Source organism: Macrotis lagotis, chromosome 3 (assembly GCF_037893015.1).
Source record: "Macrotis lagotis isolate mMagLag1 chromosome 3, bilby.v1.9.chrom.fasta, whole genome shotgun sequence".
Classification (NCBI taxonomy): Eukaryota; Metazoa; Chordata; class Mammalia; order Peramelemorphia; family Peramelidae; genus Macrotis; species Macrotis lagotis.
This window is the reverse complement of record NC_133660.1, coordinates 43,243,902-43,315,990: the sequence shown is the minus strand read 5'-3', so window position 1 is coordinate 43,315,990 and position 72,089 is coordinate 43,243,902. Positions and strand designations below refer to the sequence as shown.

Sequence of the window (72,089 nt, the reverse complement as noted above, 5' to 3'; positions counted from 1 at the left end):
TTACTGCATTGATCAGAGTTACTAAATTTATCGCAGTAGTTTATTTTTATAATATTGCTGTTACTGGGTTCTCCTGGTTCTGTTCTCTTCACCTTGTACTACTTAATACATGTCTTTCCAGGTTTCTCTGAAACCATTCTCTCCATCATTTCTTATAGCACAAGACTATTCTATCACACTTATATATCATAGCTTGTTCAGTCTTTCCCCAGTTGATGGGCAACCTTGGTATTCAACTCTTTTCCAAAGAAAAAAGTTATTAATATTTTGTACATGTGGGTCCTCTTTATGTTTTGTTCTCCTGGGTGTATAGTCCCAGTAGGTATTGCTGGATCATCAGCTATATAGGATTTTATAATTCTTGGCTCATAGTTCCAAATTATTCTCTAGAATGGTTAGATTAGCTTTAATATATCTATTTTCCCACCAGATACCATTCCAACATGGTAATGGGATACAAAGGTCATAGGTATAAATCATCAAGTCTTAAAGTATCAAGATAAACTATCACTGTTATAATTTTATTATAAATAATGAAATGCTTCTTAGATTACTTAAGCATTAGTAGATACCATGCCAGACATTGTGCTGAATGATTTGCAAATATTATCTCATTTAATTCTCAAAACAACCCTGAGAAGTAGGTGCTATTATTATTTCCATTTTGCAGATGAAGAAAATGAGGCAGAGGTAAGGTAGCTTACCTAGTCACACTGCCTGTAAGTTCTAAGGTTAGATTTGAACTCAGGTCTTCCTGATTCTAGACCCAGAACTATATCCACTAGACCACCAGGCTACCTCCAGGTATAATATAAATTTTGACATTTACTCTTCCTAATCTGTCAGTCTTTTCCTAATAATAAGTTAGATAGCAGTTCCTTAGGGTTTTAGGGTGATCATTTATTACATTACATTATATTGCTCCATTCTACATTGGAGACAATCCAATATTTCCTGTTAGTTCTCTGCTACTTGAGAATTCTAATTTAAAGGAAAGACTTAGAACTTTAAAAATTATTGAAGCTTTGCTGAGAATGATGGATGTATTATTTCTCCCTTAAGTTGAAACTTCACTTACCTCATATGCATGCTTCAATTAACCCTTGAGTGAGTCACCCTGATACTTGATGAAAATCTGCAGGTGGCCCTGCTTCCCCTTCACAGAGATGGTGTTGACATGCACCCATCTCAGGCTTCCCCTTGCCAGACCAATGATCACAAATGTGAATCCTGTCTGTGTCTTCACGCCCACCTTCACGCCCATGCACAGAGCTGTGACCACAGAACCAGACACTCGCAGGGTGGTCCACTAAGCACACCCTCAGGAGAACAGCCAGAAACTATTTATTGACAGCAGTCCAGCCCCACTGGAATGCTTGCTCTAATTCAACCCAAGGTGCCTTCATAATAGTATGGTAACATTGCCAGCCTCCTCAAATGTCCTGGGGGGTTCATTCATACCAATCACAGCAGCTAAGACAAGAACAGGTCTTCTCAGAAAAAAAAATAAGTCATCATCCAATTCAGATCACCAGTAAGAAGTAGATGATTTTTTCCCCAATCATTCAAAGTTGATAGGCAAGGAGAAATGTAGTTAAAATGGTTAGAGATACAGGACCAGTATCTCTAGATAGTCATTTCTTCATTAATGAAACCACTAGGACTGAAGCCCCCAATTTTTTTCAAAATGAAGTGCGTGGGGAGGGTAGGAGATGGACATCAGACTAGATTGAGAAAGAAATGATAGTCTTAGAATGGAATCAGCAAACTCAGGAGCTGAAAAAGGAGAAGTATACAAAGTGACATGAGAAATTACCATAGTCCATACAGTTTGGGCAAATTACAAAGTACTAAATCAATGCTTATGCCATAAAATGACATCGGATTCTGGTCAATTAATGTGAGCTTCTAGTCAGCTCAACTTGTGAGGGAAAGGATAGCTCCCAATAATGATGCAAAAGAATGAAAATATGCCAGAAGATAGGAAAACAAGTTTGTTTACCATGGGTCTATATGCATCAAATGACCTGAATAATTTGAAAGTTAAGACTTTCAACCAAAAAAAAAAGGGTGTTTAGCATGAATAGTCATCCTTCTACAGGATCCTTCTCTGTATTTATAAACAAGTTAAAAAATTATTAGCATGCAAAATTTAGAATCTAGTTAGAATGATTCATTTTTTCAAGGATATGTTAAGATTTGAAATGAGTTGAAAATTAAGGTTCTAAATCCCATATGAGGAAAGACCATCATGAAGTACCAAACACCACCTCTCAAGGACTGTCTCCACATCTGTAAAAATTAACCAGAGAGTACTCAAAGATCTCTGGCTCTAAACTTCTCCTGTGGTCTTTCCAGATCACAAAGGTTTAATGAACCAAAGGGAACAATGTACTACCAACAGCTTTCACTCCTAGAGATAACCCCTATTTCACAGTTTCCCCTATGAACCTTCTCTTCTCTAGACTAAATATACCCAGTGTCTTGAACTTATCATCATCTGTCATTCAAGGTTCCTACCATAATCACTGCCCTCCTTTCAATATTCTCTAGTTCATGAGTGTCCTTCCTACACTCTGATATGGGATTGGCCCAGACCCCATGGGTGCCATTGTGATGAATTATGATTTTATATGCTTTTAGCAGAAGGCAGCACATTTTCTCAGACTGCTTTATACTGTCTCTTACTTCTAAAAATTAAACTAATCATCTTTACTGATTCATATGGATGGTGACTGTCATGAAGGTCTTACTATTTTCCAGTGAACATTTTAATATTCTGGTAACAGCTACGTTTAATCCCATGGGTACTATGTTCAAGGGAATATAGAGAGATTAGTGAGTATTTTCAAATTTCAGATGTATAACCTATGTCAAAATTGGAAGGTAGGTTATGGAATCTCAGCATACTACAAAGAGAAACTGATCATAAAATAAAGCCTAGCCAGGAAAGTGTGGGTTTAATTGTACTCTAGAGAGTAAAAGGACATCCTACTGCCTCTTCAGCAGAAATTCACCTGACTATATGGAAATCTGATAAATTCTCTTGTTTCCCCACTGCAGGAATGGCAGAGAATTTAATGAGAAACACATTTGAACTATAACTGTAGTGGTGAGATTATACAATAACTAATCTCTCTGTAGGATATAGAATGAGTCCATCTTTTCAGGGAGAGTTCACATGGGGAGGAAAGGAAAAAAGGAGATGGGAAAACACAATTAGAACCAAATTACCAAAAGCAATGTCTTCACCCTCCTACTGACATCCCATTGGAATGCTTGTTTGACTTATGAATAGCTAAGCATTGACAACCACATGATAATCCAGGCATTTTTATGATTGCAAAACAAATTGAAATTTCATATGATGATAACCTAATAGGGATAAATGTAGCTTTTCACTTCCTTAGCCCCTCAGGCAGGAAAAAAGATGGTGAGAGAGATAATATTCCTTAAAAATAAAATCACAAAATGAAATGTTCAATGTGAAAAAGTGATCTTATGAAATACAATTATCATCAATTTATCCTATATATTGACATTTAATAAATACTTAAAAGGGATTAAAGCTATGTAAAACATTGGTAGAAATAGTCCAATTTTGATTCATTGAAATAATACTTTCTTCCTCATGAGCATCATGTCTAGAAACTCTACAGTGGCTCTTAACATTGGAGATTAAGTTGAAAAACAGGTTATTGGATACAGTTCCTTAATGTAAAAAGTTTTTGATCTAAGATTGAATTCACTCAAATAGACATAGACAAGATATAGTCAAACAAATGTGAATCAAATATATTTTCTTCCCCATTAATTGCTTCAAAGTTTTCAAAATCATGCCTAGTACAATGCATTGAAGAGTTGAGATGCAGTATTTGTTTGTTGATGGATTATTAAGTAAGTAAAGCAATAAATAATTAATATGTAATTTTTGACTATGGATCACAGATCTTTGCCCAACTTTTGCCTAAAAATTGAATGCAGCCTATACTTTGAGCTTGGTTTTATAAGACTTTTGCTTTGAAAGAGAAGCCAAAAGGGGGAAGCACTTTATATTTGAAGTATATTGATATGTTTTTAGGGGGTTTTTTTGCAAGGCAAATGGGGTTAAGTGGCTTGCCCAAGGCCACACAGCTAGGTAATTATTAAGTGTCTGAGGCTGGATTTGAACTCAGTTACTCCTGATTCCAGGGCCGGTGCTCTATCCACTGCACCACCTTGAAGTATATTGATATTGAAATGAATATTGCTCATTGAAAGTGTAGAGAAAGTGTTAAATATCAAAAACTGAGTCAATCTGCATGGCAATAAGATTTCAGATGATCAATTTATTCTGGAGGTGGGCATGAAATAGGAGAACAGCTAATAGAAGGTGCCTACCAAGGAAACATGAATTTCCCTATAGCTAGGAAGATAGTATTTCTTCCATGTCCAAAACATACAGGATAAGGAGAAATGATCATCTCTTTGTTGATTAAATTAAATGAACAAATATTGAGTTGAATTTTTCAAAAAAGATGAATATTGTTCAGGGCTCTTCCTTTCTGTTCCTTTTGCTCACTCATCATCCATGTTTAACCCCTTAACTGTGAGTGTACAAAGTCCTATCCTGGACCAATTTCTCTTCTTTCTCTATACGTGCAAATCTTTTTGCAATTTCTTTTTTGCAAATTTTGCAATTTTGCAAAGCAAATCACTTTGATTGTCTTTAGTATTTATTGAATACATACATGTGGGCTCAATATTGAAAAAAATGAAATAATGTTCTTATTTGGGGCTGAAAATATAAAATGCTAATGTCTCTGTTGTCTGTCATTTGATCAAAGTTGGTGACAATTTCAGCTTTTTGTGCAAAGTCACGCCTAGAAGTATTAATTTTAAAAATACTTTACTATGTAGTGGATAGAGTACCAGCCCTGGAGTCAGGAGGACCTGAGTTCAAATCAGACACTTAATGATTACCTAGCTGTGTGGCCTTGGGCAAGCCACTTAACCCCATTTGCCTTGCAAAAACTAAAAAAAACCCCCAACCAAACAAACAAAAAACCTTACTGATCCTTTCCACCAATTCAATGAGTTCAATTGTGATATGAATAAAAAAGCCTCCCTGAGATACCATCCCATATCACCAACTGATTATTGGGCATTAGATTGTACTTCAAACTCAACATGTTCAAAAGAAAAATAATTATCTCGCAATAAACTCACTCCTCTTTTAGTCTCTATTCCTATTGAGAATACCACTATTGTGGGAGAAGACCTTATTCTATGCTGGCTATGCTAATTTTTATTTTTAAAGTATTAAATTTGCTATTGAGATAATTGGCCCAGGGGACTCTGGCTTAAACCACTGATACAGTTTCCTGGTGCATAAGTATAAAAAAAACTAGTCCATCAGGAAGCAGCTTCTGACCAGAAGAGTAGCAAAGCCAACACAAAGGCTGAAAAGTTGTAGAAAATTGATAAGTGCTATATTCTGGGAAATATTCCTTCTGTGCTATTGCTATATAAAGTTATTTTTTATGAATGTTAGATGATCACAAGTGAATGAATAAATAAAAATATTGTATTGAGCATTTATTATATTTCCTGTGATAACCACTAGAAATACAGATAGAAAAAAAATGAAATGTTCTTCCTCTCAAGTTCAGGATCTAATTGGAAGAAACCACATATATAAATCAGTTCAAGTGCAGTGAAGTTGGAAAGGTCCAGAAGATCAAAGATTTCAGTGGAAGTATAGATGGCAAGGCCCAGGAAGTCTTATCTCACACCAATTTTAAATCTGAAGAAGCTTGAATTAGGGCTATAAGAATAATTCTTCTTGTCATCCATATTTACAACCTCATAATCATCCTCTACTCCCAATGCAGAAATTCCTTCAAATGATGCCATTGGTAAACGCATCTATAATGTATAGTCTAAGAAAATTCCTTGAGGCAACTTAAAGTTTAGTGACTTGCTATAATTGTGTAATTATCATGTTAGAGGTAAGATTTGCCTCAGGTTTTCCTCACTCTAAGGCTAGCTCTGTATTATACCATCCTGAATTTTATACCACTTTAAAACTTGTAATTGCAAATCTTTTTGCAATTTCTTTTTTGCAAATTTTGCAATTTTGCAAAGCAAATTGTCTTTCGTATTTATTGAATACATACATGTGGGCTCAATATTGAAAAAAATGAAATAATGTTCTTATTTGGGGCTGAAAATATAAAATGCTAATGTCTCTGTTGTCTGTCACTTGATCAAAGTTGGTGACAATTTCAGCTTTTTGTGCAAAGTCACACCTAGAAGTATTAATTTTAAAAATACCTTACTATGTAGTGGATAGAGTACCAGCCCTGGAGTCAGGAGGACCTGAGTTCAAATCAGACACTTAATGATTACCTAGCTGTGTGGCCTTGGGCAAGCCACTTAACCCCATTTGCCTTGCAAAAACTAAAAAAAAAAACAAAAACCCAACCAAACAAACAAAAAACCTTACTGATCCTTTCCAGGCACCATGAATCATAATTCACATTTATGTCACACTTAACAAGGTTCTTCTTTTTATACAGTATCCTGTAAAACAAGCCATGCACAATTTTGCTTTCATTATTTTGCAGAAGAAGAGACAGAGTTCAACAGAGGGAAGGTTACTTGCCTATGGCTAGAGAGATATCAATGTTTATGGCAGAATTCAAACTCAGTCAGGTCATCCCTTTTTATTAAAAATATTAAATAGCATAGAAATAAATGGAAATTTTCTTTAAATGATAAGTAACCTTTATCTAAAACCAAGAGTAAGCTTTATCTGTGATGGAGCTACACTAGGAATCTTTTCATTAAGATGAAGGACGAAGAAGCTATGTCCATTATCACAATAATTATTCAATATTGTATTAGAAATGCTAGCTATAGTGATGACAAGAATGATGAAGTAATAAGAATAGGCAATGATGAAAAACTATCACTTTTCACTAGATGATATGGTAACATATTTATAGAACCTAGAGATAGCTAAGAATATTAACAAAATTGTAGAACATATATCATCAACATTTCTATATATTACCAACAAAACCCAGCAATAAGAGATAGGAGAAATTTCATTTAATTTCAAAATTTCATTCCATTTCATACAAAATACTTGTGAGTCTGCCTGCAAAGATTCACAAAGGAATAAAAATAACCAAATTCACAAAATCCTTTTTATACAACAAAGATAAATCTAAAAAGGGTAGAGAAATATTAATTGTTCATGGATAGAATAAGTCAATATAATTTAAAAAAAAGACAATATTACTGAACTTAATTTAATTTTCAGTGCCATACCAGTCAAATTATCAAAGAATTGTTTTATAGAGATTGAAAAATAATTTAAAAATCATCTGGATGAACAAAAGTGTCAAAGGAATCAAAAAAATTGAAAGGGGGCAGCTAGATGAAACAGTGGATAGAGCACCTGGAGTCAGGGGAACCTGGAACTGATTCAACTATTCTGGAGAAGCATTCCCAAAGGGACATAAAACAGAATACCCTTTGATCCAGAAAAAACACTAGTAGGTCTGTAAGTAAGCATTACTCTAACAATAAACTGTGTAGGTCTAGGCAACTCTGATCAATACAATAATCCATGACAGTTCCAAAGGACACATGATGAAAAATGTTTTCTACTACCAGAGTAAAAACTGAAGAAATCTGAGTGCAGATTGAGGTATATTTTCTTTTCGCTTTTTTTTGCAGCATGGAAAATATTGAAACATATTTGGCATGACTTCATATGTATATTTGGAATCCTATTTTTTGTCTTCTAACAGGTTTAGTTTGGGGTTGAAGAGGAGAGATTTGATATTGAAAATAAAAATTTTAAAGAGAGAAAGAGTCAGATCTCATACCTCCAAATCCACACTGACATGAAGCTGGCAAGTTTTTAACAGATTTAGGCCACATTGTGGTTCTCACATGAAATAACTTTTCCTCAATAGTAATCTAGAGTAATAATCTCATATTGGGTATTTGTCTCTCAGTTTTGTAGTACCTTCAATTCAGAGCATGATTTTAGGGTTTGAAAGTGGAGAGCTGTTTCCCTCTATGAATATCCAACAAAACAATAGCTATTTTTATATAATAGTTGATTATACTTTAATAAATTTGTAACAGATTTTTCATACTTCCAAAATTGCTTCTGTTTCAAAATCTAAACAAAACTTTTCGACAACATACACATGAGAACAATTGTTTTAAAGCAAAGGTTTCTGAGATTTTCTCAGGCAACAATTTTGTTACATTATTGAAAATCAAATATATAAACCCAACTGGAACTTTCTGTGTCTTGCTTTCTTATTCTATGAAAAGGGTTTTAATGTAATAATCATCACATGATATGATGTTATTGAAGTTATATTGCTTTATATAATGCTGACCACATTTGAAATGTTTAGTTACTTTGAATATTATTACAACTCCAAATCATCAGAACTGGTTCTTACAATGCCCTTCATATATCTTTTTAAAATCAAGGTATAATAACAGCTAATGTATAAGAACTAATGTTATTTATATTCTTTCCTATCAAGTTAGTTTATTTAAGAGAGAGGTAGGAGAGGGGAAAAGAAATTCAGAGCATACTCATACAAAATGAATATTTGCTATGCATTCATGTAGGCATAGAGCCACCTTTTCATGATTTCCCTAAATGAAAAATACTTTTAAGACTAAAGGGAAATTTGGGATAATGAAAAAGAAAATTGCCATTTTACCTTTGTTTTCACCATTACTAAAGTTTTAAAGGTAAATTCAGTTAACTTTTTAAAATAACCACAGCTACATTTAAATAACTTGATTATTGCCTGTTATCCCACCTGTAGAGCAAGTTCTGGGATTCAAATGCATCCACAAATTCTAGAAGTCTCATTATTGAGGTAGTATATGATATTATGATATATGTTCTCTGAAAATGTTTCATTCAATTAGCTAATTTAGGTAACTAGGCTTCACTGAGCATTAATTAAATGTAATTGTGTATAGCTGGTAAACTGTAGATAAGAAATGCAATTTAACTTTTTTTTCTTATTTTAGCTTCGCTTTAAAATTTGAAATGAATAAGTCCTGACATGCATAAGATATCTCTTCTGTACTCATCCTACTTTAACTTTGTTTCTACTAATCTTCTCAAAATAAGAATATGTGATAAGCTAAGAGAATTTCAAGCATGATCTAAGTGACAGCAAGTAACATCCAGCACAAATGCATTCACATCTAATGTCATCTTTGCCAGCCCTTATAGAAACATGTTGGTTTTACTACTTATATTTTTCATATTTAGTTAAGAACTTAACTTAAATAAATTCATAAAAGGAAACAATTGCAAAAGGTACAAATATGCTTTATTATGGATCAAAAATTATTGATATAATTTATGTGTACATAAAATAGCCAGATTTTGATAGATGATTACCTCAATCCATGGTGGACAACAACATCTGCATTTGTAAAAATCTCTATATTACCATCAAACTTAATCAAGCCTGAAGCATTTATTAGAGTATAAATTAATTATATCTCTTTCAGATTGCAGGGTTAAAAAAACAAAAGCCTTGAATTCATAAAGAAATCATGCATTAAATTGAAATAAATTGTAATAGTATTATTAGTTTTATAATAAAATATTCTATTTGAATTATAGCATGACTTTGCTATTTATGCTAATCAACTTAAAATGTATTAGCATAATTAAGGAGAAAATTTTTCATCTCACTGAACCAAACTAGGCTGACTTATATGGTACCTAAGTCTTGTAATTTTTTGTGTCATATTTACATAGGAAAAGTTGCATTTTTTATTTTTTAAAAAAGGATGCTCATAAACAAATCAACAAACATACATTTATGTTTTCTTAAGTAAGATACCAAGATATATGGCAAAACCTTCTGTGAAATATGTCACTCTCACCAAGAAAGACACGCAAATCCCATAGTCACTACACCACTTTTATTGCCACATTTCTGTATAGAAGATGAATTCAAATAGATTCACAAAAATTGCATTTAAGTGAGTGCTCAAGGAAATAAATAATTTATGTAACTCATGTAAAGTAAAAACATATTAAGTTTGTTGTCCAGTACTTGCTGTATAATATTAAGCAGTGTTATCTGCACCTTTCTCAATGAAGGATTGCTATAGTAAACAAGGTGTCTCCCATTATAAATCATATGTTTCTATTGAAATGAAAGGCTGCCAATGTTAAAGGGATGGTTGATTATTTTTGGAAGGAAAGACATAAAAAGTTTGATTTTATAATTACAATAACAATTTTTGATAATGAGATAGGACACAGGTAAGAATTATCTAATAGATTTTTGAAGTGGATATGGATCTTTTTGTTTTCTTACAGAGTAATTTGTTTCCATAGGCCTATCTAGCAGGGATGCTACATTAAAGTTATTTTAAACCCTTCATTTGGCATGCTCACTGGACAAAGTAACATGTATTCTTCAACTTCCTCCAGCAAGTGGAAGGGTGGGTAACTGTGAGGAAAATGATTCAAAGAAGGAAAAGGAAGGAGGAAGAAGAAAAGGGAAGGGGAGTCAAGGGAAGGGAAGGGAAGGGAAGGGAAGGGAAGGGAAGGGAAGGGAAGGGAAGGGAAGGGAAGGGGAGTTGAAGAGAAGGGAAAATGAAGGGAAAGGAAGGAAAAGAGAGGAGGGGAGAGGAAGAGAGGGAAGGGAAGGGAAGGGAAAGGAAGAAAGGAGGAGAGGGAAGGAGAGGGGAGGGGAAGGGAGAGGAAGGGGAGGGGAGCTATGCTGTACATATTTGGAACAAAAACAATGCTTTCTGTACTTGACCTTCCAAATGCCTTTCCCTTTACTCCCCAAAATCTTCTTCTCTATATTCTTCCCTTTACTGCAACCTCCATTCTGACCCAGAATGAATCCACATTATGACAAAATTATGAAGATAAAGAAATCAAGATGACCCTGGAGCTCTGGGGGAAGGCAATAAACATTTTAAGACATAAAACTAAGATCATTTGATGAAGTAAGGTGAAAAATAATGAAAAGTCTTGGAGGAAAGAAAATGCACAAGAAATCTGCATAAATTACAAAAGGGCTTTAAGTGCACAGATAAGTGATGTACATTACATTAAAATGATTCCTTAAACTGTAATAATGAAAGTAAGAAAATATGCTTTTTTTCTTAAAAAAAACAAAAAAGTTAATAAAATATTTTCTCTGCACCAAAATATTCTTTGGAAAATAAAAATAAAAATGTTCCATGTATGTTCTTTCAAGTTGTTTTGTAAAAATCATCAAAATACACAGTCCAATCCTGAAAACAGAAGTCCAAATACCATTGAGAGTTAAGCAAACAAAAAGTTTTCCATTTCACTGATCTGAAGTCATCTTCTTTCCTTCAGGTTACTGCTAAGATCATCACTTCGGTTTAAGTCCTTTTCTTCATTGTCAAAAGCAACATGGCTTGAGTCTAGAGATACAAAGTATCACCTCCCTGCACGTCCTTAATGGAAAAGAGTGGAACTTGGCCTGCAATTCTAGGCCTAGAATTCTGTAGATACACATAGCTACTACTGAAGGGGGGAAAGTCTCTTCACAAGACCAACTACTATCCAAAGCGAAACTTGAGTCTATATTTGACTGTATTTGGCTTCTTTCGAGGTGCAGGAAGCGGAGCCTTTGGTTTGACCAGGTGAGGAGGTCGTTTGTTTTTTTCTGGAACAGTGACTGTAAAAGAAAGTTCTGGCTGCTCTGACTGTTTGAATCTTGGAAGGAAATGGGTAGAAATATGTTGGGGTTTGACCCTTGGGCTGCAACCTCTTTTGGCTTTACCTCTTTTGTTCAGTGCCACATACCATTCTCTTCCAGTCTTTTCTGTCCTGTGGATAGCTGAAGCATAGGTATTATAGCTGTTTTCTTGAAACCGCTCCTTGAATTTACAGTCATCTGTAAACTTGGCCTAGAAATCAAAATGAGAGAATTTTTGACTTTCAAAAGGAAGCCTTGAATAGAATTGAGTGATAAAATTTTCAGCATGTTATTTTTTTAAAGTTTGGATTCCAGGAATAGGAAACCAATGTTTTTAGTGATTCCTGTTCCATTCCCTTAAAAAATGATGCTTTTGCTATTACCCTCAACACAACTCCATCATTCATGATGAAGATTTCTGTGTGTGGATTTCTGCTGAGTTACCACAGACTCAGTAGCCCGAACATGAACAGTCATAAAAGCTGTAATTAGATGCCTTAATGTAGTTAATTATCATTAACTCTATGAACGGTCTAAAAATAAATGACCCCTGAAATTTGTAGTCACTTATAGATTTGTAGGGAAAAAACACCTTCTTCTAAGGCTGATCCTTGCAGATTCCTGAACTCTTAGCCTTAAAAGTAACCAGAAACATTTCCCTGAGAAATTGTCCCTTGGCAACACATGAATTTGTGTTCTGAGACCTGAAAAGAAGTATAAATTTTCCATCATTATCAGTAAGATTTGTAACACTAAGAGGGGGCCATCATATGGTTTTTATTCATATTCAATTGTAGCTCTTTGGGTTTTGGTTTTTTTCATAGGCATAAATAGTCACAGAATATTAAGTGACTTCTAATTTTTTCTTTTGTGAATCACACAATGACTACTTTTTATACCTGTTGGGTGACATGTTTTCTTTATATATATAAAAATGAAAAATATAAAATATTTATATGCAAATATATAAGTAAATATCAACATATAAATTATTTACATATAAATATCATCACATAAATATTGCAAATCTTTATAAAGAAAATATGTCATCCAATAAGTGTATACAGGAAACGATGCTTCATTTAGAAAAAAAAATTATTATAAATCACTAGCACTTTGCGGCTATGGCTGTGAGAAAACCAAAAAGTAATTCTAGGAAGGAGCAAACCAATAGGAAGATTGTTGTAGTTTTGTTTCCCCTTTTATTCTTGTAGAGAACCATGACACCAAGGATGTGATGCAAAGGCATGCAAGAGAATTGGATTTAGGTGAGGGGGAGCTGTGTAAAATCACCAGCCTCACTTTCATCCCAGGAGCCAGATATGGATCAGGAGAAGTGGAGATGGCTGTGAATGCTGTGACCTTTGTTGGTAAGGAGAGAAAGCAACAACATGTTCTCGTAAGATATGCTCTCCCTTTCTTGTGGAAATATATTATTTGCTGGAAGGAGAAAAAAGAAAGCTATTTTGTATGTGATAGAGAAAAGAAATGAGGAAAAACACAGATTGTGCTGAGAGAAATTTTTAAAAAAGTATTCCTTCAGCTAACAGTTCTGAGAAGACTGAAAAAAACTTTTCTGAGACAAAAGTATTGTGTGCATTATTTTCCCATTATTAATTTAAATGTAACTATTTTCAGGACTTTAGGAGTTTATTATTAAAAAACTTCAAATCAAAGGACTATTTAGGACTATCGGACTAATGTGTAATAACCACTTATGTCATATTCAACATTGCTGTGGATTTTGGATTTCCCAACTTCCATTAGAGATAGGTCACTCAGACCCTGAATCAAGATTTTAGAAGCTGGAGGAAAAAAATGGAAAGTGCTACTTGGAGAAAAAGAGAATCTTCTAAAATGGGAAGAGCTTGTTGTAGGGTAGTGCGAAAGCTGTCTTTCTAAGACCATTTACAACTTGAAAGAGAAGAAACCCCTTGAAAACTTGCCAATATTTCCCTTTATTCCCTTCATGTAGAGGAAACTCATCACAATTTCTAAAGAGAGAGAGGATTTTTGTACAATCCAGAATGAAAGAGAATTGCTCTTGGTCAAAGGAAGCCAGGAACCTTTGCAGACTTTGACAGTAAAAGATCTTAACCTATTAGTGGCCTAACAGAATAACAGAAAAAACGACCTGGTTCAAAAGAGGTACAGGTGACAACTGGTACAAAGGCCTGCCAGAAAGAATCCATACCTGAAGACTCTATGAGTTGCTTTGGATACATCCCTTTCCCTACTCACAAGCTTCTATATTGGGTTCCTATAAGAGTATTATCAATCTCTACCCTTCTCCTCTCTGCCCTCAATCCATAGAGACCATGAAAGAGTATGACCCTAGATTTATAAGTGGTTTGTTATGTTTCTATTATATTTGTTTTTGTCTTCCATTAAGTAATGTTATTTGACTTGTTATTTAATAAATATTTCATGTTTAAGAATTAATGGTATCATTGTGACTTTTTAATAAAAATATGAAGCATACAGAGAGGAATTAAGGGGCTACAATTTAACTGATCCCTCCCCCAGGTTACATGGAAAAGCCTAATAATGAATAATAGTTAAGTTCTGTTCACATCTGTAAAATAGGTGGGATGAGCAAGGCAACACCAGGAAAGAGAAAGAGATGAAGAGAGGGAGTGAGAGAGACAGAGACAGAAACAGAGAGAGGCAGATAGAGACAGATACAGACAGAGACCAAGACAGAGAGAAGCAGAGAAACAGAGAAAGACAGAGACACAGAGAAAGAAACACAGAGGGAGACAGGCAGAGCCCAAGAAAAAGAGACAGAAAGACATCTGTATAGAATTGAATATGTTTGGTATATCTCTATATTTGGTACAATGATAAAGCTCTTCAGAAGTTCCAAAGCTATTTCACAAATATGCTTTATTATGGATCAAAAATTATTGATATAATTTTATTCATATTCTATTGTAGCTCTTTTCATGAAATCAAACCCCCAAATCTGAAATAGTTTTAGAAAGAAATTTATTAGGTCAATAGTAGAGAGAAAGAGAGATGTCTGGAAAGAAGAGACTCCCTTTTTCCAGGTTCTAAAAGGTTTTGAATTCTATTGATACTGGCAAAATTATCATTCACAAATCACACATGAAAGCACATGAAGGGATCCCAAAACAGCCTGGGTGAATCCACAGGACTGAATGTGGATTCAGGATCTGCAGGAATCCCAAATTTTTCTTAGCCATCTGTTAGATTCCTAGAGAGTCACCAAGGTCAAGAGTTTCCAAAACAGAATAATAATAACAATATAATAAACAATATAATAAAACACTCTTTCCACACAATAATGTTCTGAGATAGGCAGAGTGAGCATTTTGATCTACTCTAAGTAGTTGGGCCACATGTAGTCTGGGGCTTATATAAAATGATATAAGTGACATAATTTGCTTAACACTGGTTATTTACATTTAGGTTCAGTTTGAAATTGAATGGCAGATTTTACTGGGGAATTGTGTCCCTGTACATTCAAATTTTCTAAAACTTTAAGGCTGAAAGTCTTTAACCACTGATAAGTTCAAAATTCAAGAGGCTGAAAACTGAATACTTTAAACAAAATACAATATCTTTGAGGTCTTAATCTCATATTCTAGAAATCTCTCCTTAAGGTAAAAGGCAATGCTTAAGGTAGGAAGGTATTATGCTAAGAAATCATATGGTAATTCTTTTTATATTTTTGAAAAAAGATTATTATAAATAGAAGTTTGAATTTGCTACTCATTTCTTAAGTTTTTTTTAAGGACTGATGTGTTCTTTAAATTATGTAGCCTTAAAGTTTTACCATAAGATAGAAGCAATAACGCTCAGGGATATTTCTTTTACATGAAAGGATAAGCATCTTAGAAATGATTATGGAGTCAGGTTTTAGAGAAAAGTGAAAGAAATGAAATATATATATATCCTTGAATTTGCTCTTGAAATGTAGATGAATGCAATGAAAAATATCTTACAATAATGGTACACAGATCTCATTTTCATTTTGGTCTTGCAAATCAATTGCCTACACAACTTAAAATTAGAAATGACCAGAATTGGGAAAGCCCAGAGTTTGAGCAAAGTACCTTGAAATAAACTGAACTCTTTGGCCCCTGATTTGTATTTATTTCCCTTAAATATGCAGTTGAAAAAAGGTGTAGGGATATGACAAAATTTGTTATTGTTGTTCTTTTCATTCAATGAAAGGGCCTTATTTCACTATCATAGATAAACAAATATTGCTTTTCTGGTCTTAGTTCCTTTCCTTGGTATCCATAGAATTAGTGAAAACCCTCCCTGAAAAGCCTTGTTCCAAAAGCCCTGATTTTTGAAGATGGGAATGTTCAAGCATCCATTTTTCACAATGCATCCTTGGTTGAGTAAAGAGCATTGCAGATTAGAGTACAGTTTTAAAAGCTTCTAGAATATGAACAAGTGGGTTCAATGACCATTTGAGAGGTTAAATTATATTAATGGAAGCAATTCACCAATCTTATTACATACACCCAGAATTCTAGACTGTTTGGGACATCTTAATTGGTCTTTAATTATATGTTTTGTCTGGAAACTTCCTTATGGCAGAAAAGACCCATTTGAAGCAAACAGTTCAATGAAATGCTTCCTCAGAAAATATAGGTTTTCCATAAAGAAAATTGACCCAAAATAAGTATTACTAGTCTTATGCATGCATGGGATTAATTCAATATGCATCACATGCAGTGAAACTTTTGCACTAATTCAACTTGAATTTGCATGGGAGGCATCAGAGTAGATTTTTTATAAACATAAATTTTCCCTTCTGCCATTTTCTATGAAGTCACCAAGTGGTGCAGTATCTACAACTTGGGTTTCATATCAGAAAGTCCTGAGTTCAAATGTTACCTCTGACACTTATTGACTGGTTGATCCTGGATATGTCTATTCACCTCTGCTTTTCTCAGTTTCTCCAACTATAAAATAGAGTTAATAATATCACTGTCTTTTCAGGGTTGTGATTAGGCGAATGCTTGGTGAATAGTAGATACTTAAAAAATGCTTATTCCCTAATAAGTGCTTATTCCCTCCCATGAGATTTCATTGTGAAATCACTGTTTGATCAGAAATCTTATCAGTCTTATGGGGGGGGGTTGCAAGGCAATGGGGTTAAGTGGCTTGCCCAAGGACACACAGCTAGTGTCTGAGACAGAATATGAACTCAGGTCCACCTGACTCCAGGACCGACAATCTATCCACTTCACCACCCAGCTGTCCCTCATTATTCTATTTCTAATAAAATATAAGTAATATCAGAGAACTAGTCAGTCATCCCATCAATAAGTATTTATTAAGTATCTTTTATATGCCACTTTGATAAGCACTGGAAGTAAAAGAGAGGTACAAGACTATTCCTGCCCTGAAGTAGCTTCCAGTCTAATGGAGAGTCAACATGGAACTAACAATATAAAAACAAAACATAGACATAGATAAGGACATAGACATAGACATAGAAATAGCCATAGACATAGACAACCAGACATGGACATGGGCATGGACATGGATATGGGTGTCAACATGGGTATTGACAGACATAGACAAAGGCATAGATATAGACATAGACACAGTCTAGATCAATAGATCAGGACTAGTTGAATCACCAAAATCAGAGACAGGAACAATAGTTTTAGATCAGCTTGGAAGGTAGTTTCTAATGAAATGCCTCAGGGATCTGTACTTGGCATTGTGTGATCTAGAACATATCTATTGGGGGTAAAACACATAGATTATATGTTTATCCCATTTTAAAATGACAGAAAGATGTTCAGAAGGATAACTAATTCACTGGATGGAAGTCAGGACCAAAAAGCTCTGAACAGACTAAATCTAACAAGATGAAATTTAACAAGGCTAAATATAATGTTTTAAATCTGGAATTTAAAAAAATATTTCACAAGTAGAAGATGAGGCAGATGTGACTAGATAACAGAATTTCAGGAAGAAAAATACCTTGATTCTTTAATGAACTTTAATTTGAATGTGAGTCAGCAATATGATATGGCACAAAAGGGGAAAAATCATTCTTAGCTGCATTGAAATTCATAGAATCCACAGAATGATAAAGTTCTGGTCAGTCTTCATCTGAAGTAATATGCTTGTTCTGAGTACCATGTTTTAGAGTTACTCACATGATGAAGTATCTATAATTCATGATAAATGAGGGTTCTTTGAAGAACCTGAGGATTCATTATAGAGAAGAGAATATAGAAACGTGATGGTTAATTTAAGTTGTTGAAGGACTGTCATGTGAAAGAGATAAAAAAGCCTGGTCTGTTTGGTTTTATAGTACAGAACTACGAACAATAGGTAAAAGAAAGGCTATCTTCCATTCATTGCAAGCAAAAATTGTTGAAAATTAGAATTATCCAAAAAGTGATCCTTTTCAGGAATCCATGGGACTCCCTTGAAGAGTGATCAGCACACATTAAGGGAAACAATAAGAATCAAGAGGAAAGTCAACAGAAATAAGAGCTTCTGGCCAAGAACTGGGAATGAAGTAGATACATACCTATCTGTCAATTGAGAAGTGGTCAAACAAAATATGACACTGTAATATAAAGCAATATTATTGTGCTTTTAGAAAGGGGTAGATTCAGAGAAACCTTGAAAAATATGTATGAATGGATGACAAAGTCAAGTAAACAGAACCAGGGGAACAGTTTATCTTAAGGAAATAATAATTTAAATTAAGACAACTTTGATAGTCAAGAACCATGATCAATGCAGTGGCCAGTCACAGCTCTAGGAGACTGATATAGAAGAATGTTTCCTTCCTCTTGACAGAGGTGGTGAGAAGTGCAGAATAGGTTACATTTTGTTATACAGTCCTTTCTAACTAAACAATTTTATTATCCTATATAGAAAGCATAGGGAATTAAGACAAAAAATATACTAACTAGCCATGGGACATTCTAACAATTGAGTGAAAATATTTGCTTTATGAAAATAAATCCCTGATTTTTCTAGTTTCCTTATGATTTACTTCTTTCCCCCTAGAACAAAAACAAACAAAAAAAAAAAACAAAGAAATGATCAAAGAGATCAAAAAGAGCACAGAATACAGGTAAAGTCTGTTCAAAAGTTCATCTCACTGAAAGATGACTTTTTCAGTCATTTAAATTTTGTTCTAATATGTCTTGATGTCTCATAGTCATGTACTTGTATTTGATGTACTGTAGTTTTCAGGAAGACCATTTCTTGAGGAATGTTTTCCTTTTACTCCTCTTAACTTTTTATTCTTCTTCCACTTATTTCCTTTACAATTCTTATTTCATTTTTTAAATGTCTTGCTTCATTTCTTCTAGTTATTCATGTAGTCCTTATGAAAAAACCTATTTTTCCCCCTCTACTTGCAGTTGCTGTGGAGTTAACTGCTCTTTCTTTGGGGAAATTTCTAGATTTGTACTATGCATCCGATCTCTGATCACTATTGAAGATTTGGTTTATTTACCTATGCTGTTCATGAATTTTCTAGTGGTCTCCCTATGTATTTCCTATGGGTTTCTGGACGACTTTTTGTTCAATCCTGGGAAGGAAGAATTCATTCATCAACATTTCTCATTAGATTTCTTGATCATGATTCAGTCTGGCATGTTATTTTAGTGATTTTTTTCTAAGATGGGAATGTTAGAGGTGGGTAGTTTACCTCCATTTGGGCAGCTATCTTGGCCATCTTTATTTCCTAACCAAAAACAATAATTCTAGGACTGGGGATTTTGTGCCATATAGGGAGAGAAAAATATTTTGAAACTATTGGACCTTATAATCAAAATGATAATAACTAATATTTCTAGAATGTTTTGAAGGTGACAGACTGTTTTGTCTTATTAGATTCTTTTATCAATCCATTGACATAGATACATCTAGTATTATCATTCTTACTATTTTTGGTAGTAGATGAAAATGCTGAGGTCCAGAGAGTTTAAGTGACTTGCCCATAGATAGCCACGTGTCTACAAAATATTGCATACTAGATTCAAAACAACATCTCTCTCACTTCCAAGTCAAGCATTTATTCGACCCTATTAAAAGTACCCTATCTGTTGGAGCAGTGGCAGTATTGTGTAAAAAGAGAAAGAGTAGAATGGTGATCTAACAATTAGGTCCAAACCCAAGCTCTGCTATTTACTAACTGTAGAACATAAAGCCTATCCCTTGACCTCCTAAAATTCACTTTATTCCTTTCTAAAATGAGGCATTTCAGAGAAGAGGGGAAGAAAAGGGGAAGAAGGGAATAGAACAAATATTAATTAATCACTTACTGTTTGCCAAGCACTGTACTAATTATAATTGTTACATTTACTATCTCATTTAATCTTTATGACATCTGTGGCAGGTAGTATTATTCCCAATATAAGGTTAAGGAAACTGAGGAAGTCAGAAGATAAATGACTTATCCAGGGTCACATAGTTTTAATAGTGTTTGAGACTGGAATTGAAATCATTTTCTTGACTCCTGGATCAGCACTCTAGCCATTAAACCACCTCTATCCATTATAATCTAAAGGAATTTAGAGATAATCAGTCCAATTCTATCAGTTTACAGTTGAAGAATTATAGCTCAGAGATCCTAAGTGATTTGCCTGGAGTCACTTAAGGACTAAGTAGTAGAATTAGAATGACCATGTCCAACATTTAGGACCAGTTTTATTGCTAAGATTCTATTAGTACTTAATACACTGTGATTTTTCCAAATCAATAGAATTATAAAAATTTTAAAAAGTTACACTTCCCTAGAGATCTTCTAGTCTCATAAATTGCATGTCTAAATTTGAAATATTGCTATTAGACTTGAGAAATTTAATAAAATGCAACCTCCTGCTTCAAAGACATCAATCTTCTCAATCCATTTGCTTAGATTTTCTCTTTCCCCACATACATGCATACACACACACATATCCTTACACTGCATATATGCACATATGCAAATATCTAATATACTTATTTAGTAGGTTTTGTGTGAATACATACAGACATATGTATTTAAAATGGATATGTTTAAACATCAAGATGAAGCTTTGGATCTGAAATCAGATTTATCCTTGTCCTGTATCAGTGGATAAATGCCTCATAATCAAAAGATTTGCAAATTGCTAGTAGAATCAGAAACTACCTTGCAACATGCAATATATAAATATAACCTAAAGGTATCCAGGTTTACATGGCATAAAAAGAAGGAAAAAGGTGAATTTAAATTTTAAAGATAGATGACCCCATTCCATTTACATATTGGTATGAATTTGTCACTCACAATGCAATAGAATTTTCAGAGATGAAAATGACTTCAGGGCCTTCTAGCCCAACTTAGACAAACAAAATTAAATTATGACATCCTAGATAGTAAGGAGATAGGTAGGAGGAGGCAGGGGATCTAGATGATACTTTACAAAGGGTATAGTTAATTAACAATTGCAGATATTAATGAAAATTATTGTTAAGTTTTTCATTTTAATTTGTGAGAAGTATTTCTGGTCTTAAGAATGTTTCCTCACTCTCTCTCTCTCTCTCTCTCTCTCTCTCTCTCTCTCTCTCACCCCTACCCCCAACCACTTATTGTGGTTTAAAATGGGAAAAGCTAAACCAGAATCCCAGTAGCTATTCCTAGACGAGCCAATGGAGACAGTATAAAGTCAGAGGAGGGGAAGCCTTGAAAGTGTTATTTTAGGGCTGTTTCTCACCTGTTTCATAATGTCCTCCATTTAGATTTTTTTCTATTGTAACATTCTCTTGTAGCTCTTCAGTTCGAAAATTAAATATCAATCAGTGATTTGATAAATACTTATGTATTGCCTATGTATTAAATATTATTTATTAATCACCATATTAAGTCTTGGGGATTAAAAAAGGAAATAAACAATCCCTGTCCTCGTGGAGCATATATTCCATAGCAATTAAAAAAATACAATGATATATATATATATATATGCCATATAAAGAAGAACAAATTCATTTATACTAATCTAGTTCTTTAAGGAGTTCACTGAATGAAAATAGTAAGATTCAAAAGAGATGTCTGAGCTAAAATAAGATTGTGATGAAGCACATATCCTTTAAGGAATAGGAATTATCTTGGGAAGTTTTAAACTAAACATAATTTAGAGAAAGGAAACATCTATTAATAAGAAGTCAGAAGGTACCCTAAGTAATATATTTTTAACAAAGAAGTGAGAGCTAAGCAGGATTCTGAGCTGCCAAGGAGGATACTTTCCCACCTTGCCAAGAAGCAAACAAAATCTTTACTGAGAAAGAATGCTAAGGGGGAGCTAGCAGCTGCCTTGTAGGAAGTTGGGAGAGATATCCTCCAGAAGAGTAAAGTCTGGACTTTTTGGGGGGAACTCAAGAAGGACTACTACTAAACTTCCTATTAAAATGTAAAGAGTGGTGAGAAGGGAAAAAGGAAAAAAGATGGGGAGGTAAAGGGATGACTTCTGAGAAATTTTTGAAATGTTACTTAAGAACTATCTGAGAAAGAGAAGAGGTATAGAGGGAATAATTCTAGCATAATAATTTGAGTGGACTTCCCCCACTGAATTTATGGTGATTTATTTTTTTTTAATTTTTTGCTACAAGGGAAAATCAAGATGAGATTTTAGTCAAGGATACCGCATCTGACTATCTTGACCTGTTAATACTATATTGCCTTTGTCAGTGAATATTAAAATTTGTCCTCATCCAAAAGTAGAATTGATTATTGTTTTTTCCCAAAAAGTATAACAAGTTATCCTCTTATATATACACTAGATTAGGTATGTAATTTTATATAGGAATATAAATATTTTACAAATTTTCTTTCAACAGAACTGCCAACCCCACAGTAGCATTTATTAAATAATGGTCAAATTCTGAAAGAATGAAAGAAATAAAATTTCTGTGACTGAGCTAAATAGTGCTATAAAAGTAGTTCTTTGTAAATCTAAACAATCCATTTTGTAAAGTCAAACAAAAACAATTTTGAAGGAACAAAAACCAGGCTTTCTTCATGTCTCAAATCCCAGCTAAATAGAGAGATCCATAATTGCATTCTCATTATAAGGAATACTCATTGGGTGATTGTGAGGATTTAATGGGTTAAAATTTGTGGAGCAGTTAGAATTGTGCTTCAGACTTAGTAGGCACTTAAATGCTTGTTCCCATTTCAAGAGTCTGGACTGATGCTGGGGCTATAAGCCTGCTGATTAATAGGCATTCACCTACCAATGAACTGAAGGGAAATTCATTTTTGAGTTTCAAAGATTCATCTTGAGGTTTAATCAAGTATTTATAATGTTGTCGACCAAAATCTACCCATTAAAATTCATTTAACATGCCTAATCAATCAATCAACAAACATTTATTAAGTGCATATTATCTGCCAGCTGCTGTGCCAGCCACTTGGGATACAGAAACAGAAAGGAAGTAATCTCTTCCTTACTTCAAGGTCTTTACATTCTATCCAGGGACAAGTACACATAAAAGTATGGCCATAGTACTTAGACAAGATAACTTAGTAAAATCAGCATCAGAGACCTCATGTAAGTAGACTAAAGTTAAAAATGTACTGCTAAAAAATCTAACTCCAGATGATACCCCCAAAATAAAACACAAAATGCTAATAAAATGCCATAATTAGAACTTTCTGACAGAATAAGTTAATCCCAATTTTTCCATATGGGACTTAGAAGAACAGAACTTTATTTAGCATACATTTACCTAGTTCTAACTACAAGATTATTTTGGACACTCAGGTTGTGCCAACAAACCCAAGTTAGTAATTCTGTAACTATCCAATAAACGCTAACCGAGATCATTTCAAAACAGCAGTAGCAGCTGCAGTAGTAGCAATGTATTTTCCCTGGTTAAGGTTGAGAATTGAGGGGAGCATTGATTATAGAACAAATTGCCTCATTTGTTCCTTTAGCATGCATTTTGAAAGGACTATATTAATGATTCATTGTTCATAGAACCTCAAATGTGTGTAGGTATGCAGTAGGTTTCTTTGTTGAACTGAATACTTTAGCTATATAGGAAAGCTTAGCATCACTAACAGATTATTTATTGAAAGCAACTCAAAATCATTCATCTAGATTTCATAATAAGGTTTTTGTATGCTGTTACATATCTGTCTTTGTTATTACAATTCAATTTATTTGGGAAACAGCATTAAGTTTTCCCAATCTTAAATGGGAGGTTTCAAACAAGAAAAAAATTCTGTATAGGACTGATAATTCTTAGGATTAATATTATTTCTAAATCCAGAATCCTTAAAAATCTACTTCTTTATAATTTAATTATGATGTCATATAAAGAGAAAAGGTCCCACAAATCTCATTAAATTCAGATAGGAGAATGAGGGCTTGAAAAATTTGATTACAAAAGACTCTACATAATTGTAGGATTTAATATTTAGCTCTACTTGAACTCAAAATCATCAAAATGACTTTTATATCAAAGCATTTCAGTGAATGATGGGAATGTGACTTGCATAGTACTGTTTAAAACTCATTAGGCCATGAAATAACTATCCTTCCAAGTCAGGACAATGGAGTACATACTGTTGATGCATTATCTGTGCTATTTTGACCAGCCGCCTTTAGACATTTGGGTCAAGTTTCTAGAAATTTGTTGTTTGAATTTGACTGAGGAATCGAGTATCCTATCCTCATAGACTAATGTAGCTAATTGGCATCCATTTGTAACTCAGTACTTTTGGTGACAATTGTCCTTTACTTAGCCCAAGTTTCATCTAATTTATGCAAACCATAGTCTAAGAATCTGAATTTAAAGAAAACAGTAAAATATTTTTCTCTGCCTAAATTAAACATTATCAAAAAGCAAGGTTATATTATATGATAAAGCCAAACGTATTAATTATTTTATCTTTTTACAAGTGAAAGTAGATTGGTGAAAAATTGTTCTGTTCATCACAAATCTTTATTATTGATGTTAATCATATAACTAGATTTCTACTCATAATGCTAATTGGACTTGTCATAGAAAGGGGGTATTTTTACATTACCCCATATGATGCTACAGCAAAATAAATATAATAAAAGGGAGCTTTTCAAATAGTATATCATTATAGTTACCACATAAAATACTGACTGAAAATTATCTGTATAAATTCACATACATATCAAATATATGTCAGTGTCTAATTGAAATGAGAGATTATAGAATTTCACTATGATCTCTCCTTTATCTTAAAAGTATTCTGTAACTTTAAGCTGTACTGAAGGACCTAAAAGTATTTTATATCCTATTATTCATTCCAAGAAGCAATCAGAGATTTTTAAAAAGCACACTAAATGGTAAAATGATCATATTATAATGCATTTAACCAATATGTGAAAATTATTAGAGTGAATTCAACTCTAAAATCATCATAAATTATTTTCCTTTATTGAATTAAAGTGTTTCTCCTACCAGTTATTGTTCATTTTAATCTCCTTGAAAGGCATTTATTTCTTGAAAAAATGTCTTTAAATCTATTCACCACATTGGAAAAAAAATTTCCATATTTATTTATTTGAATAGTCCTCCCTCCTATTGGTGCCAGAAAAACAATGATTTGTAAGGTGGTGATAAGCACTATAGTGTCAGAAAAACAAGGAATATTTATGAATCAAAATAATCTTAGAAAGTACAAGGCTTTTTAGTTATAAAAGCAATTTTCTATAAAACTAAAGTACAAAAGATAGAATACATGGAAATAATTGTTAGAGGAGACTAAATACATAAATGTTTATACTTTCCATTCAGGAAAAGAAATAAAATTACTTATCTACACAGAAATTTATTTGTCTGAAATTTGCAAAATACAAACTACTTCTATACAATGTGTATTAGATAATATTTTATGTAATCGTTTAAAGAAACTATTGTATGGCAGAATCTTTTTTAGGTGTATACAAAATAAACTCAAAATGATTATGTGTCCTAATCATAAATGTAAGTATTCATGAACTGCATTTGCACGATTTATATTCATTCCATTTCTTAGCATTGAAAACTCGCATTTGACAAGTAAAATAATGTTATTTCTAAATATATTTTTTGTAATTAATAAGGATGTTTTAATCCAATAAAATGTTTGAGTAAATGAAATGACTATCAAACATGTAATTGTAAAAGACAATTTTTGTTAAAATGAAAATGAATCTTTAAGTTTAATATCAATATGTATATACCTATATGCAAATGCATATATATATACATATATGTGTGTGTGTGTGTGTGTGTATATATATATATATATACATATATGTGTGTGTGTGTGTGTGTAGACACAAACATTATATATCCCTGGACAAGTTGTCACTTCTACCTATGATTTTGGAAAATAACTTTGCATGTAACCGTTCCTTAACATCTTTAATTAATGAACATAATGCAATTCTACTTACACTTGCATGGAGTTTTCCCTTTTTTGACATCGCTAAAAATTTGTTGCTGAAAACTCCTCGTATTCCTACAATCCCCTGAGACACAGCAAATATTTCCAAAATACCTAGGATGACAGAAATCCCAAAATAAAACACAGACTGTTTTATAATGCTGTGAAGAATTCAATGTATATGTAGTTTCTCTTTATTTTATATCTTCTATGTGAAATCTAAACTACTTTCTTGCTTTGATCAACATTCACTTTGAAAAACTTGGTTAGTACCTTAAATGATTACTTTCGGGCTCCAAAGATAATTGGCTAGTCTTTTTCTTTTTGGTTATCAATATTTAAGTGACTTCATTCAAGCATCGATACATATTTATTCATTAGGATTTGATGATGATACCTCTGATGAGGAAATTCCAGGATTTTTTTTTATTAATACTCCTTAAAACCCAACACAGGGTTTTTGGCAAGAGTAATCATAAGCCTGCTTTTCTGTGAAGTATATAGAATTCACTTTTTGAATCAAGTATAAAGAAAAAATCACTGAGCATATTACCTCTTTAAAATCAAATCTGACAAATCTTTATAACTAGACAAGGATATTTTCTATTTCCAATTATTAAACAGTGAATTATTATATAAATGCTACAGTATAAAAGGTAATATATGCATTACAGGTATTAAAGAATTGTTGATTCAATAAAATTAAGCTGAATAGATGAAAGTTCTTATAACTTATGCTTTTATGGAAATGTAAAAATTAAATTACAATTACTTATTTCATACTGAACATTAGTCCAAAATTTTTAACACTTCTTTTTGGTTTTTATTCCTTTATTCGGAAATTGCATATCCTCAGGGATTAAGGAAAAAAATCAAATGTCAGAAAATCATAAGTGAAATGATTTTGATTTAATCCCATAGATTTGCATTTTGAGAATACATCTTATGTCAGGAAAAGAGGTGTCCTAGAATATAAACTTAAGCATCTTACGTAAATAGCAGAGAAATGATGGATGTTATTATAGAGAGAAATTCCTCCAGTTTATTTTCCCCATTATCTGTGCACTGAAGAAACATGGCAAAAGAAGCCTACTTGTCTCATCATGTGGTGGATCTAACACCACTTTCAGAAAACCTGATATATAACACTTCATGTTTATAATCTATCTAATGAAGTATGATCATACTTGTATCACAAAAGGATGTTGTAATTTAATTTAGATTTTCTCCAAATAGCTCCTGCAAAAGCCAATTCTTCCTGGCACATGGGGAATATTTTCAAATTTCTTCAATTTAAGCTAAACCTTTCAGAACCTTATTAGTTGTCTAAAATGAGGTGTGACTAAAGGTAGCACTATTGAGAGCAATCTCTCCGCTGTTTCATGAGATTAACTGGCCCAAGTAAGTAGGACCATCTGAAGAATTTTTGAAAAAAACAAATTCTTATCCATGAGTGCACAGTTTATTTGAGGAAAGTAACAACTAATTTTAAAATGTTCACTTTAAATTAAATCCTTTTAGAAAAAAGAAACATTTAGGATGTGAACAAATATACCAGTTACTCAATAAGGTATTGCTTTGTGAAATCTGATTTTCAACATGTTTTAAATACCATTACTCTTTCAAAAATCTCTTGAGACAAATTATTTAACATTAAAACAGATCTAACCATAGGAAATTAATAAAAGACTTATTCTAAAGTTGCTGCAAATTTTGTTTATAAAGAACTCCAGAAAAAGTTTCTATAAGAGTAGTATTAGTGCCTTTAGAAATTCATAATTTTGCACAGACTGTGTGTGACAGAGAGAAAGAAAAAATGAGGAAAGAGAAAAATAACCCCTAAAATATGGAGTGAGGGTGGCAGGGAAACAAAAATCCTCTATGAATTTCCTGCTTAATATTCCTTGGAACTTCACATTCTAAAGTGCCCTATTTGAGTTTCAAGAAGACAAATCTAAATTCATCATTCAAATGACCTTTGATCATTTAAAAATAAAGTGCATTAGATCTGTAAACATTTTTGAATGCTTGCTAACAAAGAGCAACAAAATGAAATACATACTGGAAGTGTATTTTCCCCAAAGTAATAGTTATAAATCTAGTTAAAAGATGGCATCGACTTATTTGAATAGAAATGAACAATCTGATATTGTTCATTGTTGATTTCTGATATCAAATGTAGCATTATTTAATCTTTATTTGTTTCTCAGGGTTTTGACAAAAATATTTTGACTCTTAACATTAACACTTTACATCTGTTTGGGGTCTATGACCATTGTTTTTTTAATGAAATGAACTGTACTTTGACGGACTTATTCCTGTTAAATTCATCTCTTGAGAAGTTTAGATTTTTTTGTACTTAAAATTATATTTGTTTTAATAGAATGTAATTTTTAGCTAGTTGCAACTGACTCTTATACTTTTACATTTCCTAATATGAAAAGTGCAGTCTATTAGCACAAGGTCTGTTAATTCACTTAGGCATTAACTTGCATCTAGGAAAATATTTCAGACTTTGTTTTAATGCTGGCAAACATTATAAAAATGGTATTAAAGGCAATATGTCCAAAGAACATTAATAGTGATTTCATTGTAATTCATTTGTATTGAACATTGGATCAAATTTTGCATGTTCTTTCATCACAAATACTCCTAGAAGTTTCTGGAATGCCATTGTGACAAATCTCACTAAATATGTCAGACCTAGGACTGTGGTTGTGTGGATATGAATACACGTATTCATAGAAATGTTAAGGACTACAGTCAGCTAATATCTATCATAAAGAAGAAAGTAACAATGCAGACCTATTATCCTTAGAATCCTCGAAGCTTGAAGATTAAAATCATAGTGGGCTAGCAATCATATTATACCAACCAAAAGAGAAGGCCCTAACAGAATGTGTGGTTAACATATTTGCTGACCAGAAATAAATCATTAAAAATGATGAAAAGTAAAATTCATATTCTTGCCTCAGACTCCCGCTCCTCCTTTTATTATCCTTTTTTTCTTCTCAGAAATCACCCTTCCATTCTCAATGTCCTTTTTAATCACAGATGAAAATTATCTAAGATAATTTACCCTGAGGGTTTGCTGATTTAATATGCTATCTTTTCCAGAAGGTTTGCATTTTAAAAGAAGATCACAAGGAGGGAAAAATGCAAGATTCCAAGAAATATAGCACTAACAGAAGAATATTAAGCCTAGAAGATATTTTGAGGAGAGTAGATCCTTAAGTGCCTCCCAAATGACAGGACACAGGCACTTAATATGCCCATTGTTCCAAGATGCACAATTATACACTATAATCTAGCAAATGAAAATGTTGAAAAGCAATGAAAAATTAATAGTAAAAATAATGTTTTCTTGATAAGCACCCCCGGCCCTGGGATATTAACACCAGAGGAATATATCTTAGTTATAAAATCATATAGAATATGCTTTTTGTTCAGGGATAACAAGAAATCTAATAATGTAAAAAATTCCTTCCTTGGTGAAAATTTATTTCTCTGATCTATAAAATTATATTTTGGAACATTAAGCAAAGAGAAGGACTGAAAAATATATATGTCAAATTCAGACACCCAGACAGTTCTGGAAATCCTCAAACTGTTTGTCCTCCTGAATTACCTTACATTGCCCAAATCCACCAGAAAAAAAAAATCCTTCTGGTCAGTTAAACCAATTTAAGCCAAAAAATAACCCTGGAGGTTTTTTTTTAAATATGTCAATAAACAGTTTATAGTGATTTTATCTAATATACATAGTCAAGAGATGGAATAGTCATTGAGTTTCAATTTCTTCATCTATGAAAAGTCTATGTAAATCATATCTTCCAGAGTAATTATGGTACCTAAAGGAGATGCTCTAAGTAAAGTGGCTAACCTGAAAGTGTTAAATGAATACTGTCATTTGTATCTCCCCAATGGTCAGTGCAGAGACCAGCATAGAAAACTTATTTTTTAAAGAAGAGTATTTTTTTAAAGAAACAAATTAATGAATTATTGCCTAATTTTGACTTCCCTTTGCACAAAGTAGACAAGGCCCCAATCTGCTTTGGCTGGGAAGAACGTAATAATGACTATTGACACATAAAGCTAGAACAATTGACTGATTGAGTTTATATAAATATATATATATATATATATATATATATGTACATATATATGTGTGTGTATAGATAGTTGAAAATAGCATTTTGGACAAAAATCAAATGATTTTTTTTTCAATTTTCAGGCAAATGTTTTGACTTCATTGAGATATGGCCATTGTCTACACTGTAACTCATCTAAAACTTGATAATTCCCAGGGGATTCCCAGAATTGCTATGGCATTTCAAAAGCATTTGCATTCCAGCTATTTTTGAAACACATAAGAAAAGGGGGGGGTAAGATGGGGTGGGACAGGATGAGACAAATAACTTTATTGATCTACTGAATCAATGAAGGATACCTCTATTATCCCTTCGATTTTCAATTGACAAATAACCTATTTAAAGTTATTGATTTTATAAATGAAGACCCAGAGAAAGGAATAACAGGCTCATGGTTTGCAACTACATCTTCTGTTTATTGATCAAGGACACTTTATTTGAGACCACTGACATCCTAATAAGTCTATCAGAGAGCCTAAGAATGTGTCACATTAATCATTCTATACTAATCTGACACCCTGTTCAAATTCTTTCGAGAGTCAGAGATACTAAAATGGAAGCAAAACTCTGTGACTTTAAGCTCTCTGGTCAGTTTCCTTAAAAAAATAAAACAAAACAAAACACGAGGCAGTGGGCTTTTAAAGTCCTATCCAGCTAAGATCTATCTGTTTGAACTGCAGAGCTCCAAAAATGTGAAGTTTCTTATTCTCATATAATTTTGTAACATATCCACATCCCGTCTGTTAAAATGTTGATGGTTGAAATAACTCTTTTTGAACTAACATGAATGTTAGAATGACTTTGCCTAGCAAAGCCTTATTTTTTTCTAAAGAAGGGGCAAGTGGAAAAAAAGTGAATCCATTTTCAGTAGGTCTTTGCTGCAAAGTCGTAAATGTGCTCTATTCTAACCCCATCTCTTCTCCTATCACTGGTCTCTTACATATAGTCCTTTGTTCAATTAATTTCTCTGAGTTGCATACAGTTATTTCAGATGCATGAAGCATGGTCGCAACATGGTACTGTAGAAATAACTCGGCTATGGAGGCAGAGGAAATAAGTGAAAATCTTGGCTCACACCTTGATTACATGTGGTATCTTGAATAAGTCATTTCATTTCTATAGGTCTCCATTTCCTCATCTGTAAAATAAGGTAGTTGGACTGCTCCTACCAGCTCTTCCTAGTCTGAATCTTCAGCTCCTCAGTGATAGGGCATAACTAACCCATAGGTTTTTTAAAATACCTGAAGGAGGAATGAAATAAGGTACTGTGGGGTGTGGGGCTGTGCTATCCAAGCTGCCTAAAGGCAGGGATCAGGGTTTAAACTTCCTTGGCATCCTTCACAGTATCCAGCAGAGTGCTGAGCATATAAAAAGTAAACAATAATATAATAAGAGTAATTTATATTTACACAGTACTTTATAGCACATATCATAGTTGACATTTATTACAACTCTGCATGGTGGGAGTATTAAAGTATTATCTTGAAATTTTTACAAATAACAGAATGAAGACTTGGAGAGTCAAAAGTAATTTGCACCACATCATACGGCAGGCAAATAAAGAAGCCAGTACTTGGAACTGAGCTTATAGTCTCCATGCTAATTTTGTGCTCAGTAGAGTTAAGGAATCTGGGAAACAACACTGTATAATCTCAAACCCTATATAGTTGGGGGTTTTTTGAGAAGGTGGGGTTCAAGGAATTTTTCCATTTCAGAGGAAAGTCCAATTGCAGAGACAGAGGAAGTCATACAAAAATAAAAGATCCATACAACATTAAATATACATGTTGCAGATAAAATATGGACTTATAATTTAATTCTCATAGATATCTCCTAGCTCAGGAAATGACTTTTATGAATGCCAGTCAGCCCCTTCTCTTTAATATATAGCTCAAGAGAGTAGTCTCGACCAACACCAAGAGGTTCCATGGTTTACCTAGGATTACACAGGCAGTGTGGGTTAGAGTAGAATTTAAACCAAAGTCTTCCGGGTTCCAGCCAGTAAACCATGTGGTCTCCCCAGATTATGGAACAGTATTAGAAAACTAGTCATTGAAATTAATTACTGCTGAAAAGCTTAAACTTCACATTGCTCAAGAAGCAGAAATTGCAATTAAGAATGAACTCTGGAAGGGAATCTAGCTCACCCAGAATAATACAGACATATTCATTTTGTGGCTAAGGAAAGACATTTGAGGCAATGGATCATAATGAATGAGGCTTCAGATTTCAGAAAGATCTCTGTTCAGATCCTGCCTCTGACATAGACTGGATGTGAATCATTTAATTCCTTGAGGCCTCAGGCAACTCTTTAAAACCAAATTGCAGAACAGATATACTCCTACACTGGGAAGAGTTTGTTTTCTAAGACTTTCCTAGACCATTTAAATCCCCGTTCTTCTCTTTGGCACAAAAAGGATATTCAAAAAATATCTACGAATCCTGAAAACCTATTCAACACTGTGATGAAATATGAAAGAATTAACTCTTATTTGACTGGAATTTTAAGAAAATTAGCTCTTCATATAATGACATAAAGCAACGTAGACAGAGAGAGGCAAGGTAGTGTAGTGGAAGGATACTAGGAGAAGAGTCAGAAGTTTTGGAACTGAAAATGGCAACGTGATCTTGAGAAAGTCAGTAAGTCTCAGTTTTCTTCTAGAAAACAGAAGTATTACCCTTTTCTACCCCCTTTACAATGTGGTTGTATGGATCAAAACAGACATGTATATAACATCTTATAAACCCTGATGGTTATAGAAATGAATATGATAATATTCCTTTAATTTCATACAATTCCTAGTTGTTTGAAACTCTGTCTACTAGTCAATGGGAAGCAAATCAGCTGCCCCTAGATCACTTTATGAGGCCTGGTCCTAGATCACTCTCTGAGACTATAAATTGAAGAGTAGGAATTAAAGATATCCATGGATAGAGTGAGTTTCCTCACTGGCAAGTTCTTGGAATAAATGAAACAAATAAATTCTGATCAATAAATTATTTTTAAAATTAATTTTTCCTAATGTTCACTGTGAAGCTTGGAAATATTTTTCCTTCTCTCTTCAATTGAATACTCTTTCATACTTTGGCAACAACAGACTTCCAACCATCCTCCTTTTTTTTCCTTTGTGAAGAGGGGAATCTAAAAATTAGGATTTCTTGATCAGACGTCAATCCCCTTCCTCCTACATTTACACTTCTCTTCTGCTTAGACTATCTCTTGTTCTTTTATGATTGACTTTGCTTTCATAATAGAACATTGGAACCAGCATTCATACAAGAAAAGTTTTCCATAATTAGAAATACTTATGTAGTACAAAAACTTACATAAAATGTAAACAAAAGGAGAAAGAGAGGGACTTTACTTAGGGTTCATTAAATATCCAAATTGGGGCATTATTTCAATTTTTAGATCAGCCAGGTTTGATCTAAAAAAAAAGATTTGAGGAGGGAAGCAGGGGTGGGAGTTTTGAAACACTGTTTACAGTGGTGTGCAAAGTTATTCCTTTGGAGGAATGAAAAAAGTTGTGTAAGGAGGGAAAGGTCTGAGGCTCCCAATAATGGATCCTGAAGGAGGGACCCAAAGATTTCTCGGTGGGAATGATTAGAGTAGAATGGAATTGAATGGAAAATTCCTTTTCTATAAATTCCAAGGTGGGCTTTCTTCACCCCAGAAGGTATAACAACAGAAGAAGCATGTCTGAATGAAAGGGCACTAATAGGGGACCCTAAAATATTTAATCGTGCATCCCTGGATCTTGGAGGGGGGAGAGAATTCTAATGTTGGCAGGAGAGGCAAGTCCATTCTCAAGGTAAAAATCCAGAGCCCTCTATCTCATCTCTAAAAGTTGGAGAGAGCCCTAGATTTATTTTAGTCAGTTACCCTGACTCTGCAAGCCAGTCAAACTACAAAAGTTGTTTTGGGGGTCCAAATCATGGAATATTGCAGCCCCACATCAGCACTAAATACCCATGAAGAGTATATGGGATCCAGAACCTGATGGTTCTCTCTGCTAGGGGCTTGAGTCGCTATTAATATAACCAGACTGTTAAAACAGATACATATACCAATGTGCCCCCCCCCCCCCTTATAGCCTCCAGTTCTTGTCTTTGCTTTTCTTCTCTCTTCAGCCGTTGGACTGGACAGGAACTGGTCTTATTTTGCCTTTGTCTGCACCCATAGGGTTGAAGGATTGATTCTAGGCTTATAGCTTTAGAGCCAGATTGGAACTTAGAGGTCACATTCAATTTAAAAAACTTCCCTTTTATGCATGGAGAAACTGAGGCTTAGAGGCCCAAGTTCTTGGAACTTGGCAGACTGCAAAGTGATTTAGCTGATCAGGAAGTACCCAATTATTTAACATGTTGCTTTAAAGCCTTGTTAGCTGTGAGTCTGAGAGATAGTGAAGATAGAGAGGGTTTAGAGAACTGAGAAATCAGGAAAAGATGATACTTTAGTTTGTTCTCTCTCTGTCTCTCCCTGTCTCTCTCTCTGTCTCTCTGTTTCTCTCTCTCTCTCTCTCTCTCTCTCTCTCTCTCTCTCTCTCTCTCTCTCTCTCTCTCTCTCTCTCTCCCCTACTCTTCCTATATATCCATGTATCCATGCACAATCTTTTTTAAAATTCTCCTAGTGGAAATTTTTTATTTTATGTCTCCCTGAGACACAGTCCCGCCCCCCCCCCCCCAGGGCTAATTCAGTAGTTGACTTACCAAGGTGCCCGAGATACTACAACATGAGACCCAAACAGCCCATAAACCCAGTTGGCAAGTGACAGAAAAGAAAAACAACAGAACACAATTCATTTGCATAAATGCCAATATTTACCAAGAGAGAGGTTAAAAGTATCTGAAGAATAAAGAAGAAAGGAAGCCTATAGAAAGCTGCTCCCCCCAAATTTAATTTTAAAGGTTGATGGGAGGGAGTTGCGAACTTGGCAAAGTCATACCTAGCACCAGATTCCTTCTCAGAACAAGAACTGTGAATGTTGGAGCTCATGCATCTTTAGTGCCTGTAGTCCAGTCCTGTCTGCTCTCCACTCTCTTCATAAATCAATAACTCTCCTATCTACCTCCAGGAATCCTAAAGACTGCGGACAAGCAGCCTTCCAAGTTGCTGCAAATAGCCCAGTTGCTTTTCATTCTGGTGGCCATCAAATCTCTCAGTGAAACGTGCCTGTTGGCAGAATCACCATTTTGGGGATATTTGGGAAATACAGTAGAGATGAGTGACTTGGGCATCCTTGGAGGATGTTTGTGGAGAGAGTTGGCTGCTCCTTGCCCTGGTTTGTGTTTCTTTGCCAGGAAGCAGTTGGGGCAGAGGGGGCAAGGGTGTGCTTTCATTCTCAATGAGAATTCCAGCCATGCAATCAATCCGAGCTAAGGAGAGATTCATGGAGGAGAGGAGAGCCCTAGGAAGGGGGGAACTTGCTTCTCCCCAGCCCGGGAAGTGCGGATTAGGGGGCCCAGCAAGAAGAAGAGGAGGAGGAGGAGGAGGAGGAGGAGGAGGAGGAGGAGGAGGAGGAGGAGGAGGAGGAGGAAGGACAAGCTCACGGAGGAGAGGAGAGACTAGGAAGGGGAGAAGCAAGCATTTATTAATGTTCTGGTGGTTCTGATCGTCACCCTATGGCATTATTGGTGTTTGAGGGTGGTGGATGGGGAAGGGGCCAATGTGGTCTCCCCGGAGCCCTGCATGTAGGTGTCTCGGCAGGAGTAGACAGACCCACCTAGCGGGTGGACGCGTCTCCAGGAGAGACGGTGGGCTGAGAAGCGGCCCTGGGGCGGGTGCCAGGCAGCGGGGGGCAGGACAGGATGGCTCTATCTCCCCGAACTCCCCGCCTTTCTCCCAGTTGGCCCGCCACCTGGCGCTGCGGGGCCGCTTTTCTAGGCTAGCAAAGAACTTACTTAGCATATTGGCTTCGTGGGAGCCGTTGACTTTGCCATCCGGGTGGATCTGCAGATGGAAACCGATCCCAACTCTGCAGTAGAGGTTGCCGGTCCGGCGCCCCGAGGGGCTCCACTGGAAGCTGCTGCGCTCCGAGCCGCCGCCGGGGATGCCCAGGGAGGAGGAGGAGGGCGAGGAAGAAGAAGCCGGGGAAGAAGTGCTGTTCCGGCCTCGCCTGCCACTGCCCCCTCGGGTCCGCTGACCGGCGGGGGCTCCGACCGGCGCTCTGGGGGCGACTTGCTTCTCTCCAGCCCGGGAAGTGCGGATCAGGGGGCCCAGCAAGAGGAGGAGGAGGAGGAGGAAGGACAAGCTCATTCTTCCAGACCCAGCAGTCCCAAGAGCATCTTGCGGGGGTCCTCCCGGGATCCTGCGCCCCGGGGCGGCGGCGGCGGCGGCTGCTTGCCGATCCTGCTGTCGGTGGACATAGCCTCAGAGGGGAGGGGAGGTGGAGAAAAAGAGAGAGGGAAGGAGGGGGTGCAGAGACACAGACACAGACAGAGACAGAGACAGAGAGAGAGAGAGACACGAGACAGAGACAGAGACAGAGTGACAGAGAGAGAGAGAGAGAGAGAGAGAGAGAGAGAGAGAGAGAGAGAGAGAGAGGCCAAGCCGAGCAGTCTCAGGCGAGGCCAGAGATATTTATAACCGGAGTGATCTCACTCGGAAGCCCGAAGCCCTTTCTGGTCCCTCCGCTGCCCCCCGCTTTGTGTCGGAGCCGGCCAGGGCGCCCAGGGCGCCTCGCTAAGCGACAAGCTGGAGGGCTGGAAGCCCGAGCAGGAGGAGCAGGGGGAGAGGCGGCGAGGGACTCGGCTGCCCCCCTCCACTCCGGCAGCGCGGGCGGGAGGGTCCCCGCCACCCTCCGGCCACAGGCTCAAGCCCCCATCCCACGGCAAAGCCGGGAATCCTTGACACTAGGAAGACAGATCTTCCGGCAGCCAGTGGCGGAAATAGGTGATTTCAAGATGGAAATGTGCCATTCTCCCCCCGCCCTCTCCATGCACACATCAGAAATACCTCCCACCTCAGCCCAGGTCACCCTCTCCCTTCCGCAGCTAATCACCAACCTCCACCCGCTTCCCATCTCGCTGAACACTGCCCCCCACCCCTAAAAAGCTGCCTGCCCCCGAGGAATCCGACCCATCCTGAAGCCCCTTAGAACTCAAAGCCAAAAGGGACTTCTCTAGAAACTCAAGGGAGCAGAGAGGTTCCGACTCTGGCACCCCGGGTCAGATTTCGAGAGGCTTTTGGGGGAAGCATGGGGGGGGGCAGATACAAAAAAGTAAGCAAAGCTTAACTTCTACACTTAGGAGATTCATCCAGACCGGCGTCCACCGATCCTTGGGAAGACTGGAGATGGGCCTCAGGGGTCCTTCGGAAAGAGTCCTACCTGAAAACCCATTCCACCAACAAGGGTCTTGGACCAGAACTAGCCTAGTGCCTGGACTGTATCATAAATACTCACTAGATCTTTGGGTGGATGGACTGGGCATTCAGTCACACATTGAAATGCTCCAGTGATGAGAAACTCACTACCTCTCAATGCCCTTAATATATGTATTTATTTTATCACTCCAATACATCGTTTTTGGTCTTTATTGCTGTATGGACACATACACTCAATCACCCGCCTATATCCATAGAAGGATAGTCTGAGCCAGCACATTTTTCCAAAAAGAAAAAAAAAGGCTTCCCTTCTCCTTGGGGTATGCAGTTCTGCTATTTGCAGAAGTCCACTGAATTATTAATGATAGATAACTTCTGATTTTAACCTTAAGAAAAACGGAGAATGGAGGATTTATATCTTATTTGTATTCTTGGATTAGTTGGCAAATATGCTCAAGCTGTATAAACTATATTGTGATACATTATTCACTGAACATCTTGATGAAAAAGTTGTCTTCTGGGCCAATAATGCCAAATCACACAAGTCAGATAGAAGGCTAATAATATTTGGCTTTATAGATGAGTAAGTCAACTTATGAAGACTCCTATCTTAAGAGAGTACACAAAACATATGAAGACATTTCAGAACTGAAGTTGTTCCAAGGATTTAACATCAAGTCAGCTAGAGCATTACTTGACCAAAGTATTGGAGTCAATGTCAGCAAGAAAGAAAGAGACATCCTAAAAACATGGATGTATATACCCACAGCAGGAGCTATAAAAAGACATACAATAATTTTAAAAAGAAAAAAAAAGCCTAAACCCCACCACAGTCAGGAGTTGACTAAATCCCTTTGACTATTTAATCATCAAGTAATACCCGAGATTGGCTGCCCCTCAGCAGACATACCCTGCAAAAGTAAGCACTAAAATGTTAGATTTCTTGTTTATTTTTTGTATGCAGAAATACCAGAGTATTTGATTTCTTAAAGCTTAGTGATGGAGGAGGCTGAACAGAGCTGATGAATAGTTGACCGGTATATTTTCCCATTGGGAGGACCAGATATTTTCAGGTTTCTCTAACACACTAGTAAATCTGTGGGAAATTAAAATAAAAATGTTTTGGCTCTATGTAATCCTGCAAAATATTTATCACCATTTAAAAATTCCATCATCATTTGATCAGATTAAATGGTACCAATTTTCTAAAGTCGAAAAATATTTTCTTTCAGATTCCTTTTGTTTCCCTCTAGAACAGGTGACCTTTCAAGAACCCCTCGAGCGGAGATAGCATAAAAGGAAAGAACGCTTTGTGCCTTGGCCCCGGAACACCTGAAGAGAATTTTGACAACTCTACAGGGCTTCTCTTCATTTGGGCCCGACTTTGGTTTAAAAGAAGAAAATAATACTATGGCTTCAAATGCGCAAGGATAATATTCCCACAGAGACTTAAAGGGTTCCAGTTTTCCAACCTACTCTTGGACCAAGCTTGTGGATGAAACAAATCAGACCTGAGGATGACATGTCCTGATACAAGCCGGTAACCACAAGGCGGGGATTCCTTCCCCCACCAATGCAGATCAGCACCTACTCTGAAACCTAAGTTGCATAAGACAGTGAGAGAAATCAAGCGACTTGTCCAGGGTCTTATAGATAGTATGTATTAGAGAAGCGGTCTGAAGGCAGGTCTTGCAGATTTCAAGCCTAGTCGCCCTGCCTGTTTGATCGTGTGTGCATACACACTCATTTACAAGTCGAGTTGACTTCAGAGTATGTAGGATGAGCAGAAAACCAGAGAACGGGACAAAAATACAAAAGGTCTCCAAAGCATCCCTGGATCGGGGCTGCTGGGAGGTCCACCAGGTCTCCGAGTCCTTCCCCAGAGACTAAGCCCGCAGACTGGAGGCTGCACAACGTGCCCCGGGTCTAGAGACCTGCTCCCCAAGCTTGCTTCTGCTCTCTGAAAAGATGATCGCGGCTCAGTCTAGCGGCTCCGGGTTCCATTCGTTTCAGAGTCCAGAAGAGAAAGCTTCGCGCACGTTCTCTCTCGTGTGCGTCTAGATTCTAGATGGCCCCAACCCGAGAGCTGCTTTCTGCCCGTCTCAGCTCCCGGGTCGCTCAGCTGCGTCTGGGAGGCTCATTCTGGGTCAAGAGGCTGCTGCCGAATTGGCGGAACCCAGAGCTCGGCTAAATGGTGCCACTTAATGCCCTACAAATGACCCGGCCACCGACAGCGAGGTCAGGGGGACATGGACTCGAGCAGCCCACCCTGCAGAAAGAAACTGGAGAGAACGTTCGGGTTTCTTTCTTTCGGCCAAGTGGAGCCATCCCGAACATCTTCAGAAGCTGCTTCCAGGCCCTGGGAGAGCCCCCGGGGCCCACTGCAGAGCGGAGGCTCCTGAGCCTCCCCGCCGGGCTCCTGCCTCCCTCGGCCAGCTATTCGCCCGGCTGGCTTGGGCGGCCCTTGGGGGAAGCACCTAGGTAGCTCGCTTGCAGCCTGGCCTCCCGGAGGGAAAACCGAGGCTTCGACCAGCGGTTGCTACTGGGACTCTGCCGGCAGCCGGTTTTCCTGGTTATGTGATCGGTGCTGTGAGCAACTCCCCAGTCAAGGAGAGAGAGAGAGAGAGAGAGAGAGAGAGAGAGAGAGAGAGAGAGAGAGAGAGACAGAGAGAGACAAAGTCACATACAGAGACAAAAAGACAGAGACACACTAAGTGAGAGAGATAGAGACACATTGGCAGAGAGAAAGGACTACGGTGGGCATTGGGTCCTTTGCTCCCTTCACCTGCCCTCCGTGATTCCTCCCCAAATCAGGGATTGTCTGGCCGCAAGGGCTAGAAGAGGAGTCTAGGAAGACCCTCCCCCTGGATCTAGAACACTTTAGATAGCTGAGGTTCGGGAGTGGGTTCTTGGGTTCTGCTTGGAGGCCTGGGGTAAAGTGGCGGTAAGAGGCCACTGCTTGCCAGTGCTAGCAACCTGGAAGCCCAGAGGAAGAAGCTGCTCTCATTTCCAATGCTTCAAGGCCTCCCAGAAACGAAGGCCGTCACATTTCTGCTTGGATTAAGCAGACTCTGCCGGTGGGATCCCCATGGTGGGGCTCACAGAAATGCACAACCAAGATCTCTGGCGTTTCCCCCTATGGGAGAAGGGAAGAGTGCCCCTGCTTGTGGGGGAGTAGGTTCCAGATGGGCTTTAAGAGGCCCCTCTCTCCCAGCCTCTCCCCACCTTCTGACCTCAGTTAATTTCCAGAGGGGGGGCAGAGGCCCCTCTCACCCCACAGTGACCTCCTCCCCCATGCCTTCCACTAAAGCCTAAATGGGGGTGGGGGGTGGGGAGGGCTGGGGGAGGAGTCGGGAAGTGATCCTGTTGAGGCCTTCTGTCGACACTGCTGCCAGGTCCCTTTATTTCCACCAGGCCTGTCCTCAGAGCAGCCAAGTTGGCAGCCCAAACTAGCAAATAGCCTCTGGCAAAAGGGGGAGGCTAAAAGGAGGGGTCATTCGGAGGGTGGGCATGGATTGGAAAGAAACAAAGACACAGAAGAGTGACTGTGTGGTGGGGAGGGGGCACACACTGCCTAGAGAGAATAGAGAGACTCCAGGTCCGGATGGCATTGTGAACTATGATTGGACCCACCCCTCCAGCTAGGAAGGCTTTGGCCCAGACAACTGAGCTGGCCCAGGCTTCTCCTAAGGTTCTGATCCCTCCGAGGAAGCGTCTGTTCTCTTAATAGGAGACAGGAGGCTACTAGTCTCTTCTTTGCAAAAGGGGCCTGGTGTGGTAGAGAGAGGGGGAAAGGAGGAAAGGAGAGAAGCAAAAGCTTCATTGCTAGAAAGGGTGAGAGCATTTGTATAAAGATTTTTTAAAATGCTCATCTGCTCCTTTTCTGGGTTTCTTTCATCCTTTCCCCATCCTTCTTCCTCCTCCTCCTCTCTTTTCTTTTCTCTGCCTCTGTCCTCTCTCTCTCTCTCTCTCTCTCTCTCTCTCTCTCTGTCTGTCTCTATTCTCTCTTTGTCTCTCTCTGTCTCTTTCTATCTACACCCTGCACCCCCATCTCCACTATTTATAGAGAGCTTTGACCTACTCTGTTTCTGCCATTATTTTGCTAAATAAGCAAACCTAGCCCACTTTGCATATTCCAAGGGAACTCACTATTCCATACTTCAAAAAAACCCTGCCAACCTCAGCTTCCTAGGTAGCTGGGATTACAAACGTCTTTTGTTTTTCAGTCACTTTTGTAATTAAATCTTCTTAAAGGCATTTACTTCCTGACTTTACTTCTTGACCTCTATTCTCAAACCAGTTCTTGCTTGACACCCAACTTCAGAAACATTGTCCAGCTGTTCTTGAAGTTCTAGAAACCTAGAGTTTAACATCCTTTAACATCCTTTTTAGCCCCGTGATCAACCATTGAAAGAATCAACAAGTATCCTTTAAATGTTCTAGGTATTATACTAGGGTATTAGAAATACAAGTCATGAAGTTTGTGTTTTCATGGGGGATTAAAAAAGGGCATAGATAAGAAAATACATGGGGTAGCTAGATGGCATAGTGGATAAAGCAACAGCCTTGGAGTCAGGAGTACCTAGGTTCAAATCCGGTCTCAGACACTTAATAATTACCTATCTGTGTGGCCTTGAGCAAGCCACTTAACCCCATTTGCCTTGCAAAAAAAAAAAACAAAACCAAAAAAGAAAAGAATATACAGTACAATATAAAGTAGTTCAATACAAGGTATTTCAGGAGGGGGCGGCACCAGCAGTTAAGGAAATCTATAAAGTCTTCAATTAGAAGCTGGTGCTTGAGTAGCTTATTACAGGAGGCATTAACTCCATCTTCCCTCCATAGCTCAGCTTGGGAATAATGTGTCTCCTCCCCCCAGCTGATCACCTTCATCACCAAACTGCTTCATATCCAGGGCCATTTCTAGTCATCCTGACTTATATGTGGCTGCTGAACCCAGAGGGTTCAGTGAAGAAAGTGAAACTGGTGACTTAGCACAGCAACCCCTCTTCATGTGCATGTCCTGGTATCACCTCCTTGATCTCATGGTTTTCCTCCAGAGCAAAAGACAAACATCAGTCAACACCAAAAATGATTCAGCTTTTGATGCTCAATATCTTTTCATTTACCTCTTTCAGTTGCCTCTTCTCTCTGATTGGAGGGCTAAGGGTCTGAATACTAAAACTCCTTCCAAAGCCTTCCTTTTTAAAGGTTTCATAAGCTTCTTGACAATTCCATTTTCCTTCAGCAGCTCTGTTTGGTTCAGGTACCTGTCTGTTGTTCCTCTCATCTTTTAAGCTTTTTTTTTATGTAATACTTTTTGCCCTCAGATTTTCCTTTTTTTCTTCATGTTCTCAGCACTTAGCAACGTGCCTGCATTGTAGCCAGTGCTTAATAAACGTTTGTTGAATTGAACTGAAAATTAAGGAGGGAGTTCATTATAGACCTGGGGGGAGGTGGCAGTGGTGGGGTGGGCCATGGTTGCAAAAGCATTTTTACTTCTCCATCTGGGTTATATAGTATTGTGGATCTGTGAAGAAGAGAAAGATCATTTGGGCTGGATTTCAGAGTGTGTGTAAAGGAGAGTGTTGTCCAAGGAAGCTGGAAAGATAAATTGAGAAGCTGGTTGTATAGGGCTTGAAAAGCTAAACAAGGAGGTAATATGAAGCTGCTGGGGTTGGTTGAGTGGCAGCAGGTGGTGGTAGATGGGGTGGGAGGAGAAGGTCATATTGTCAGATTTGTACTTAAGAAAACTATATTGTCCGTGTTGGAGATGTACTGGAATGGGGAGAGGCCTGAGGCAGGGGGATCATTAGAAGGTTATTTCTATAATCAGTTGAGGAATGATCAGAGACTGAATGCAATGATAATTCTGTGACTAGAGAAAGGAGACCTTCTCTCATAGTAGAAATAGCAAAAGTTGGCATATCCTGGGAAACACTTTCTTTTCACAGTTACTGTAATCTGAAAATTCATTGTTCCTAATTTGACATACTGCAACCCTCTGTGTCATTTAATCCTTCCTCACCCCAACTCTTTGGAGTGAACTCCACAGTCTACTTTAAGAAGTTTATTCTGAGGATCTCAGGAGAAATAGTTGTTCTTGTAAGAGAGATGGAGAAATCACCAAAGATATTAGATGTGGAGTGAGAAGGGTTGAAGGAAAAAAAATGTCAGTGCTATACTTTGTGCAGAGTACTTGGACATAAATATAGGCAGAAAATAAGTTTATTTAATTTAACATTAATCTAATATTCAAGTCATTTCTGGTTTACAGCGACAGATGTCTAAACTGGCATAATTCCGCCATGCCCTCTTACATGGCTCTCTAGCCCCAAATGATTTAAGGTAATATTCATTGGAATACTGAAAAAAGGGAGAAATAAGATCACAATAGGCATAAATTGAGTGTTGATATTCTAAAAATAATAGTCATTATTCCTTCTTGGAGAATGGAGAAAAATGTATTGTAGTATTTATTATCAGGGAATAAGGACTCCATTACTTCTGGGATAGGAATGACAGTGATCTAATCTAGATGAGGGTTAAATTTGGTTTTCATCCTTAATCCATTTTCCTGAGAAAGGCTTTAGCTTTTCTGCTCACTTGCCAAAAAGAAAAAAAAATTCTGGAACATTTATTTGATTTTCCCTCAGAGAAATATTATTTTTCAACATTTCCAATTCTACTAAAAAAGTTTATTATTTGTTGTTTAATATACTCCCACAAAGAATACAGGAAGACTAGAAAAGGAAACCTGACTGAAAAGTGAAAACCAATGTATTCTTCCAGATGTAACTATATGTTAGGGACTGGAAAGATAATGGGAACAAAAAAAAATCAGTTGAGACACTTGCAATCTCACACAGTCACCAGCTGAACCAGAGCTAGAAGTTGCTCAAATATAGAAGCATCACTCAATTACCCACCAGCCAAAGATCATTTGTTCAAAAAATAATTTGATCAAAACTGAACTCCCTGTCTCATTTATTGCCATGTTGACACAAATTACATTTTTGTGTCAAAATAAGGTATCTAATTTTCTTAAATCTCCAAGTCAAAGCAGTAGCAGACTCTGGGAACAGAAATAGCCCAGAAAATTGGTACTAAAATAGTGCTTCACAAATGGAAGGTTTCCCATGATGCTCTTGCCCATGCTCCACCTCTCCAACAGACACTTTCCCATCCCCAAAGAGTTTTCACAGAATGTTGGAAAGAAAGAAAATGATCTAGAACTCTGTTCAAAAACTATTGTGTTGCCCTTGAAAAGAGATGGTATTTACCTGCCTTGGAAAAACAAAAACAAAGAAGAAATATCCTAGGAATATCCCCTAAGCAATAACTGGTACTTTGTTCATAAGAGTCACTGACAAGAAATTTATTTCCATGACCTTTAGGTAGTTTGGTTTCTGAAATAACCACTTTTTCTCTTGTTCCTGTTTTCATCTGAAGTCAATGTACAATCAGTTCATCAATTCTCTCTCTGGAGATGGGTGGCATTTTTTCACCATGAGTCCTCTGGAATTATTTTGAATCATTGTATTGATCAGAGTAGCTAAGTCTTTCACAGTTGATCATCTTATAACATTATTGTTACTGTGAACAGTGATCTCATTTCACTTTGCATCAGTTTAGATAGGTCTTGTCATGGTTTTAATCCTTCCTTTAAACCACCCCACCCTGACATTTCTTATAGTACAATAGTACTCCATCACGATCCTATTTCAAAATTGCTCAGTCATTCCATAATTGATGAAGATCCCCTAAATTTCTATTCTTTGCCATGTCCAAAAGAGTAGCAATAAATAATTTTGTACATTATTCTTTGCCATGACCAAAAAAGAGAGGCAACATATATTATTATACATATAGTCCTTTTCCTTTGTTCTCTTTAAGATGTAGATCTAATAGTTCTATTGCTGAATCAAAAGGTATGTATAGTTTTATAGCCCTTAGGGCACAGTTAAGGACTATTCTCCAGGATGGCTGGATCATTTCCCTACTCCACCAATAGTTTATTGTACCTATTTTCCCTTCTCCAACAGCTTTCATTTCTAATAGTTGTGAGGTGGTACCTCAAAGTTGTTTTAATTTTCCATTCTTTACTCAATAGTGTTTTAGAGCATTTGTGCATTTAGAGCATTTCTTGAAATGACCACATATAGCTTTGATTTTTTCTTCTGAAAGCAGTTCTGTTCCTAGCTTTTGACTACTTATCAAATAAGGAATGACTCATTTTTACAAATTTTACTTGGTTCAATATTTATTTGAGAATTGAGACTTTTATCAGAGAAACTTGCTGCAAAATTATTTTATATTACTTAATCATCCATGATATGTTTTTGCCAAAGGTACTTTCCCTTATTGATTTTTAAAATTAGATCTATTTTTGTTTTTGCTTTATCTGACATAATTATTGCCAACCCCTGCCTTCTTCACTTCATTTGGGGGCAGCTAAGTGGTACAATGGATAGAGCATCAGCCTTGGAGCCAAGAGGATCTGAGTTTGATTCTGACTTCAGACACTTGATACTTATTAGCTTTGTGACCTTGGACAACCACAATATCTGTCTTCCTGTCCCAAGTGTGTCTCTTGTATAAAACATATAGTTGCATTCTGATTTCTAGTCCATTCTACTATCTGCTTCCATCCTAAGGATGAGTTCATCCCATTCAAATGAACAGTTCAGAATTTTAAATGTGTGTTTCCCTTCATCCCATTTCCTTATATTCCTTTCTTTCTATATCTTTTCATCTTGTTCCTCCTCAAAAGTAAGTCTTGCTTCCAATCACTGAATCACCAGATCCATCTTCCCCCTTATCATCTCCTCCTTTATCACATCTCTTATCCCCTTTCCCTCCTATAGATAGATTTCTATACTCAACTGAGTGTGCAAATATTCTTCCCTCTTTGAACCAATTCTGATGAGAGTGAGGCTCAAACACTGCCTGCCACAACCTCCCATTTCCTCCTCCACTATAAAAGCTCTTCCTTCAAGTCTTCTTTATATGAGGAAATTTGCTCTAGTCTACCTTTCCCTTTCCCCCATGCATCCCTCTTTCTCATGCAGATTTTATTTTGGAGATCATTACAACAAAAATGAATCAAACCTATGTCCTCTATCTATGTTGATTCCTCTGATTCTGCCTTAATAACAATGAAGTTCTTAGTAATGATGTATCATTTTTCCATATTGGAATGTGAATATTTAATTCTGTTGAATCCTTTAAGATTATTCTTTCATGAGTAATGTTTTATTTTTCTCTTGAATCTTCTATTTGAATTTCAAATTTTCTATTCATCTCTGGTGATTGTTGTCCTTCATAACTGAAGACTACCATAATGTCAAATGGAAGATGATATGACTTTCATATGTTGAGAATAGTGAGGGGAATGTTGTGCAAAAAACATTCTTACTGCCTTTTCCAGAATTATCATCACCCTGTGACCTGATCTAGTAGGAAATGGGATTTCTGATGATGGTCTAGTTCGTGGCCCTTAGGATGTGGATCCCTCCCATATCAGTACTATAGCAATGCCAGGCAAAACCACAGTATAGCTAATCTGTTTCTTGATGATCTAATTGCCAGTAAGGTGACTGAATGGTTTTACTTAGCTCTGCAACTATACTCATCCTATAACCCAAAGACTTTGGTTTCCTTGGAAGCTGCCCAGTGGGTCAAGGGAATAATGGCGCCAGATCACCAGATGACATCATTTATGTTTGGAACTACAACGGTATCTGCTTCAGGTCTTGTCTTTTCATCAAGAATGCTTGGATGTCCTCTATTTCAGACCCCCTTCTTATTTTTACAAAAATTCAATATGGAACAGCCAGTTTTATTCACCAACAGAAAGGGAACTGCTAAGCAATTAAGGATCTAGAATTATTACAAACAGTGGAGTGGCTAGTATGAAGACCTTGTTGGGACATTTGATTCTTGGCTTCTGATTAGCTTTTTACTTTTCACCTTCCTTGACAGCCTAAACAACAACAAATAAATCTCCCACCCATTCCCCTCTTCCTCTTCTCCCCAAGTCTCAGGAGGAGACTCCCCATTTTTCTGCTGCTAATGTTGCCACTCTGTTTCTATAACCCAATACTTGAGGCCTTAGGAAGAAGAAAACTGCCAGCTGCCTCTCAAGACCTTTCATGTCTCAGTATTGAAGGAAGGAAGACTACCAAGAGACAGTCTCATACCAGACATAGGCTTGCCAAAGAGGTGACAAGTTGATGGACTGATTCAGGGAAGAGAAGATCATCCCTCCTCTTGTCTTCCTGAGATCAGAGTGTCAGCTTCATATTTCAAGTACAGATATGAGGAAAGACCTGAGGAACAGAGATTATGCCTTTGTTATATCCTTGGAGTTCTGGTTCAGTCGTCAATTAAAAGTGTTCTCATGGCAGACAGGAAACAATAAGAGAAATCTGATCTTCTTCTGAAGGAGTAGTGGTGAAAGGGAAGGGCCTGACATGCCTTTCTTATTTTGACTGTCATAATATCCATAGGAAAGACTTCACAGCATATTGGAGAGAGGCTAGTATTAGAATTACAGACCTGGGTTCAATTCCTATATCTATGTTTTGATCATGGGTAAGTCATTAAAACTCTGTCATTGCATCTAAGATTAGAATTAGAATTAGAATTAGAGTGTCTGTGAATTGGATGGGTGAGAGAGTTCTCATACAAAGGATATCACAAGTCTTTAAAATATGAGAAATTATTCAGATCATATCTACAAGGAGGGAAATGGCTTAAATTCTTCACATTTGTCCTTGTCTGTAACATCAATCAATCGATCAATCAATAGATATTAAGTACTAAATTAAATAGACTTTGCTAGGCAGTTGGAAAAATCGAATTTTGATAAGGCATTCTCTATCTTCATAAACCTTACAGCCTATTATTAGGATAAGACAGAAACATAGACTCCATATTGTTTTATCCATTTTTATTCTCTCAGCCCTTCAATGAATGTGTCCTTCCCTTTGACCCATAGCACCATTTTCTCACATTAAAGTCTATACCCATACTAAACCAACAAGAGGATTTTGGCTACCATTCTAAATTACATGGTTTGAGTGTTTTATCTAAACCAATACTTGTAAATTTTGGGGAAAGGGTGTCAGACTCTATGAATATGATTTAATCCAAATGACCAACTAGATCCTAAATTTCTTTTTAAAGGATAAATACAGTGGTTCAGAGGTTGATTGTATTCCCTTAATCTAGCAACAAGATTAAGCATTTACTATGTGTCAGATTCTAAACAAAGTATTGGAAATAGAAAAAAATAAGATTCAGTCTTTGTCCTCAGGGAACTGATGTTCAAATAGGGGGGAAAATATATAAATTAATAGGTGCTCAAGATTCTGGCAGTTAAGGAGTCTGCAGAAGGTGGCATTTGATCTGAGAACTGAAGAAAGCTGGAAATCTAAATCAGAGGACAGAGAGAATTCCATTCCATTTATGCATTAATATTGTTTTGCTATCCATATTACCTATAAGCAACTTGATATATACCTGCTGATCTATTTTAACCATGTCTCCTCTGTTCCCTTGTTTGAGATAACTATTGCTATTCCTGCTTTTTCTGAGTTTTTCTGGTGTATATTATTTTAAGTCTCAATCAAACTTTAAGGTATTTTTTAAAACTGCATTTAATTGGATTTTGCTCCCTGTCTTCTATTTTGTGAATTCATACCATCTACATTAAAAGTAATTAATTATATATTTATCTATTAAATACTTTTTTTTTGTATTTTTCTCCTCATCCCCTTCTCTTTCCATATAAGGTGATGAAAGAAGAGAAATGTGTTCAAGAGTAGTTGTCTACAATTAAAGTAATGTACTCTTAATGTATACTTCTCCTTCTCTTGCTACCTTCACCACAACCTGATTACTACCTCTAACACTTTTTTTTTTAGTTTTTGCAAGTCAATAGGGTTAAGTGACTTGCCCAAGGCCACATAGCTAGGTAATTATTAAGTGTCTGAGGTCAAATTTGAACTCAGGTGCTCCTGGCTCCAGGGCTGGTGTTCTACCCACTGTGCCACTTAGCAGCTCCCAAATTGCAGATAACACTTTCTATCCACATAATGCTCAGTTTTAGATCTAAGCTTTAGATCTATGCTTCAGTGGTATTCTTCTTCCTAACACCATTCTTTTTTCAGTCTTTTTTTGCCTGCCTCTTTAATTGTTAATTTTGATGTGTCTCTAAATAAATGTGTGTGTATGGGTGCCTTATCGGATTCAAATAACAGTTTTTTTCTAGATTCCTAGATCAATCTACATTCTGATATTCTTAGGGAAGACTCAGAGTAAGGGCAAAGTAAGTAACATCTTAGAAACCTCCAAGACTCATCCCTATCTTTGGGGACCCAAAGTTGTAGTTCTGATTTATATGTATATATAAGATTTACATGTAAATATTAAAAGGAAAAGTTAATAAAATTATACAAAACACCGAATTATTGTGTGAGGAATTATTAAGTAAAATGTAGACATGCCAGAAATCTCTAGCAATTACTAGAGAAGGAAAGAAGATAATTCCTATCAGTGACTCATGGAACCTTTACAAAAATTTATCAGGTCCTAATTCATAAAAGCCTCATAAAATGCAGATATTTTAAAGATCTTTATTAATTATAATATTGATATTTGCATGTAGAATTTGTTGTTTTTCACTGGAATTGTAAAATTTAACCATAATATATAAGAATTTGCAGTATAGAACTCTCCTAACACTTGGGCCAATCTATGGATCCCTTGAACTGACACTTTGTTTTCTATATTTAGGAATTCTGGGAAGGAATTTTTATTTTTTTCTTTTATTTCAATATTTATGTATTTTGATTAATGTTCTTTTGGTGCACCCATAAATTTCAAGTTTCTCTATACATCCTGTTTTCAAGATCAATGTATTTTGGTTTTGTGGAGAGTTTATTTTCTTTTAACATTTTTTCCCTCTTCTATATTGTTGTTATTTTTTACAGGCCTAATCAGTTATCTTTATGCTTCTTCAGTGAGGATTGCCACTATGGTTTCAAGTTTTTCCATTTTGCCAATTTTTTCTGCTCTCCTGGACACAAATTTTGCTTTTAAAAATACTTATTAATCTTTTAAACAATTTGAGAACACTCTGTTTCATCCACTAGGCTCTCTGCCTCATCAGGTCTTGATTCATTTTTTGTTTTTCTTGCAAGTTTTCTTCATGGATTTTTTGAGGGTGCTTAGCTGATATGGGCTATATTTCCTCTTATTAAATATCCTGATGTTTTTCCACTTTTTTTTCATGTTGTGTAACTCCTAGAGCTTCAGAAATTTCAGTCATTATTCCTTGCTCATTTTTTTAGTTGGTTTTTTTTTTTGCAAGGCAAATGGGGTTAGTGGCTTGCCCAAGACCACACAGCTAGGTAATTATTAAGTGTCTGAGGCTGGATTTGAACTCAGGTTCTCCTGGCTCCAGGGCCTTGCTCATTTTTTGACTCCTTTCCCTTTGATTTCAGGTTTGCTTGAGTTTGGACTTCAAAGCTATCTCAGTCCTTTTCCATACTGAAAAAAAATCCATTTTACTATCTCTAGTGTTTGCTTTGAGTGACTTCCATGTGTGTATAACTAGCTTCAACTGGATGCCAGTTTAATTTTCCTTAGACTTAGTGGAGCACAATACACTCTTCTTGTGTGAGCATTCTGCCTCAGTTCCCTCTGTTCTTCTTTTCTCTATGTGAGTACTGGTACAGTACAAACTCTTTATAATCACAGTCAGAGTATAACTCTAACATTCTGATTTTTCCAGGAGGATTGGGAATGGTGTGTGTGGTGTTTGTGTATGTGTGTGTGTGTGTGTGTGTGTGTGTGTGTGGTGTGTGTGGTAGGGGGGAGTAAGGAAGAATTGAGGTTTTTTTTTTTAAAACAAACCTGCAGGTAAACTGATATAGTTATGCAAGAGCATGGTTACTGAATTAAAGTTAGGGATTAGAATTAGTCATTTGTGCCACTAGTTCACCGGGATTTTACTTTGTCAGAATTTTTGTTGTCATAGAGATAAAGATAATTGAAATTGATGACTTGAGAGCTTATGATAAATGGAGAAAATGTCTATTACTCCATCTTGTTGCTTATGCCACCTCTCAATACTTTTGTTAATAGAAGAGAAAAAGCAAAATTAGAATGCTACTAAAAAGACTACAGAAAGGTAACAAAAATACTAATTGAATACAAAAGCAAAAATTCTGAAAATGAAAGAAGAGATAAAATTAAAACAGAAAAAATCTACACTGAATTGATATGTAGAAGTCAGAATTTGAAAACTAATGAAATAAATTAGTAGCTAATTTATGAAAGGAAAAAATTAATAAAATGAAATTAAATAAATGTTGAAATGAAAAAGGAAAATTTACAACAGGTGAAATAGAAAGAAAAATTTCAGAAACCATTTTGTAAATCTGCAACCAAACTAATATTTTCCCCAAAGTTAATGGACCACATTAAGAGAAAAACAAGCAGCTAACTTAAATAACTTAATCTCAGAGAAAGATCTTGCATGAACCATAAAGAAAACTCTCCTAAGACCAGATTTACTTATAAATGAATTCTTTCAAATATTCCAAGAACAATCAATTCCAATGTTCTATCAATTGTTTTCAAAATAAGAAAAGTGACCTTTCACATTTGTTAAAAAAAATATTGTCCTGATAAGTATACCAAGGAAATATGAATAAAAGATAGAAAATTATACACAAATACACATAATGAATATATTGAACAATATTATAATATTGACTAAATATTAGCTAAGAGATTACAGCAACATGTTGAGTTGGTTATGTGTTATGACCGCATTGGATTTATACCAGGAAAGAATGTTAGGATTATGATTAGGGGACTATTATAAATATAAAAGATCACATTAAGAAAAAAAATAAGTCACATTATTTATCACATGTTTAAATCAATGATACAAGAAAGGCTTTTTTGACAAAATACAGTGCTCATTCATGTAAAAACATTAAAACAAATAGAAATATGATCTTTCTGTAATATGTTAAATAATATCAATCTAAAACCAAAAGCCAGCATTTTATACATATATATATATATATATATATATATATATATATATATATATATATAATAATTAAGGGTAAAGCAAGGTATAATACTAGAAATGCTAGAAATGCTAGAAAATGCTAGAAAAAAGTATTTGAAGATATAAACATAAATATATAGGAAATAAAAGTATCATTTTTGTAGAGATGATGTTTTACTTAGAAAACTTTAGTGATTCAACTAAAATTAATTAAAGAAATCATTTCAGCAAAGCAGGATGTAGAATAACCCCTAGATGTCTTAAAAAATCAGTCCATTCTACATGAAAATCTAGAAGATAGTCAAAGTAAATAAAGAATCTTAAAAATATTTGGGAGCTCAGATCCAAAGACTCAAACAAGAATACACACTCTTTATAGAAAAAAGACAGACTCGAGTAATTTGAGTTTTTAATTTCCCATGATTGGAATATTTCAAAAATAGAAAAAACAGTACAATCCAAATTTACAAATATATTTTATTCAATTCAAGATCCAAAGTGTGAATTTGTAGAACTTAAAATACAATTGTCTAAGAGTGCAGAAGATGAAGAATTTCTAAGGAAACAGTCCAAAACAAACTGAGAAGAAAGAGGACCTAATGGTATTAGATCTACAAATATACTGCAATACAAAAATTATCAAAACTAGTGTTGCTTAACAATTAGAAAAGCTGGTTAGTGGAATAGAGATCTATGTAAAGATTTTTGAATAAATAAAACCAATGCAATTAGAATTAGAAGAGAAAAAGTTATTTGGGAAGTGAAACTTGACAGCAATCTCTTCCGATAAGGTATGAACATGGAGTTCTCAACAAAAAAAGATGCAAGTTGTCAACAACCATATGAAAAAATGTTAAGTAAGAGAAATGCAAATTAAAACAATGCTGAGACTCAATCTTGCATCTATTAGTTTGATAAAGAAAAATTACGGTTACCAGAGGGAATGTGGAAATTCAGACACACTAATGTATTGCTGTGACTTGATCTAGTCAATTTGCAAATAAAAGTCATTTCAATAATTTGTTATTATGCAACTAAAAGGCACTCAACTGTACTACCAAGTGACACAGTGATAGTAGTATCACAACCTCCCCCCCCCCCAATAAAAACATATAGGGGGGAAAGGATACATTTGTTCAAAATCATTTAGAGCAATATGAAAGGAGGGGCTTAGATCAAGAGGTTTGTCTCGGCAATGAAGATCATCGCTTCATCAGAGAGTGGGAAAAACAAAGAAACATTGTATGCTTATATCAGGGATATATAATATGAGGAGTTTGAAATATAAGGTAACTTGCTGCCAATTACTGCAATTCTTTGTTGAAGTATGAGGTATTGAGCTGAGATAATATGTGGAATGGGCGGCTAGGTGGTACAGTGGATAGAGCACCGGCCCTGGAGTCAGGAGTACCTGGGTTCAAATCCGGCCTCAAACACTTAATAATTACCTAGTTGTGTGGCCTTGGGCAAGCCACTTAACCCCATTGCCTTGCAAGAAAAAAACCCTAAAAAAAAGATAAAAGAGATAATAGGTGGAATAAAGGATCCTGTGGGAAGTTTGGGATAAGAGATTTGGAATAACCACTATAGTAAGTGGAATAGATAACTATTTAGGGAGGAGTAGATGTATTCCTTGCTACTGTATTTAACTCAGCTTGGTTTCATGACTTCTTCTGCCTCCATTCAACAGTCTGTGGGTAGGAACAAATGAAGTGGGTGATGAGAGTAAGCCAGGGTTGGAGTTCGATAAAATTTGATCAATAATGAGACAAGGGAATGGAGAGTGGCGAATTGAACTGGGACACATGAAGGTCAAAATTGAGGAGGGAGAAAAGTATAGCTGGAGCATGGATGACCTAAAAAAGGATTGAGGGTTGCAGTAATGAGAGGATAATGGGAGGAGAAGCAGATCATAGGTTCAGGAGTAATGAAATATGGAGAAAGATGGAGTGACAAAAAAATAATGCTCACATAAAGGAATTTCACTTTCTCGAATAGAGAAATGTATATAAAAACAGTCTGTATCATGCACAGCATTAGGAACAATGGTTTTTTATTTCTTTTTTTTCCCATTATAACTTGTCATCTTCTTTGACTGAGAGATGCATCATGATTGAAGATATAAAGAGATAGGTTTAATTATCCTATTACTCTTTCATCGTCCATGTTGCTGATCTTGTTAATAAACATAGTATTCTATATTTTGTATTTCCCCAACATATAGCATGCTGCCATTACTAACAGTCTCCAAAAATAATATGGAATGGTTAGAAAGACATGAATTAATGAATGCAATGTAGAAAAGTATAAGACATCTCATTAAAAAAAGTGATTTAATAGATATTTGAATTTTTCTCCAAAAAAGAGAAAACTTTTAACACTTTGGATAATATGTGATTTACTCTTCAATTTGAAGATCTGAAAATTGGAGCTAGGTATGTGCATAAGCATGTATGAATATGTGCATAAATGTATGCATATCATGTGTCTTACATTCTCTTAATTACAGTAGTTTTCAAAAATCCATTTTGTTTTCTCCTTCAGTTCCCTGGCTCTTGGCAGGATACATCAGGAGAACACCTGTTGTCTACTTATAGAGAGAAACACCTGTCAGTGCAACCACTAAAGACTGACATGGAGCCTGTCAATATCCTCTTGGGAATCTTGGGTATTGTGGGGATAAAGGAACAGGCACCTGTTGGGGACCATTGGAGTCTGAATGACAGCTTATTGACTTCTGACAGATGATGTCAATAAATCGCTCCTTCCCTACCTCCCTCCCAACTGGGATTGGAGGTCTGAGCATCTGTTGAGAGGCAACGTTTAGCAGATTTTTTTAAGAATGTGGGGTTCCTTTTTGGAGTAGAACATAGTGGTACAAATCCTAAGCATGAAATTGGGAGTGTATTTGCTTGTTTGATTTTTGGGGGTTACGTTGTATGAGTGTGGAGAAAGAAAAGTGAGATTGTAGAGAGAGGAAAAACAGCAAAATAATAGGAAAGGAAGGAGGGAGGAATAAAAGAAAAAAGCGAGAGGGGGTAGAGAGAAAGACGGAGGAAGAGAAAGAGAGGGAGAGTGAAAAAGAAAGGGAGGGAAAGAATAAGGGACAGAGAGGAGAGAATAGACTTGGAGATTTAAAGAGAAATTCGGGATTTTTTGTCAGCTTTTCAAAAGAGGTGATAGGATCTTGATTTGGCATCAAATTCCTTCATTTTACAAATGAGTTAGAGATTGGGAGAGATGACTTGTTTAAGGGAATATAGGCAATTGAGTAGCAGATCCAGGGTTTGTACCCAGAATATCTGGCTCTGTTTATCATAATAAACAGTCCTTACAAGTTGTTTTTGAAAAAAGAAAAAGAAAAAAAGCAATTCAACATAATAGAATTTTGACTTGGAATCAGATAGACATACATTTATTCAAATCCACCACTGATGCCTCTTTTTTAGCCACTTCATCTCGCCTTAGTGTGATTAGTTTGGATTCATTAAATTTCTCCATCCATACTTCTTGAAAACCTTGAGTAGATGAGTGGCCTAGCACAAGGAAAGAATGTAAATTGTGCTCTAGAGGCAATTTCATTGTCTTACTGTCCTCTTCATTAGCAATTTCGAGATTCAAACCATTTCAGCATCTTAGTCTTTTAGTTTCCCAGAATTTCTGTTTTTGTTGAATTCTCCTGGGCTGAATTACCTTTTAGAGAGTTAAAATTTTCATTTTTTTTTGCAAGGCAATGGGGTTAAGTGACTTGCCCAAGGCCACACAGCTAGGTAATTATTATTAAGTGTCTGAGGCTGGATTTGAACTCAGGTACTCCTGACTCCAGGACTGGTGCTCCAGGGCCGGTGCTCTATCCACTAGCATGTCATTATTAAAGGATATATCCAGGAGGATAAATTATTCGAGATTTGAAATTTTTTTCTTCTTTTTTTTTGTTGTCAAGATATAGTTTGGCAATTTAGACTAATCAAGTAGGATATCTTCCCTTGAAGAGAAGCCATAGATATTGGATATTGAAAAAATAAAAGGTAACCAAGCCAAGTACAGCAACCAAGGCACATAGGACCTTTTTTTTTAACACCACCCACATGAATAGCCCCTCCAGGTGAATTTTCCCTTTTTTTTTCTCCCCACATCTATCATATATACACAAACCACTGATATTTTCACAGCCTGCATTCACTGATTTTTCTGGAAGAGTTTCTCCACCTAAGGCACTAGAGAATAACTAGAAATAGTTCAAGGTAGAAGTTGAAATGATTCAAAGCTAAAAGCTTTGGGAGCCTGCCCCATAACTGGGATTCTGTTATGTCAGTCTGTCAAAAAGCATTAATTAAAGGTTGAATGGTGAAGTAGGAAATTCCATGGCCCGATTTTATCACCTTAGTTTATTTTTGTATTTATGTGAGAATAAAATGAGTTCTAGTGCTTCTTAAGATGACCATTCCTTGTCTATTTTTTTTAAATAGATTTAAATTGTTCCAGGATGCTCTTTGTATTGTTTTGTCCTCCATCACTTTGGCTCATTCTCCTGTTCCCTTCCCTTCTGTGTGGGAGGTGGAAACTGAGAAGAGGTGGTTAACCAGGAAAAGAAGAAAGTTATCTCTATCATCTCTACCTCTTCTTTTTTTTTTTGTCTGTTCCAATGACAATTCTCATTTCCTTTGTGAATACTCTGGTAAAATTAATACTAAAGTCTAATAGGGCAATTTGGTAGAGCTGTATCTTATTGTTTATTGTATCCATACTTAGTAAAGTAAAGTTAAGCCCTGTTTTGGGGTCCAAGTTTTCTTTTAGTTTTGCCAGGAGAGCTAATGAGAAGCTGGTATTTAAGGATTTGGGTTCATTCTGGATCATACAGGAAAAGTTTTTGTTTGTTTTTTCCTTCAGTTAGAATGCCTACAGCATTTTGAAAACAGGTACAACTGATATAAAATAGATTCACGTCATCCAAAGTTGGTGGAGATCTCTGCCCTCTAGTGGACAGGAGGAATTCCTCAACATTTATCTACCTGAGAAAGTCTCTCTATTCATTTTTAAGAGAGGGATAGGAAGAAGAGAGACCTTTTGAAAGGCAACTAATACGTCCATAATTAGAGCAGGGGAGACTGATGGGAGAAGACTGGGAAATCCAAGGGGGAAAACATGGGCACTATAGTGAGGTTTTGGGAACTGAATGGGGGCAGGGGCAGGGGGTCTCTGCAAAGTGGTTCTAAAGGAATTGTCTAGAGAAAAAACTCTTGGCTTAAAATGAGGAGCCAGGAAGAAGTCATACTGCATATACACAAAGGGTAGTAACCATGTCAAAGATAATCACTTGTCAGGCACCTTCTATGATTCCGTGTTAAATAAATGTTATCAATACATCTTGCCCTGGAGAAATACATAGGTAGTAAAATAAAATGAATGAAATCAACAAGAAGATATTTATCTCAAAAGAAGTCAAAGATGGGAAGAGTCCCTATAGACATGTAACATATGTTGTTTCCTCTCCAAGAGCCAAGTCTGCTTTGTCACCCCACAAGGTTCCAGGGTATCAAGGAGGAGGTCATGTTTGTCTAACCCCATTGACTTGAGTGTCCACTAGCTGTACTAACTTCATTTTAGAGGCTACTCACTAGCACCTTAGTTCCATTTAAACATGCAGAATCTGATAACTTTTAAAAAAAAACAGATCTTTACTTCAAAGATAAAGCAAGAACAAAGTACACTCATTTCTTCCAATACCTCCAGGGCATGCTCTTCCTTATAAAGCAGCTAATTCTCTGGAGAAATAGGCTAAAAATTCAGTTGGTTCTTGGTTCTTACAAAGTATGGGTTCTACCAAGTTTGTCTCCAAAAGTGGCATGTCTTTGGGATGAATCCTTTTCACAGCTACCACTAGGCTGGGATCCCAAAATTCACACCCAAAGGCATCAGTTGGTTGAGCTGTGAAACCTGTCAAATCCTAAAACAAATCAAACTCATGAATTGGGGAATAAGGCATCTTTAATTGAGATAACAGGGTGGCAAACTGCCACATCAGCAGAGTCACAGTAAAAGTTTTTTATACTTTTAGGAGAAAGGGAATGGGGGCAAGGGGTCACTGTTGGCAAGCTGGACAAGTATTCTGGTTAATTTACCCTCTATGATCTAACTTGCCATAAATCTCAATGAATTAGACAAGGATATTGGAAGCTGAGATTCAGTTCATGATTTTTTTTTTTTTTTTAGGTTTTTGCAAGGCAATGGAGTTAAGCGGCTCACCCAAGGCCACACAGCTAGGTAATTCTTAAATCTCTGAGACTGGATTTGAACACAGCGACTCCTGACTCCAGGGCTTGTGCTCTATCCACTGCACCACCTAGCCACCCCCAGTTAACGATTTTTTAACAAGGTAAAATTTTAGGGTGGGTACTTAGGATGTAGTTCTGCTCAACCAAATCAAGAATAGATAGTTTAAACATAGTAATATAAGGATAGAATTCTGACATTATTAGGCTTGTTAAGAACAATGACAGGTAATGGGTAGAATTATTTTATATTAACAATATTTCTATCATTATATTAACATTTTCCTGTCACACTTATGAATTTTGAATCCTAGATTCTTCTGGCTCATTCTTTGGAGTAAGGTGGAGGCTCTACTCCTTAGAATGGAAATCAATAAATAAAAAAAATCAAAAACTAAAATCTTCTCAGGGGTGGGTGGGTGAATATTATGCTTTCAGAGGCACTGAGACCTTTCCCCTGATAGCACAGTCAATCAAAAGATCTTTCTTAGAGAAGAATGAGGAAAAAGGAGGTTGAAACTGAGTCTTTTTTGAAAACACTCATTGTCTCAGCTAAAAAGTTCATTAAAAAAAAACAACCTTCCAATAAATACTGTGTTTAAACAATGGAAACTAGGTACAGAATGTCTGTTGTCTCCTCAGGGTAGTTATTTTACACATCATCATGATTAATAGGGAAGCATCTTATATAGAAATATGGCATCTGAGCAAGCTGTTGGGGTCCTCACATGTTTTAGACTGCCATTTTGTACATAATTATTGATAGTTACAATTTTTGTGAGGCAAAGAACTAATCACAAAATGATCCCGATCAGCTGGAAATTGGAAAAAGTCCTCATATATGAATGTTATGAAATATTATTTTGCCATAAGAAAAATGACATGACAAATTCAGAGATACATGGGAAATTTGTATAAGTGAGATGAATTAAATCAAGAGGACAATTTTCACAATGCTATGAAGGAGAACAATGTCTCAAATGCTTTGATTTACTTCATTTTATATTTTTAAACAAAGTGAGAGCTTCCATAGTAAGAAAGGAGTGGAAGTGACTTAGTAGGTAGGAGCAGAGATGTAAACGAAGAGGGGAAAAAAGAGTATAAGATAATAAAACTTCACAGTAGAAAAGAAACAGAAATTTTTATTACATTCATTTAAGTTTAAAATAGAATTTTGATTTTTCTTTGCTTTCTTTTGTTTTATGAATTTTTAATTCATTTTAACTTAAATCCAAAATGAGCAAATAAAGAACATTTCCCTGTACAATGAATAACATGAAAGATTTCTATATAATACAATAAATTTCCATTTCAAGAAAACCTATATAATAAAAATTGAATATTGTTTGAAAGCTACTCAGATTTTCTTTGCTCAAGTTTAATATAGACTTTCAGAAAGTGGTAAAAGAAATTCCCAAGCTTTACTTTTATTATTGATGATTGCTGTATTCATCATTTAAAATAAATTAAATTGAAAGTTATAATGCTAAAATGCTATTATATTAAAATATTTAAATGGTATTTTTTATTATTTAGTTATTGTAAATCCTTACATTCAGAAAGGCCAGAAGTTTCTCTTTAGGATGGATTACTTTTCTCTGATTACTTAAGCCCAGAAGGTCATTTTAAAATGTCTATTAAATGAATAAAATTCCCTGCTTTGTTTTGAAGGAAATTACCTAAGACAAAAGACAGTAATAAAAGCATAATAAATAAATTTGTAGATAAACTATTTGAAATGATACATTTGCCTTTTCAACTGTCTTCATGAAATTACTATTATTTTCACTGCTAGAAGATATTTAAAGGCAACCAGGGTCAGTAAGTAGTTTGCTGACTTCTCTGTGTTTAAATCCTGTAACAGGTGCTACAGCTCTCCATGTGTACAAATCTGTAGAATTAACTTGTCTATTTTTTGAAACAAATTAGCTGGGTTTGAGCTTCAGGTTACCAACTCAGAATACCTTTATAGAAGTCATCTGGTTATTATAATATTTAAAACTATTTGTTCAAAAAATCACAAAAAATATGTCTCAGTTTCTTCACCTGTAATAATCTTGTCTGGTTTTATAGATATGTCAAAATCATTAATTCTATTTAAAAACAAAAACCTTTGAAATCAGAATAATTAGAAGGAAGCAAGCTTGAAAACAACAAAAAATACAATTATGTAAAAGATATTGCACATATAATATATGATAGGTGATTCTTGAACAGACACAGACTTGTTGGAATGTAACATGGATACATATATGGTCTGGGATCATTCTCTTTCCAAAGGAAGTCTTGCCTTTGTGGAAATCAGAAAAGCATGTGACTAAACACTCATTATTTTACTTTCGTATTCCCAAGAAGAGTATTGGACTAGAATTCCATCTACATACAATACATTAAATATTTGTAGTTTGTGGTTCGATGCTCTTTTAGGAATTCAGAATAAAGCCACTATCCCCATCATTCTAAAGGAGAGTCTAACCCATCTAACTTCTTCCCATCTAACTCTGGCTACACAAGAGATAGTTGCAAGTAAAAAACAACATATTTACCCAAAAAGCAGAAAATAAAAAGTCATGGAAATTATAAAGATTAAAGTAATTATAAAAATTAAAAAAAATTAATTGAGCTCTTCTTCAATTTAGAAGCAAGATACAATCTTTAGGAAGAATAATGTCTTTGTGCAAGTCTTCTCTTAGATATTTCTGGGACATAGAAATTAGTAATCAAGGGAAATTTAGAAGATGGCATTGCCCATGTGTTCAAGATTCTAAGTGACCCATTTGCCATGCAAAACTTTATACCTTCTCCCTAGTACATCTCTGTTAAACCCTCCAAACTTCTACAAAGTCTCTCCATACTTATGTAGTTTTGGGGGGTTCAAAGGTCTCCCAGACAATCAGGAGTCACAGCTCTTTCCTATGTAGCACTAGAGGATTACTTTTCCAGGGACCTCCACGTTGTCTTTGGGTAGGAGTATTACACACAAAGTATTCTAAAAATTCTTCAAAGTGCTAATCAAATAACTACAAAATGTTTACATTAACATAGTAATCACTGATATAACATTTAGGTAAAATATGAGGAAATATTCCTTCAGAGATATTGAAAATTATTTAAAAGTTACTTTTTTTCTAAAAAAAAAAGATCCCTTCTGATATTATTAGAGTCAAAAATTTAAACTCATTTTTCTAGTTTCCCCTATCACATTTTTAAAAATTATTGTATAGTATAAACTGCATACTATTCTGTCTGGAATTGTTAGATGGCCCAATGGATAGAGTACAGCATCTGGAATCAGAAGGACTAATCTCCCTATCCTAGACCCCTGGCCCTGGAGTCAGGAGGTGCTGAGTTCAAATCCAGCCTCAGGCACTTACTAGTTGTGTGACCCTGGGCAAGTCACTTAACCCTGATTGTTTCCAAATTCATTGAAGATACTTAATTAAATCACTCAGCACTCCTTCCCAATTCCTCTTAAGCACTATAAACAGAATACCATTTAAACCAGAGAAAACTCAATTATAGTTGCCTGAGCTCAGATAGGAAGACAAACTCATCTGGAATGGGAACACATCACTAGGAAAGAATGTGCTTTTCTTTCTTTGCCCAGAGGTGACGCTTTCACTCTTTATGGATCAGTGGAGAGGGTACTGATCTTGAACCCAGGAGACCTTAGTCCCAGACCTAAGGTCACACAGCCAAGTAAGTATTAATTGTCCGAGGCTGGGTTTGCACTCAGGTCCTTCTGTCTCCAGGGTTGGTGTTCTATCCCCTGCATCACCTAGCTGCCCCTCACATTGTACATTCTTAATAAACATCTGTTTCCTTATTTCCATGTGAAATGTGGAAGGGGGGGGGAAAGATATTTTATTTGAAGGCTATATTTCACAAGGTATTTCTGTCATAAATAGCGCAATTATGTTGGTTGACATATAGAAAAATGACAGCTCTCCATTTAAAAAACAAAGGTGCTGAAATGTTGAAAGCTATGAAAAAAATGACTACCCATATCTTCCCATTACTAGAGCAATATTGCACAGACACTTATAATGTTTATTACATAAGTAATAGCAGCAATATTTCCTCAAGATAACAGACACCTGTCATACAATGCTACAATGCAGAATAAGACCTCAAAAATCACACTCTAATTGTCCAGTGAATAGAATACAAAACATTTTTCTCCAGAGATTGGGGCTGCTTTCTTCACATGAAGTCTATAATAAGGAACTTTTCTCATGTTAGAGTACTTTAAATATTTGTTTTTAATATATATATATATATATATATATTTTTATTTCACCTTCCTTTTCAAATATGTCACTCCTTTTTTTTTTGTCTTAGCTCATTTCATCCTTGTCTAATAGACAAATTATTTACTCATCTCTTGTAAAAAAGAACAAAAAGAAAGGATTTTGTAAAAGACCATCAATCTCATCATTCAAGCCTTGGCGTGAATGAAAGTTATGGCTTTCTAGATCAAGTACTCTTACCTCTATTAGGAAGGGAGGGAGGTGAACTTTTTCACCTTCTCTTTGGGACCATGCTTGGTTGTTTCAATGTACAACATTCAGGGCATTTCTTGTTCTCTACTTTTATCTTGCTTGACTCGTCACGTATATAATTTTTCTGACTAGAAATTTATATATCTTCCCACACATCTCTGAAATCTTCATAAAGAATATATTTTTCCCCTAAAGAGAAAATATTCCCTTATGAAAAAGTTGATTTTTTCTTGTTACATACCGAGTTCAACCTGAGTTCAATTCACTTTGTTAATAATCATATTCTACATTATACGGCGCTAATGCTTTGTGAAGTAGATTGTGCAATTATTGTTGTGCCAATATTGTTGTGCCAATTTTATAAGTGAGAAATTTGAGACATGGAGAAGTAATTTGCAATTCACATGACCAGTGAATAGTACAGACAGGACTTGTGATCTGGTTTTATTACTTCCAAATATCAAAGTCTGTCCTGTTTAATTACCACTTGTTTGCTAGAACTACAATAAAGATGGAGAGATGAACCCACCCAGACTCTGATCTGATCTTAAAACATTTAAATTGGTTTTAATTTTACTCAAACAGCACAAGTTCTAAAGAAAACTGTAACTCATTTTCCTAGATAGAGAATTGAGGCAAAGGAAAAATGGGTTCTTGTCCTAGCATTGCCATAAATTAGTTCTGTAAAGTCGGACAAGGCATTCAGTCTTTCTAGACCTCAGATTTTTGCATCTGGACAATAAAGAAATAAGTCTTGGAAGAATTCCAAAGTTCTTTCTATTTCTAAAAAGCTATGATTCTAATTTTAAAACAATTAAAAATGTCATGTAGGTGAAGCATAACACAACAGAACCATTTTTCTCCCTTTCAGGAGATAACATTTTATTGACCATCTTTTTTATTTTTTTCAAAATAAAAAACATTTTCATGTGCATAGTAAAACATGAGAGAATTTATAAAATAAACCAACAAATTTTGTTTTCAAGAAAGTTTATATAATAAATATTAAATGTTGTGTTCATAATTGTCCATTTTTTTGCTTCCTCCTAGCTTTTCTTCTCTTCTCTGCTGTGCACTGTTTATTTTTTCCCAGGTCCTCTCAGATGAATATAATTAAGCATGGATATATATATATATATATATATATATATATATATATATATATATATATATAGTTATGTATATAACACCCATACATACACCCATATATAAAGACATTTTTATTTGACTACTCTTTAAAAATTAATAAAACCATTTTTCTTTAACCTATACTATTTTAGATTTAATTTCTGATCAAAATGTTAAATTCTTTAACTAGAAATCAGTGTTGCTTTTGTTGCTTTGGGCTAATTTCCTGTTCAATGAAAAGATATATTTGCAACAGACTATTTTGCTTAAGTTTACCAGATGATAAATAACAAGGATAAAACAAGGTGAGACAAAATAAAGTGAAAGAATATTATTCCAAGAAATATGGGATTTTAGAGCTTGTTAGAGTGCTTTTGTTTGCTTTCCCTTAATTTTTTTTGACTTTCCTAAATAAATTTGAACTGATTCTTGATCCATTTCCTTTTTTAAGGGCATGAATGCCTTCTATTTTCACTGTGCCATATTTTAGCCATTGGGAATGTTCTGTAATTGTAGAATTCCTCCAGTTCGCAGCCAAATTTCTACTGCAGTGCACTTCACAAGAAGTGATGTGTGAACAGAATGAAAGCCTGGAAGGTGAGAAGCACTTCTACCATACAGCAGTGAACTTCTCTGTGATCGGAAATACTAGTAAATATCAGTATTCCCTGCAGTCTGTTTTTCAACATTCTAATTCAAGAAAATTTGACTTGTTTCTATTCTTCTTTTATAGAAATAAAGCTCCAAAATAAGGATGTAATGCAACTTATTTCAGTGCAGATAACTAGCATACCTAAAGGAATCCCATGGGAAGAGACACTATAAAGGAAAAACACAAGAGGAATGAAGACTAGTAACATAATTCCAATGAAATAGCCAAAAATGAAGGAAGGAAAGAAGGAGGAAAAGGGAAAAGGAAGTTAAGGAGAGAAAAAATGAAGGGTAAAAGAAAGGAAGGAGGGAAAGAGAGAACAAAGAAAGTACAGAAAAAAGGAGGGAAGGAGGGAAGGGAAGAAGAATAGTAGGAAAGAAGAAAGGAAGGAAGAAAGTCAGAAAGGAAAGCAGGAGAGAAGGAAGGAGAGAAGGGAAGAAAGGAAGGAAGGAAAAGAATGAAGAAAAGAAGGAGAGAGGACATAATTCTGATGAATAACAAAAAAATGGGAGGAAGGAAAGAAGGAGCAATGGGAAAAGGAGGTAAAGAGGGGAAAATGAAGGAATGAAAAGGAAAGAAAAGAAAGAAGGGGGAAAGAAGAAAGAACAGAAAAAGGAGAGAAGAAGGGAAGGAAAGAAAGGTAGGAAGGAAGGAAGGAAGGAAGGAAGGAAGGAAGGAAGGAAGGAAGGAAGGAAGGAAGGAAGGAAGGAAGGAAAGGAGGAAAGAGAGGGAAGAAAGGAAGGATGGAAGGAAAGAGGGAGGAAAAAGAGAGAAGAAAGGAAGGATAGGAAGGAGGGAATGAGGGAGAAAGGGAAGAAGGAGGGGAAGAAGAAAAGAAGCAAGTATTTATTAAATGCCTGTTATGTGCCAGACACTATGCTAAGCATCTTATTAATAGTATCTCATTTGATCCTCACAAGAGCCCTCTAGGGTAGGTCCTATTATTGTCCCCATTTTATATTGAGGAAACTGAGACAGACAAAATTTTAGTGATGCAACAGGTAAATATATGTGACTGAAGTTGAACTTTGAATTCTTTACTCTAGGTTCAGTGTGTCACTTAGTATTCTTTAGATAGGTAGATGATAGCTAGATAGATGAATAAATGAGTGGGTGGCTTAAATAGATATAGTAGATAAATCAGTGGATCAATAGGTAGATAGATAATAGAGATAGATAGATAGATAGAGAGATAGATAGATAGATAGAAGATAGATAGATAGATAGATAGAAGATAGATAGATAGCAGACAGACAGATAGATAGAAAGATAAAGTGATAACAGATGGATTGATTATAGTAGTATCCAAATAAGACTTAAAAACCCTACCCTTTAGTATAAGGACACTGATCAAGAAGGCAGACACTAAGTCCTCATTTTGAGGAGAATATGGATCTATTGCAATTGGAACACAAAAGGAAATGATAATTAAAGAAAAATATACAAAAGTGGAATGGAATGAACATAGAAGAATATCAGAAAGACTTAAAGCTTACAGAATAAAACACATTTGATGCAAAAGTCAACATGATCATTTTGAGCTATATTTAGAGCAAGAACAAGAAAAGAATAAAATTACCAGCCTAAGACAGATAATAGTCAGATAATAAATTACAGAAGGAAAATGAAACTACATAGTTCATATTTGTTTCTGTCCTTCCTACCAAAAATAATCATTTTCAAACTGGGAAAGATAATATATATATATATATATATATACATATATATATATATTTAAGAATATATTAAGACTATATTTAAGAAGTCTAGTGAAGTAAGAAGATGGTAAAAACTTCAAATCTGCCATATTAATTGTCAGATGAATTACATACATTTTTTGTAAGTTTAGAGTAAACAGAGTATTAAAAAGTCAGATATGTTCAAAGTTCTCCGGTTTTCAAGAAAAGGAAAAGAGGTAGAGCCAGGAATGCATGTAGTTTGACTTTCATCTCTGACCAAATTCTAGAATAAATTGATATTGGGTATTTAGGGAAAATGCTGAAAACATGTCACTCTCAAACTACTGTCTTTAAAAAATATAAATTTGTACATATTAGCATAATATAGAATATTTAAATAGTTCTATCTTTAAAAAATTGAACAAATCAAAAATGAACTTTAAGAAAAAATCCTCAGGATGGAAGGAAAGAGGGAGGAAAAAGAGGGATTTAGAAGCGAATTCTACCAAACATTAAGGAACAATTTATCCTACTGCTATGTAAATAATTTTAAAAAATAAGTAAAGAAGATTTCTTATTAAATTCCTTTTACTATGCATGATTGGCTTTTGATACCTAAATTGGGGATGGTAAAAACAGATAAAGAAAAAGACCATTTTTGTAATAAATATTGATACAAAAAATTTAAATAAAATATTAGTAAGAAGATTACAGCAATATGTCACAAGGATCATACACTATGACCAGGTGGGATTTCTATCAGGAATACAGGCTTATTAAATATCAGGAAAATTATCAGCATAATTGACCATACAAATAATAAAACCAACAGAAATCATATAATTATCTCAATAAATATAGAGTTTTTGACAAAATACACTTGTTTAAAAATATGAGAAAGCATAGGAATAAATGGAATGTTCCTTCAAATAAGTAGCATTTATCTAAAAAACAAGAGCAACCATTATCTGTGATATGGATAAACCAGAAGCCTTCTCACTAAAAACAAGGGCTAAACAAGGATGTCTATTATCACCACTATTATTTATTATTGCATTAGAAATTCTATTTATAGCAGTGACACAAGAAAAAGAAATTGAAGGAATAAAAATAAACAAGTAAATAAAGCTATCACTTTACAGATATGATGATATTCTTAAAGTACTCTAGAGGATTAATTAAAAACCAGTTGAAACAATTAACTTTAGCAAAGGTGCAGGATATGAAATAAACCCACACAAATCATCAGCCTTAGTATACACTACCCCCAAAATACAGGAGAAAGAAAATAGAAAGAAAAATTCCAACTAAAATAACTGCATACTATGTAAAATTGTCTAATTTTACTATAAAACTGAGAGTTTACCTGTCAAGACAAACCTAGGGAACAATATGAACACAATTAGCAAAACCCTTTTCACATAAAGATAGATCTAAGCAATTAAAGAATTGTTCATAGGTAGTCTGAACCATATAATAAAAATGACTATTCTACCTAAAGTAATTTATTATTCAGTGTCATGCTAATTAATTTACCAAGGAATTATTTCATAAAATTAGAAAAATAATAACAAAGGTCATCTGGAAGAACTAAAGGTCAAGAATAATAAAGGAATTAATCTTAAAAAAAGCAAAGGAAGCTGGTAATCATCAAAGCAATCTGGTACTGGCTAAGAAATAAAGTGGTGGATCAGTGGAATAAATTAGGTATATAATGCACAGTAGGAAATGATTATGGTAATCCACTACTTGATAAACTCAATGATCTAAGCTTTGAGGGCAAGAACTCACCATTTGAAAAAAAATTGCTGGGAAAACTAGAAAGCAGTTTGACAGAAATTAGGCATAGATCAGCTTCTTACACCTATATAGCACAATATAGTCAAAATGGATAAATTATCTAGAGATAAAGGATGGTACTATAATTAAATCAGGGGAGGGTGGAAAAATTTTCCTGTCACATCTGTTGATAAGGAAATAATTTATGACAGATAAGAAAGAGGGGATCACGGTAAGTAAAATGGACAATTTTGATTACATGAAATTTAAAAAGTTTTGCACAAAAATACTAATGCAGTCACAATTACAAGGAGAACAGGAAACTGGGAACACTTTATAGCAAGTCTTTTGAAAAGGGTCTCATTTCTCAAATATAGATAGCTAAATCAAGTTTATTAGAATAAGAGCCATTCCCTATTTAATGAAAGATATGAACAAAATGTTTTCAGAAGAAATCAAGATAGTAACATAAATAGTAACATAAACATTCTCTAAATCACTACTGATTAGAGAACATCTCTGAGGTGATAACCTAACAACTATCAGATTGTCTAACATGTCAGAAAAGCAATGTGGCAAGTGATGTGAGGAATATGGAAAAATTAGAATACAAATGCACTGTTGGTACAATTTTGAACTGGTAATATGCCCAAATGGCTAAAAAACTGCTCACACTCTGACACAGCAATACAACTAACAGGGCTGTATACAAAAAAATCAAAGAAAAGGGTAAAGAATTATAGGCAAATATATAGATATATTTATAACAGCTCCTTTTGTGCTGGCAAAGAATTAGAAATTTGAGTGAAGGCTGCCCCCTTAACTAGGGAATGGCTGAACAAGTTGTGATATATGATTGTGAATGAAATACTCTTATGTTATAAGAAATAATAAGGGGGTGATTTCAGAAAAATGGAAACAGCAAAATTTCTATGAACTTAAACAACATGTTGTGAGAAGAACTGGGAGAATATTGTACATAGTACCAGCCATAGTGTTCAAAGAATTAGCTATTTTGACTAATGCAATATTCCAAGAAAATTCCAAAGCACTCATGATGAAATATGCTATCCAACTCCAGAGATTGAGCTGAAGGACTATGAGTATAAATCAAAGTATATCCTTTTCTTTTTTTTTTCTTTTGCAAATGGCTAATATGAAAATTCACCTGTATTCACATGCTTGCTTTCTTAATGGATAAGGGAGGGACCAGAAGGGAGAAGATCGTATGAACTTAACATTTTTTTAAGTATGATAAGTGGGTAGATAAATAGATGAATAAATTGTTGCAAAAATAAGAAAAGCATCTATAAAAGCATTGTTTTGCAGGTCAGAGGGAAAAGTCCTATCATTCTTCAGATACAGGGCAAAGAAGATGGCAATGCCTCTTCCTTACTATCATTTCCACTGATAGTATCATAATCCACTGATAGCATTCATTTATAGAATTTAATCAAGTGCCAAGGACTTTGGTGGCAAAAGCTTTTTTTCCTGAGGTTTTAGTAGATAATAATACAGCACTTTTAGCAGCTGCCAAGTTCCACTGCCACAGTTCTCACTTCCTAGGATGATGGCTATAAGGACAAGGTAGGATCTGCCACCCCCAAGCCTCTTGATTTTTCCTGCTTGTAAGTGGTAATTTGTCAACAATTGCTTTTGATGATGTTGATGATGACAGTTTCTCAAGCTTTGGGATTCAGAGTCCTGAGCAATATTCCTCTGAAGAAAGTGGTGATTGAGGTGGAAGTACAAGAAAGTCAGCAAAAACTGACTCAAGCCTCCTTCAAAGAACCTTGCTACTAGAATGGATAGGACAGAGTTTAAAGTAAATTTAAATAGAAGCTGAGTGAATCTATGATATGTGAACACCTAACTTCCCTCAATGAGTTCAAACCACTAAACTCAAACAAACTATATTCTTAGGAACCAATGGATGTTTTTTTTCTCTAATTGATATTTTATTTTATTTTCCAATTACATGTTATGAAAGTTTTTCAACATTCATTAACATTAATTTTTTATTTTACATAATTTTCTTCCACCCTTCCCTTAGCAGCAGTCTAGTGACATTGTATATGTACATTGGTGCTGACATATTAGTCATTTTCTATATGAAAAATTAGGAAAAGAAAGAAAAAAATACGAGAGAAATTGTTAAAAAGTGAACATAGTGTTCATTCAGATTCTATAGGGGTTTTTTTTTATTGGTTTGTTTAGATGCGAATTGCATTGTACATAACAGGTCTTCCAGAATTGTCCTAGCTCTCTGAACTGCTAAGAAGATGCTCTTGCTAAGTCTCTGCACAATTATTTTAGGAAAAAATGATGAAGAATCAGCATTTGATAAGCCCCAAAATATGATCTGCATTGGTAATAATAATACTTTATTAGAGAAGATTTGCTGAGAAAAACTGAAAACCTATGTTTGGAAGAAAAAATAACTCTGTTAAGATCACAGGAACAATAAAAACATTTATTGCCACCAATGTCCTCAACACTGGCATAAATGAGAGAAACTGATATTTGTAAAGTGCCAACATTTACCAAATCTGGGGCTTGGATCTGTAACTGAGTAACCAGAAGTGAGAGCATGAACCAGCTGGCCCTAGAGTTCTGCTACTCTATTCTTGAAGAATCGTTTGGCTAACTAACTATAGGGACTAAGAACATGTCTTCTGGAGTGCTGATCAGAAATGAGACTGCAGCTTTTTTCCATGAAGAACCAATTGAGCAATTAATGTTTATCCAATCATTTAAATCTCCTCTTATTTGTAAAAAGAGAGTTTTATTTGTATAATGAGAGGACTATTGTGGTTGCTATGTGTGTCTTGGCAGGTAGACTCCTAAGAATTTATTACTTTCTATCATTATTTTAAATGGATTTTCCTTTTCTATCATTTCCTGCTGGTAATATACCGAGATGATTTGGGAGAGTCTATTTATTGATAGAAATACCACATCATTTTATTTGTGTCCTGGGAAACTTGTAAGCAAGCAGCAATTAGAACTGAACATGGAATAACTGATTGATTTAAGAAAAGGAAAGGAATATGACAAGGTTGAATTTTAATATATTAACTTATAAACAGAGTTCCTCATGAAAAAATGAATCAAAAGCTGAAATTAAGTTTGCTGGGAGAAATATAAACAATCTGAGGTATGCAGAAAATAACCCTCTAATCGTGGAAATGTAATTTAGAAGCCTCTTGATGAAGTTGTAAGAAGAGAGTATAAAAACTGGCTTAAAGCTCAATAAAAAACCCTAAAATCATAACAACTTAGCAAATAGAGGCAGAAGAAATGAAAGCACAAAGATCATTGTAGTTGGTAACCATAGCCATGAAATTAAAAGATGTGTGCTCCTTA

General features: G+C 35.5%; 1 protein-coding gene across 1 annotated transcript; it reads right to left on the bottom strand.

Moving 5' to 3' along the window:
• Window positions 1–11,580: 11,580 nt before the first annotated feature.
• FGF5 (fibroblast growth factor 5) lies at window positions 11,581–36,549 on the bottom strand. Its single transcript, XM_074227387.1, has 3 exons — window positions 36,195–36,549; window positions 26,153–26,256; window positions 11,581–11,955 (listed from the first exon to the last, which is right to left on the bottom strand). Exons 1-3 carry the CDS (start codon window positions 36,547–36,549, stop codon window positions 11,605–11,607), a joined length of 810 nt encoding a protein of 269 aa, XP_074083488.1. The 3' UTR covers window positions 11,581–11,604.
• Between the last annotated feature and the right edge of the window lie 35,540 nt (window positions 36,550–72,089).

Bases quoted from the DNA above. Each gene is read 5' to 3' on its own strand.
- FGF5 (XM_074227387.1), bottom strand. From the start codon at position 36,549: ATGAGCTTGTCCTTCCTCCTCCTCCTCCTCCTCTTGCTGGGCCCCCTG. The intron at 26,257-36,194 runs GTAAGTTCTTTG...CTGTCATCCTAG, and splicing joins CCACGAAGCCAATATGCTAA to GTATTTTGGAAATATTTGCT. The intron at 11,956-26,152 runs GTAAGTAGAATT...TTTGATTTCTAG, and splicing joins AGGGAAAACTCCATGCAAGT to GCCAAGTTTACAGATGACTG.